General features: G+C 37.8%; 2 protein-coding genes across 3 annotated transcripts in view; both read left to right on the plus strand.

Annotated features, from left to right (window-relative positions):
- The window catches only part of LOC143541385 (E3 ubiquitin-protein ligase UPL2-like), a 14,410-nt gene extending 4,021 nt beyond the window's left edge, over positions 1 to 10,389 (plus strand). The window contains exons 5-17 of the mRNA XM_077034224.1: positions 1 to 4,678; positions 4,761 to 5,773; positions 5,846 to 6,136; positions 6,335 to 6,539; positions 6,627 to 6,892; positions 6,977 to 7,236; positions 7,320 to 8,388; positions 8,473 to 8,619; positions 8,706 to 8,786; positions 8,874 to 9,099; positions 9,190 to 9,329; positions 9,434 to 9,540; positions 10,048 to 10,389. The exon at positions 1 to 4,678 is cut by the window's left edge and continues 1,773 nt beyond it. Of these exons, the coding sequence (XP_076890339.1) occupies positions 1 to 4,678; positions 4,761 to 5,773; positions 5,846 to 6,136; positions 6,335 to 6,539; positions 6,627 to 6,892; positions 6,977 to 7,236; positions 7,320 to 8,388; positions 8,473 to 8,619; positions 8,706 to 8,786; positions 8,874 to 9,099; positions 9,190 to 9,329; positions 9,434 to 9,540; positions 10,048 to 10,150 (8,586 nt within the window). The 3' untranslated portion in view covers positions 10,151 to 10,389. The remainder of the gene's footprint in view (positions 4,679 to 4,760; positions 5,774 to 5,845; positions 6,137 to 6,334; positions 6,540 to 6,626; positions 6,893 to 6,976; positions 7,237 to 7,319; positions 8,389 to 8,472; positions 8,620 to 8,705; positions 8,787 to 8,873; positions 9,100 to 9,189; positions 9,330 to 9,433; positions 9,541 to 10,047) is intronic.
- A 32,092-nt stretch (positions 10,390 to 42,481) lies between these two features.
- LOC143541386 (protein SABRE-like) lies at positions 42,482 to 56,750 on the plus strand. 2 transcript variants are annotated; one of them, XM_077034225.1, is made up of 23 exons: positions 42,482 to 42,634; positions 43,719 to 43,830; positions 44,270 to 44,542; positions 45,147 to 45,412; positions 45,594 to 45,807; positions 45,885 to 46,055; positions 46,126 to 46,203; positions 46,282 to 46,533; positions 46,881 to 48,929; positions 49,836 to 51,690; positions 51,785 to 51,882; positions 51,957 to 52,313; positions 52,422 to 52,540; positions 52,717 to 52,966; positions 53,056 to 53,280; positions 53,395 to 53,534; positions 53,637 to 53,709; positions 54,409 to 54,531; positions 54,626 to 54,790; positions 54,890 to 55,198; positions 55,603 to 55,770; positions 55,858 to 56,236; positions 56,327 to 56,750. In XM_077034225.1, the coding sequence occupies exons 1-23, from the start codon at positions 42,570 to 42,572 to the stop codon at positions 56,473 to 56,475; spliced, it is 7,890 nt and encodes a 2,629-aa protein (XP_076890340.1). In that variant the 5' UTR covers positions 42,482 to 42,569; the 3' UTR covers positions 56,476 to 56,750. The 2 variants fall into 2 exon arrangements, with proteins under 2 accessions (XP_076890340.1, XP_076890341.1); XM_077034226.1 differs by having other exon boundaries at positions 54,409 to 54,510.
- The last annotated feature ends 15,339 nt before the right edge of the window (positions 56,751 to 72,089 follow it).

The following is a 72,089-nucleotide window of genomic DNA, read 5'->3' on the forward strand; positions in this document are numbered from 1 at the left end:
AGTGTTATGGATATGGATAGTGAAGATAAAGAAAATGTGGGTTCGTGTCTAGTCGGTGCTACTGCTACAAACTCAGGGTCTGAAGGAGTTGGTGATGAACAGTTTATTCAGTTATGCATTTTCCATGTGATGGTTTTAGTACACCGAACAATGGAAAATGCAGAAACGTGTCGATTGTTTGTTGAAAAAGCAGGAATTGACGCGCTATTGAAGCTTTTATTGAGACCGAGTATAACTCAATCATCAGAAGGGATGTCAATTGCTTTGCATAGCACAATGGTTTTCAAGAGCTTTACCCAGCACCATTCGGCTCCTTTAGCACGTGCTTTTTGTTCAGCTCTTCGGGGTTATCTAAAGTCAACTTTGACTGGGTTCAGTACTCTTTCAGGGTCATTTCTGTTGGACCCGAAAGCTACTCCAGATGCAGGAGTTTTTTCTTCACTTTTTCTTGTTGAGTTTCTTTTGTTTCTAGCTACTTCTAAAGACAACAGATGGGTCACTGCATTGCTTCAAGAATTTGGGAATGATAGCAAGGATGTTTTGGAAGATATTGGCCGGACCCACCGTGAGATCTTGTGGCAGATTGCTTTACTTGAAGATGTTAAGTTTGAAACCGAAGATGACAATGATGGTTCCGGTTCTGCTCATGGGTCCCGCCAATCAGAATCTACTACCTCGGAATCCGAGGAGCAGAGATTTAATTCTTTTAGGCAGTTTCTTGATCCGTTAATGAGAAGAAGAATGTCAGGATGGAGTTTTGAATCCCAGTTTTTTGATCTGATTACTCTGTATCGTGATCTCACTAATGCCTCTGGTCTTCCACAACATCTCGGAGGCAGTGGCGGCTATCAATCACTACCATCTGCAGATGTTGCCAGCGGTGGTGGTGGTTCACAGGAAGCCGACAAGCAAAGGTCTTATTCTTCTTCTTGTCGTGATATGATGAAGTCGCTCTCTTTGCACATTACACACTTGTTTCAAGAGCTAGGCAAAGCAATGTTGCTTCCTTCTAGAAGACGTGATGAAATGGTGACGGTTAGCCCCGCTTCAAAATCAGTGGCGTCTACATTTGCTTCTATAACATTGGATCATATGAACTTTGAAGGTCATGTAAAGCCTTCTGGATCAGCAGCATCATGGTCTCCCAAATGTCGTTATCTGGGTAAAGTTGTAGATTTCATTGATGGAATTTTACTTGAAAAGCCTGACACCTGCAACCCCGTCCTGTTAAATTGTTTATATGGCCGTGGTGTCATTCAGTCGGTTTTGACCACTTTTGAAGCTACCAGTGAGCTGCTATTTACAGTCAACAGAAGCCCCGCGTCTCCAATGGAGACTGATGAAGGAGTTTCAAAGCTTGATTCAGAAGAAACGGTTCGGTCATGGATAGATGGCCCGTTAGCCAGTTATGGTAAACTTATGGATCATTTGGTGACATCATCATTTATATTATCACCATTTACCAAACAATTCCTTACACAACCACTTGTAACTGGTGACGTGGCATTTCCACGTGATGCCGAGGTTTTCGTGAAAGTTCTTCAGTCTATGATTTTGAAAACCGTGCTCCCGGTATGGACACACCCACAGTTTACCAATTGTAGTGATGAGTTTATTGCTACTGTTATATCGATTATTCGGCACATCTTTTCTGGGGTTGAAGTGAGAAGTGTAAGCAATGTGGGGTCACGTCCTGTGGGCCCCCCACCAAATGAAACGACTATATCCACAATTGTTGAAATGGGGTTTTCAAGAGCTCGAGCTGAAGAGGCGTTAAGACAAGTGGGATCCAACAGTGTTGAGCTGGCAATGGAGTGGCTGTTTTCACATACAGAGGAAGTTCCAGAAGATGATGAACTTGCTCGAGCACTTGCTATGTCTCTTGGGAATTCTGGAACCGAGTCAAAGGATGATACTGGTACAACTGAAAATAGTCAACAGATTGAAGAGGAAACTGTGCAACTACCACCTGTTGATGACCTGTTGTCTACATGTAAAAAGCTTCTAGAAATGAAAGATTCTTTAGCCTTCCCAGTCCGCGATCTTCTTGCAATGATATGTTCTCAAGATGAAGGTCAATACAGGTCAAATGTTATATCATTTATTCTAGAACAAGTGAAGCTTTGCAGTTCTAATGCTGATGGTGGAAAGAATAATATGTTATCATCTTTATTTCATGTTCTTGCTTTGATTCTTAATGAGGATAAAGATGCACGAGAAATTGCTTCCAAAGGTGGTCTGGTTAAAGTTGCAGCCGATCTTCTATCAGACTGGAGTTCTCGTTCACATGATAATGAAGCACTGGTTGTTCCAAAATGGGTGACAGCAGCTTTTCTTGCTGTTGACCGGCTTTCTCAGGTTGACCAGAACTTGAATGCTGATATTTCTGAGTTGTTAAAGAAAGACGATGTTGGTAACCAGAACTCTATAGTGATAGATGATGAAAAGCAAAACAAGTCACAGATTAATTCCAGGTTATCATCAAAGCATATTGATGTTGAGGAACAAAAGAAATTTGTTGAGATATCTTGTGGGTATTTAACTAAACAACCCCCTGCTGAAACGATCCATGCTGTTTTACAGTTATGTTCTACCCTTACAAGAACACATTCTGTTGCTGTTAGTTTTCTAGAAGCTGGTGGTTTGCCTTTACTGCTATCTTTGCCTACAAGTAGTCTATTTGTTGGATTTGATAATGTTGCAGCTACTATTATTCGTCACATTCTAGAAGATCCCCAGACGCTTCAACAAGCAATGGAAAGTGAAATCAAACATAATATTGTGACAGCTGCCAATCGACAGTCTAATGGAAGGTTTACACCACGTAACTTTCTGTTGAATTTGACTTCTGTAATTTCACGGGATCCCGTGATCTTTATGCGGGCAGCACGAGCTGTGTGTCAAATTGAAATGATTGGTGAACGACCATATGTTGTCTTGCTAAAAGATCGTGAAAAGGATAAATCCAAAGAAAATGGCAAGGAAAATGTCAAACCACATACAACTGATGGCAGTATCAAAATTCCCGAGGTAAATAACAAGAATGTAAAAGCTCATCGTAAGCCGCCTCAGAGTTTTACAACTGTAATCGAGCTGCTTTTGGAATCAATAATCTCATATATACCTCCTTCAGAAGTGGCAGCAGAGAGCTCTTCTGTAACAGATATGGAAATTGATGTTGCTTCAAATAAGGGTAAAGGAAAGGCTATTGCTTCAGGATCTGAAGAGAATGAAGATAATGGTCAAGAATCTTCTGCATCACTGGCCAAAGTTGTGTTTATTTTGAAGCTTTTAAAGGAGATTCTCATGATGTATAGTCCATCTGTTCATGTTCTGTTAAGAAAAGACGCTGAACTAAACAGCAGCAATAATGGTGGAATATTTCATCACATTCTTTGTAAATTTCTTTCCCATTCAAGAAATTCCAAACGGGAAAAGAAAGATGCTGACTGGAGACACAAATTAGCAAGCAGGGCTAGCCAGTTCTTGGTTGCTTCTTGTGTGCGTTCTACAGAAGCAAGAAGGAGAATATTTGTAGAAATTAATAATGCTTTCACTGAATTTATTGATAATTGTAAAGTTCATCGGCCACCTGGAAATGATATTCAAGCTTTTGTTGATTTACTTGGAGAGGTGCTGGCAGCCCGTTCACCTACAGGTTTTTCAGTTTCTGGAGAAGTTTCGGTTACATTTATAGATGTTGGTTTAGTGAGATCATTTACACGAACCTTACAAATGTTGGATTTGGATCATGCTGAGTCAATAAAGGTTGTACCAGGGCTTGTAAAGGTTTTGGAGTTGATTACTAAAGAGCATGTTCATGCTGCTGAAGCTAACACTGCTAAAGATAACTCAGCGAAAGCTAATGATTATGGTCCACAAGGCCAAACCGAGAATGCTGGTGATGTGGATATATCTCAGTCAACTGAAACTGCGTCTCTACCTAATGCAAGCTCTGCACCTACGGAAGTTATCGAGTCTTTTAGTGCAGTTCAAACATACGGTGGATCTGAAGCGGTTACTGATGACATGGAACATGATCAGGATATTGATGGAGGTTTTGCTCCCCCGAGTGAAGACGATTACATGCACGATACTTCTGAGGAACGGGGTCTTGAAAATGGCCTTGGTTCTGTTGGAATAAGATTTGAAATCCAACCAGATATTCGTGAAAGCCTTGATGAAGATGACGAGGATATGTCTGGAGATGGGGATGAAGTTAATGAAGACGAGGATGGAGATGATGATGACGACGACGATGATGATGATGATGATGGGCAAAATGATTTGGAAGAAGATGAAGTTCATCATCATTTGCCTCATCCCGACACTGATCAAGATGACCATGAGATTGAAGATGAGTTTGATGAAGATATGATTGAGGAAGAGGATGAAGATGATGAGGATGAGGATGATGATGGTGGAGTTCTGTTAAGATTGGGTGAGGGAATGAATGGGATAAATGTCTTGGATCATATCGAGGTATTTGGTAGAGAACATAGCTTTAACAATGATACATTACATGTGATGCCCGTTGAAGTTTTTGGTTCTAGACGTCAAGGTCGAACCACATCTATTTATAATCTTTTGGGGAGATCTGGTGACGGTTCTGTTTCATTTCAGCATCCACTTTTAATGGAACCTTCTTCCTCACGTACAGTTTCTTCTCGGCAAACAGGTATTTCTTATTATATGAACAGTCTCTGTTCTTTTTAGTTATTTTTTTAGTTATTGACTTTTGTGTTATGTTGTCCACTCAGATAATGCACGTGAGCCCCTCGAAAGAAATTTGGAGTCATCTTCGTCACGGTTGGATTCAATTTTTCGGTCATTGAGGAGTGGTCGCCATGGGCAGCATGGAAACCGTCTTAGCATGTGGACAGACGACCAACCGAGTGCTGGATCTAATGCATCTAGCATCCCTTTAGGCCTTGAAGAATTGTTGGTCTCTCATCTAAGGCACCCGACTCCAGAAAAGGTTTCTGATCAAGACAAAACGGTCGAGGGTCAAACCAAAAACGAGTCTGATCAATCCCAAGAATCGGCTGGTATGGTACATGAAACCACTGTTGGCAACAATGGTAACGGTGATCAAGCTGGCTCTCGTGATACTGTAAGCACACCAACAGTAAATGCGTCTCAGCCCGTTGGTCAAAATCAATCGGTTGATATGCAGTTTGATCAAAATGATAGTGCTTCCCGTGACGTTGAAGCTGTGAGCCAAGAAAGTAGTGAAAGTGGGGCCACATTAGGAGAAAGTCTTAGAAGTCTAGATGTTGAAATTGGAAGTGCTGATGGTCATGATGAAGGTCCCAGGAGAATTAATGTAAATGTACCACTCAATCCGACATCAGTAACTGTTAGAGATGCATCTCTTCATAGTGTAACTGAGGTTTCTGAAAACCCTAGTCAAGAAACCGACCAGAGTGATCCAGCACAGGATGCACAACGTGATGGTGGTTCTGGTTCCGGTTCTGGCTCTGGTTCTGCACCAATTGACCCTGCGTTTCTGGATGCACTACCTGAGGAGTTACGGGCCGAGGTCCTTTCGGGTCGACAGGGTCAAGTGGCTCAGCCTTCAAATACTGAACCACAAAATGACGGTGACATAGACCCTGAATTCCTTGCAGCACTTCCTCCGGATATCCGTGCAGAAGTTTTAGCACAGCAACAAGCGCAAGGGGCCCACCGCTCACAGGAACTTGAAGGTCAACCTGTAGAGATGGATACTGTATCAATAATTGCTACATTCCCATCAGAGCTAAGAGAAGAGGTAACTTTTAAAAAATAAAATTTTAGTTGAAGAACAATAATCGTCTTCTTTGCTGATATTTTTTACTTTCAGGTTCTTTTAACATCATCTGATGCGGTTCTTGCTAATCTTACACCTGCTCTTGTTGCTGAGGCGAACATGTTGAGAGAGAGATTTGCTCGCCGTTACAATCGGACACTTTTTGGTATGTTACCAAGAAGCAGACGGGGTGAATCTTCTAGAAGAGGCGACGGAGTCGGATCTGGCAGTGGTGGAATTGTTGGTCGTAGGTCAACCGGAGGTAAGCCTGTTGAAACTGATGGGGCTCCTTTAGTTGACACGCAAGATCTTAAAGCCATGATTCGCTTGCTTCGTGTTGTTCAGGTCATAATTTCTCACACTGGTTGATTTGGATTTTTTTTTAATCTATTACGGGTAAAGTAAAATGTTTATTAAAATGGATTTGGTCAAACAGGTCAAAAGTCATCCAAAGTATGTTTATATGCATAGAGCTACCAAAATTGCAGTTATAAATGTTGCATTTTTCATGTTCTTATCAGTATGTTCTTTTGCATTGTGCAGCCACTATACAAACCGCAACTCCAGAGACTGCTGTTAAATTTATGTGCTCATGTTGAAACCCGTTCTTCTGTAGTCAAAATTTTGATGGATTTATTGATGCTTGACATAAGAAAGCCTGGAAATAACTTGAATACTTCCGAGCCATCATATAGACTATATGCATGCCAGAGTCATGTTATGTATTCTCGTCCTCAGTGCTTTGATGGTAACAATCTTATCAATAATGTCAACTGTCTAGGTCTGCACACCATTTTTCTTTTTGATGCTAAAATCATATTTTTACCCTTTTTAGGTGTACCTCCATTGGTATCACGGCGTGTTTTAGAAACATTGACATATTTGGCCAGAAATCATTCATTTGTTGCAAAACTATTGCTTCAGTTCAGATTCCCTCCATTGGAGTCTGAGAATCTTGATAAGTCTCGGGGAAAAGCTATTATGGTTGTTGAAGAAAATCAAAAAGAAAACCAACAAGAGGGTGATTTATTAGCCATAACAATGCTGCTAAGTCTCTTGAATCAACCACTTTATTTGAGGAGTATTTCACATCTTGAGCAGGTATCTTTTGAAAAATAATCATATTTGTAAATAAAATGTTCAATATTATAAGATTGATCACTGTTTTATCCTGTATTTTCTCAGTTACTGAACCTGTTAGATGTCATCATTGATAATGCTGAAAGCAAGCAAGCTCCGGTTGTTCGTGGTGTATCTGTTACTGAAGAACCATCTGGTCAAACGCCTGCTTTAGATGCTGATGATGGTGCCAAATCGTCCAAAGCTGAAATTACCTCTAGGCCTTCATCTTCTGGTGGTATTACAGAAGACGATTCTAACACCATTCTGCTAAACTTGCCACAAGCAGAACTTCGTCTTCTCTGCTCACTGCTTGCACGTGAATGGTATCGTTTTTTAATACATTTAACTTTTGATTTATTTTTTATTTGTGTTGTGCTAATGTAGTTTATTGATAATTTGTTTTTAGTTTGTCGGATAATGCATATGCACTTGTGGCGGAGGTATTGAAAAAGCTGGTGACATGGGCGCCACGTCACTGCCATCTGTTCATAACCGAGCTAGCTGGCGCTATGAAGAACCTTACAACAGCAGCCATGGATGAACTGCACCGTTTTGGTGAAATTGAAAAGGCACTTATTACTACTACCGCTTCAGATGGTGCAGCAATCTTAAGGGTTATACAGGCACTGAGCTCACTTGTTGGGTCACTTAATCAAGAAAAAGATCAAACGCTTACTGAATCAGATCAAGCTGCTACACTTTCTCTCGTGGGTGAAATCAATTCGGCTTTAGAACCGTTGTGGACCGAGTTGAGCACGTGCATAAGCAAAATTGAGATCTATTCAGACTCGTCATCCGACGTATCCGATTCTTCAAGACCTTCTGGTGCAATGCCACCATTGCCAGCTGGCACTCAAAACATCTTGCCGTATATAGAATCTTTCTTTGTCATGTGTGAAAAATTGCATCCAGGGAATCCAGGTGGGACCCAAGATTTTGGTGCCAATATTGATGAACCGACCACTTCTTTACCGTCAGGTAAAGTAGATGAAAAACATGTTGTGTTTTTGAAGTTTTCTGAGAAGCATAGGAAACTTTTGAATGCGTTTATAAGACAAAACCCTGGATTGCTTGAAAAGTCATTCTCGCTTATGCTTAAGGTCCCGCGTTTTATTGATTTTGACAACAAACGGGCTCATTTTAGATCTAAAATCAAGCATCAACATGATCATCATCATCATAGTCCTCTAAGGATCTCTGTAAGACGAGCTTACATACTTGAAGATTCATATAATCAGTTGAGGATGAGGTCAACTCAAGACTTGAAGGGTAGGCTGACTGTTCACTTCCAAGGGGAAGAAGGTATTGATGCTGGCGGACTTACAAGAGAATGGTATCAGTTGTTATCAAGGGTTATTTTTGATAAGGGAGCTTTGCTTTTTACAACGGTTGGCAATGATGCAACGTTTCAGCCAAACCCTAATTCAGTTTACCAGACTGAACACCTTTCTTACTTCAAGTTTGTTGGCAGAGTTGTAAGCTCCCTTTATACTTTTGCAGGGTTAAATTTGAAACTTTTTATATTTATTCATGAAGGGTTCTGAAATCTTTTATTGTAGGTTGGAAAAGCTCTATTTGATGGGCAGTTGCTTGATGTTCATTTCACAAGATCGTTTTACAAGCACATTCTTGGTGCGAAAGTGACATATCATGATATTGAAGCTATTGATCCAGCTTACTTCAAGAACTTGAAGTGGATGCTTGAGGCGTGTGCAACATTTTTTTATTAATTTTAATGAGTTTTTGTTGTTTTTATAATAATTTTTGTTCTAATTGTTTTTTTTGCGTGTAGAATGATATCAGCGATGTTCTAGATCTAACATTTAGTATTGATGCTGATGAAGAGAAGATGATATTATGTGAAAAATCAGAGGTAAAGCTTACATAATTCCAAATTTAGATATTATATACTTGTGATAATAATTAATTATTTATTGTCATTGTGGTTTTGGCAAACCAGGTTACCGACTATGAACTGATCCCGGGTGGAAGAAACATTCGAGTGACAGAAGAAAACAAGCATAAATACGTTGATTTAATCGCCGAGCATCGGTTAACCACTGCTATACGTCCACAAATAAACGCGTTCTTGGAAGGGTTTAACGAATTGATTTCTCGGGATTTGATAAGCATCTTTCACGATAAGGAATTAGAACTCTTGATAAGTGGGCTTCCTGATATCGACTGTGAGTTTCTTTTATATCTTCTTATTATCATTCTAACACTAATTCTGTTCCTTTCTTTATAAATAATTTGTATGTTTATTTTCTTTTTAGTGGATGACTTGAAGGCAAATACAGAGTATTCTGGTTATAGTGCCGCATCTCCTATTATCCAGTGGTTTTGGGAAGTTGCTCAAGGCTTCAGCAAAGAAGATAAGGCTCGGCTGTTGCAATTCGTGACTGGTACCTCAAAGGTAGGAGATCTTGTTTTATGTTGACTTTTCTCGGTCAATTGATTCGGGTCAAGATTTGGCTAAGTATATGACTCATAATAATGGTTGTGAATGTTTACTTGCAGGTTCCATTGGAAGGATTTAGTGCCTTGCAAGGTATTTCTGGATCTCAAAAGTTTCAGATTCACAAAGCATATGGAAGACCCGACCATTTGCCCTCAGCTCACACATGGTAAATTAAGTTATTAGTTAGATTTGTTGGTGGATCAAATGATTATAAACAGAATGAGTGAAGCTTGTTTTTTATATTAAATAAAAGTTATATAAATAATAGGCTCGCTTATAGGCCTGTAAACGAACCGAACATTCAGTGAACCGTTTGACGGGGATCTGTTTATGTTTGTTTTTTAACGAATGAACACGAACAAGGAAACCTCGTTCGTTTTGGTGGTTCATGTTCGTTCGGTTTGTTTACATGTCTGCATCATTTAGGCTTGCAAATCTAATTGAGCTCAATAAGTGAAGCTTGGGCTCGAGTCTGGGTTTTTAAATGAACTCCTATAGAGGCTCGAGCCCAAGCTTGAACTTTTAGCAAACCCCTTGAGTGGCTCACTAGCGGTTTGGTTCATTTACACTGCTAAATATAATTGCTTAATATCATAAACTTAGAAATGGGTGTATTTTGTTATGAATTTTTATTGGGTATCATATTATTAATTTGATGGGTTGATGGATGCAGTTTCAATCAGTTGGATTTACCAGAATACCCTTCAAAGGAGCATTTGGAGGAGAGACTGCTGCTTGCAATTCATGAAGCCAATGAAGGTTTTGGTTTTGGTTAAAAGGGACATGAAGATGATCAATGTAGATATAATTTATCATGTCAAAAGCCGATCCGTTTCTAGCAGATATACATGTGTTGATATACTGTACAGTTTCGGTTTGTTGAAACTGAAATTGTTTTCTTTATCTTGCGGTTTTCTTTGTTACCTTGCAAATGTACATTGGAACGGTTTATTGACTATCGTTTTGTTAGCGGATATACTTGGATTGATCTGAATCAATAGCATGCATGATTCATCATCATGAAAAAAAAAACAGCTTTTTTGACAAAGGTTTTTTCTATTTTTTCCATTTCATGTTTTTTTAACCATTAATACTCGTAATAAGAAAACTTATGGGATCTTGTCAGTATGCTAAATATCGCTATATATTATTATTTTTGTGGTTTAGTTTGGTTCGGGTTGGATTGGTCATATAAAAGAAGATAATCAAACAAAGCGTTATATAATCAACATAACTATATCAACGTCATTACAAACGCATAATTAAAAATTGTTTTTAAAGTTATCTATGAGCTTTTATTTTTTAACCTAACCATAATCAATTTTCAATTTATTTTAAAACCAGGCCGGAGATTAAACCGGACACTTTACTGATCCACATGTCAGACCGATCATACTGGTTGAATTGTTCAATTATAAAGAGAAAAACACATAAAACTAAGCATGTCGTAGAAAAAGAACGTCACAACTGTGTAGTCGGAAATTTATAAAAAATTATATACATTAAAAGTTATAAGAAAATAAAGTACATTAATAAAGAAAAAACATTAAAAATAAGAGTGAAATAATGCTAATCGATTAATTTTAAAACTCCTATATACCAAATGTTAGTGGGAGGCGTTTTAGTTCCTGTCATAGCCTGGGAACCTGTCACACCCCGACCAAAGGCGGAGGAACATGTCGGGGAGCAACAATTGCTCATAAGCGCATGACACTATTTAAAGCGACAATATTTAACAAACTCATTTCATTTCACAACATCGAAAATGTCACATAACCAAATATTCATAAGTCAAATACAACAAAATATAACAAAATATAGCAAATCAAATATTGTTCATTTTTGCTAATAACTTAATGGTCTTGACATTCGTTTTCTCCACAAGCACCAAATCAACCGAAATGTAAACCTGTAACATTTCATAAAATAAAGTTTGTCAACACAAACGTTGGTGAGCAATTCATAAGTTTGAGCATATAAGTATATAGTAATAAGAAGCCACAAAACTTGTATACGAAACGATAAATAAAAGCAACAACTTGGATAAATTGACAAATCACTAATAGAATTACGTTAGCGCCACCTAGCTACAAGGGGTTGCCAAGTAGTCTAGGATTTAATAGATTATTGTTAATTGCATTACGTTAACGACACCTTGCTACAAGGGGATGCCAAGTAGTCTAGGATTTATAGATTCAACCAACCGAAAGCGATAAACACATAGGCATATAAGCATAGAACACCAAATCGAGCAAGTATTTAAGTAAAGTATACAACAACGTTTGTGGTTTAAGACCCAAGTATAAAACATTTAGTTTAGATAAGATGAAATGTCACCCCCAAAACAAAAGATAGAAAACGGGGTATGAAGTTACTCACGTTTAAGTAATAAACTTGAAAGATTGATTATTTGGAGATTTGCCGGAACGACGAGTTTAACGTATGAAGCCTAAATAAAAGAAAGTCTTGGATTTAGAAAAATTGTCTTGAAGATCATTAAATAAAATAATTGTTGCAAAAAGTAAACAATTAAAGTTCAAGGTTTAAAATTTAACTATTTAAAAATTTAGAATAATAACCCTTTTAAAAATGTAAGTTTGCTCGAAACCGGGTTAAAGTATCTAACCTTAATATTTACTTAACCAATGTTAAGTAATAAGGTGGGGAAAATGCTAAAATGCAAGTTCCATTGGGCTAAAGATACTAAAACGGGTCTTTAACGAGTGTTCGGGTTGTTGGTTCGGGTCTTGACGAATGGTCAAACCCAAAGTCAACTTCCAAAATGTTAATTGTTCTGAGAAAACTCACAAAAACTTTATAAGACTTAACCAAGTATGTAGATCTATTGTTTAGAACTAACAACGTACGTTAAGCGAGTGTTCGATTTTGTCGGTACAAACTTAGTTATGAGATCAAGTTGGATCCAACATTTCCAAGTACTTAAGAAAATAATAAAAATCAGTTTGTAAACTATTTTTAAAGAAATATACAAGTCTTGATAGCTAAAAACACACTTGTGTGTCTTAAGCGAGTAAAAATCGGATCGGTTCGGTTTCCATCTCACAACAAGTTCATAGATAGATTCCATATACCCATATATCATAGATCTTGTATAATAATGTACAAATGAAAATATTTAAGTTCTACAACTAAAAAAAGTCAACAAGTCTTTTTAACAAAAGTTCGATTTGGTTCGGTTTCCATCTCACAATGAGTTCATAGATGGTCTCCACATACCCAAGACTTGTAAATGTGACTAACAAACTAAAATGAGCAGAAGTTAGGTATAAATATTATGTATAAATAAGTTATGTGTGTGTATATATATATCAAGAATTCGAAGTCCTCCATGAAGCCTTGCCATATGACGTTCAATACTTAACTAACCGGAGTTGGTGAAGTAACTAACAAAGGTAACAAGGGGTGTGTATTATATATATATATATATATATATATATATATATATATATATTGTACCACCATATTCAAGAGTTAGTAATGTTAGATGAACAAGTTAGAATTAAAGATAAAACTCAGTTTGACTTTTAGAAGTCAAACCTTCAAGAACACAATGAAAATAACCTTAAGATCTTTGAATTTGAGAGAGAAATTTGGAGTTGTAGCAGAGATTAATGGATGGAAAGGGTGGTGTATATATATAGGGTAAGTTGAAATCGTCAAGCATAAAGGGTCTTGCATGAAAATGGGGTGTTTTGGTCACATGTTTACATAAAAATAAGCCAAAAACGTGCAGCTGTGCAGGTGTGCCTTCGCGCTACGCGACCAGATAGGGTGTCCCGCGTCGCGGGGCGCAACGGGGTGTATTTCCTGATTTTCCAACTTTTCAAAAATGACAGTTTTGGCCCCCAAATTTCGTTTTAAGTGATTTTTTTAAGCGTTTTAAAGACTGAATTGGATGTTTTCAAGACCCAACAAGTGTAAAATAATATTGCAACATAAAATCCATCATTTTGATTATATCCAAGGTTTCGGTTTACAAAACGGGTCGATTTACATCAATAAAGTTTACAAAACGAATACGAATCGAGACTCGAAATTGACGAATGTCACAGACCCCCTCCCCCCCCCCTACTTAGTTCATCAGGGCAGCCTCTTCCTCAACCTGAGACGCCACCAATTCCGAAACCTGCCCCATCATTATCCCGCGATTGTCCCAGCCTGTACACAAACAGAGCATACTTTTTAGCAATTAACAAATATCTGATATACAAATTTAGAAATTAGTACGTAAAATAATAATTAGTGAATTGGAATTTCAAACCTCAAAGAGCATTCACAAATAGTAAACATGCATACAACAAGACTTATTAAAATAAAAGGATAAATTACATAACTTTTTTTAAGACAAACAAATCTATTCTATCCATGGGCTAAATAAATTACATAACTGGAAATCTTCTTTGATGGGTAAAGTAAAAGATAATTTCCTAATTAAAAACTATTATTATAGTTCTCGGACTTCAAGCCAATAGTTAAATAGATTGGATAATAACAACATTCAAAAAAATTTGACTTTCTTTAAATATCTTAATTAAAAATATTTTTCCCAACACTACATCTCTATTTTCTTCCTTATCAAAACATACCTCCAAACCCTATTTTTACCAACATTTAAAACATCATTGAACCCCATCTCTGATTAAGTCTATTCATCAACAAATATTAGGCGAGTTTAAGGGGGGCGATTGCAAAATTTTATTGGGAGCAATAAAGAATTTCACAAATACATAACCAAAAAAATAAAAAAATTAAGGTGGGCGACTGCCCCTCTTCGACATATAGTAAGTCCTCCCCTGGTGCTAGTGGCTTTAAAAAGAACATGTTATGAAAACAATTGAAGCAAAATTCGAATTTGGAAACTTTATTATCTTTTAAACTAAGTATTTAGTATTCACAATGCATTTTTCATATTACGTGAGTGTGTTTTCTATTTATGGTGTTGTTTGTAAATTTGGAGAAACATTATTCATCTTTTTAATTTTTTTAAATTTTTTTGACAGTGTTTGTGATTAGAGGAAAAAAATATGTAATTATAGTGATATAAAAAGTATTATTAATTGAAAATAAAAAATACATAATGATTTTTAATGCGATTTTAGATTTAAAAATAAAGGATACATTGAGAATGCTCTAACTACACTCCTATATTTCTCTTTATTATTTATAGATGATTGCTAGTTACCAGTTACTTTTACTAAACTAGATTGAATAATGTTTACTTATAAAACTATATAAAATAAAATAAAAATAGTACGGCAATTTTTTTACTTCTCAGGACTTGAACCCATGATCTTTAGGTGTTTTAGAAATTTTCTCATGTCATTAGACCACCAACCAATCAACCATATAACTTGTTAAAAAGAAAACTTGTAAAGAAAAAAATAACGCATATACAACAAATAGAACAGGTTTAACTTGTAACATCCGGCCCCTCGCACCACCAATATTGTCCGCTCAGCCCACGAAGAGTTCACGGATTTGTTTTTGGTTGCCCAAAACGCGTTGGTGATTATAGAAGCGTCTAAATAAATAATATCAATAAAATATATATTTTAGAATCTTTGACGAAAATCAATTCATTACAAAGGGTAAAGATATAACATGTTTATTGTTAATATTATTATTACACTTTTTGTCACACTCCCATCTATGGCCTAGGAGTGCGACTCATAAGTTGGTATCGTGTTTGTAAATAATTCAGAGTTGCGTTAATTTACGGAAGACTTATAAAACTTTAAGGATCGAAAGTGTAATTTATATATATATTCAAAAGACGGGATTATAAACACCCGTTTAGAGTTGTTAACAAAAGATTATTTGATTATGTTTACAAACCACCACATTAAGTTTATATGAAATAATTCTGAGCCATCGGATATCATAGTACTTCGTCATTCCAAGCTCTAACTTTGTTCACCTGCAAAAATATAAGAAAATACGTCAGCAACGAATGCTAGTGAACACGCTGACGCAAAAATATTTCTTTTACTTTATTACCCCTCGAGACTACACCTGCCTCGGCCCAACGTGGCTTAGGAATAACAAAGTCAAATAACACATTATAAATATGAGCCTCTACGCTAGGTCACCTCAGCAAACACCGCAGCGTTCGACTTAGTTAAGTACCCGTAAATATACACAACGGTCGTACTCCCTGCAGGAGAGCATCCTACGACCAAGGGTGGTGCGATCATGCCCATACCGTAACAACTCAGGATTCAACTGTTACTTTTGTCCGACTCAGTTCAATGTTCGGAATATGTTATTAATATTAATGCGTTTATCGAGTGTAACCTATATTATAATATTATTTATTAACTCAATATTTGTAACTTTCACTTTTTGGCGAATTAAACCTTAAAATATAAAGTTCAGCTCTTTTGTATCCATTCTCAACTGCAAGGGCTAAATTGTAAAATTATATTCCCATTTTCTTTCTTTGGATATCCATAACCCAAACCCGTACCCAATTTGCTTTTCTTGAACCCGAATCCAATTAACAAATACTTGGACAATAATTTTCGTTTATTTGTAGAAATGATCTTGCATATCTTTTGTTAATATCAACTTCGGCCTCACCGACGATTTATATAAGCTAACATTATCAAAACTTGATCCAATTTCCATATTTATCGAACCGTAAACCCTAACTCTTGATGAACACGAAATCGTCGATTATATTTCAATTAATTGAATATATATACTCCTTATAGGGTCGCCGGCATAACCCCCTTATTTAATTTGATTAAAAAAATGTAGGTTCCCTGGACGGATCACACGAGATATCCCGATATACACAGGTGCGGAATCCCTGTGTAGATCGTTACGGACGTAGAATACAAGCTCACAAACACACGAACACAATACTAACAAACACACGTTATATTAATAACTCGAACCGTGATACTTACAGACTCTCGACCTCACGTCACTTGACTCACTGAATTACACGTAAACTGAACTACTCGATCAACTACAAAACAGTAGACCGTAGCCTATATAAATACACGACAACTTCGCCTCAGGCGAAGTTGTCTATAACTTCGCTCGTTCAACAAGTTCGCCTAGGCGAACTTGTCAACAACTTCGCTTGGTTAACAAGTTCGCCTAAGCGAACTTGTCAACAACTTCGCTTTAACAAACAAATACACAAACAATATTACAGACTCGATTATAGACATTAGACATATGAACTACTGACATCTATGCACCAACAGACTCCCCCTTGGCAGTAGCTTCATATCTTGATCTTTTAGCTCTTGTCTCGTAATCCTGTATCTTCATGCGTGCACTCCTTCTCTAACACACACCGTGACTACTCGCTGATATTTCCTTGCTTCATCCTTCCAAGCAGGAATATAGAATATCTTCTTTTCATTCAACACTTGCAAATCAGCTTTCGATAAGTTAACAAGATGCATCGGATCATACACCCTCAGCACTTCTTGTTCATCTTCGTCTTCCATCACGGCTTCAGCAGTCTGGCAATCAACGTACCACCATTTTAGATTCTTCAACACATCTTGAGGCATAGTCTTCATTGGAACCTCCTTGATGCATCGGATTGGTTTGTACTTCATCACCATCCATGGCTTGCCATCTGCTCTCAATCCCCTTTCTGTATCCTCCACGAGCTTTCCCTTCTGTGGCTTTAATAATTCAAACTTCTTTTCTTTTATGCTTTCTTTCCACACGATCTTCTCAATCACTCTTGCCATGTTGTTGTCACTTCTATTTATCAGGCCCAACCTGGCCAAATCCTTCACCTCACATTCCGGCAACGTATTGAGAGATCTCAACATTCTTTTGAAGTATTGAATACCATCATAACGCTTCACCACAAACAACTTCATCTGTTCATCATATATCCAACAGATAATTCCCTTCTTCGACTCAGCATAGCCTTTGATGTTATAACTCTTCTTGAACATGGCTGGAACAGCAGGCTTATTGGTCTTGATAAACCAATGAGCACAGCCTTCCTTCCACCTAGGCTGTTCCTCCCACTCAGTCTCATCCATCTCAGTATCCATGTCGGCTTTCTCAACATCAGGGATCTCGTGTTCAACGTCTTCTTCTACTATCTCCCCCTCTTCTATTCCATCTTCAATCACAATCTGCTCACCGATCTTCTCAATCACATCACTCGGCAGCACATCTTCATCGAACAACACATCATCACTGAACATATCATCGTCCAGTTCCTTCAACGCATCAATCACGTCATCCTCCACTAACACCACATCATCACCACCAGCCGCGTCGGTAGACTCCCCCTCAGCTGTGGAAGTACCAAGAGCTTGAGAAGTTCTTGGCAGCTCACCACCTGCATCTTTCGATGCATTGGGATCATCGTATTTGTCGTTTCTCTTCTTCGTTCTGAGCTCGTCGCCTTTACAGCTCATCGCCCCCTGAGATGCCAAGAACTCCTTCAAGGCATCTATGATTTTCCCATGCTCAACCAGGAGGGATGCATGTAGTTGATTTGCTTCCACTAGGCTTTGAATAGTCTTTGATTGCTCTGCCACGATCCGCTCTAGTGAAGCTATTCTCTCTGAGTCTGACATAGGCAAAGGCGAGACATCGGAAGCAGGCGTAACCGCAGGTGGTACCATACCTGATAACCCTGCAGCAGTGACGACCGTTGACTCTACAAATCGTGCAGCTACCACCGACTGAGTAAGCGTTGGAGGTGGTAGAGACACGATCTCCGGAGTCGACGTCTGGATAGCAGTGATGGATGGAGTGCCAGCAGCTGATGTAGCCACCACGGGAACATCCGCAGCGCTTGTACTTGTAACCTGTACAGAAGAATGGACAATAGACATACCAGACAGTGCGGCCGGAGCAAAACGTACAGTCCTTGAAGTCTCTCCAGCTCCCATGCCAGCACCTGTCCTTTCCCGTCTTGATCTTCTTATCAGCTTATGTATATCTTCTTCCTCTTCTGACTCTTCATCATCTTCCGTTCTCTTTCTCTTCCCAATCGTTCTCTCTCGAGACACCATCAACCGTCTCCCCTCATTTATAATCTCATCCAAATCGGAGTCAGCCATCGACGTAGCTGCTCTAGTCATACTCACACCCGAACCTTGTGCAGCCGAGACCTGCACCTCTTCAACTTGATCCATATCAAAATAACCTTGACCTCCAAAAACCGCGTCAAGATCTATATCCTCAGCAGTTGACACAACAGGCACAGCAGGAGCAGGAACAGCTTGAGTTGCTCTTGCCTGTCGCGGTTGAGGATCTCTGAACTCGTCCCCACCAGCAGGAACATACTCTGGGTTAATTAAAAACCCAAACAGTGGAGTATGCCTGGGACGACGTTCAGGGTTGCTCCTCGCACTCGAAGTGCGGCATTGAGCAAAGATACGTTTGCTCACCGATTCCACGTATCTTATCGGGCGTCTCTGAGGTAGACTCGGAGCCACATGGTTCAAAATCATTTGGATAAAACGTGGGTACATAATGAACCGCTCCCGAGACATCGCCCTTCTTTGTCTATCAATCTCGTAGAAGACCATTTGACTGAAGCTATAACGTTTGTTATAGGTCAGTGCAGTCATTGCAGACTGCATGGTCGCACCCATACCATCCGTGCCCGCCTTCCTCCCAGACATGCAAACTATCATAATGTGCATGAGGAAGCGCCACTGATCTAGAAGGAAACCCTTCCTCCTCTGGGTATCTCCTAATGGACCAGAGTAGCCCATTCGGAGAAACGCTCCATCACGGAACGGAGCCACGAACTCAGTTGGGTCATCCCTAGTCTCTTCACCGAATCGTAACGCCACCCGGATCTGTTCAGAATTGAACTGAACCTGTTGATTGTTCACCGTCGCTCGCATGACCGGGGGCTCAATACGACAGTCGTATTCGACCGTCTGCCAGAAGTCTTCGATATTTGGTAGAGATATCGGCAGAGTGTTTGTTATGGCATGAAAAATCCTCGAGCGTAGGAGGAAAGTTATGATCTCGCGGTAATCGTCCACGCCGCTCGCCTCCGGGTCAAGTGTAATGTACATATTGTGACCTGGGAAGAATTGACGTTGGTTATCACCATCGTCTCCTCCTGCACCACCAGCACCAGCTACCGCAGCCATATCTGCAACAAACTAACCAAGTTAGAACGACACAAAGACATAGCACAAGTTCGCTTTGTTACCATGAGCGAAGTTGTGATAAACTCTGTATAGGCGAAGTTAAAGTTGAGGCGAAGTTGGGAACAACTTCGCTTCAGCTTTAAATTCGTCTAATTAATATTAAGTAAAAATGATCTAGGCGAAGTTAATGTTAACTTCGCCTCATCACAACATCGCCTCAGGCGAATTTAAGTTACAGGCGAAGTTACGGATAACTTCGCCTCAGGCGAACTTAAGCTTCGGGCGAAGTTACGGATAACTTCGCCTCAGGCGAACTTAAGTTTCAGGCGAAGTTACGGATAACTTCGCCTAAACCCTAACTTCGCCTGAATCTGAATCGGCGACAGTGAGGTAATGCAAACATCGAAATCCGATGTGTCGGCTAGTTTAGACGATTAAGGACCCTTAAAACAAGCTTTTTAAGGACATGTTGACGATCAGTATGTTTATTAACATGTAACAACAAGTTTTGAAAATCGGTTGAATGTCCGACGATTCGAGGTTAATAACCGGGTCGAAACGACCCTTGATTAGCATGAAAGAACTTGTAAAATATGATAAAACAACATCTCGAACCTTTGATCGGTGTGAAAATCGGGAATAAATAACACGTAATCGGTGTAAATATCAAGTTCGCCGGAAAAGTAAGTTCGCTGTGGATATAAGTTCGCTGATAATGAACAGTTTGACTCTAAGTATTCCTTATATAGGGGCGAAGTTATACAGGCGAAGTTACGGATAACTTCGCCTAGGCGAAGTTAACCACAACTTCGCCTGTTCAACAACATCGCCTATATATTTACAAAATTTAACCTTATAAGTTTAACAATTTTCCAATTAAGTTATAAAACTTTCCTAGAAGAAATAAATGACATGATCAATTCTAAGTAACCAGTTAAAAAATCATAAAACTATCTAAGTACAAAAACTTAAAAATTTAAAGTATAAGGGATCAAATTTCAGTCTCAATAGGGACTGCTACGTTTTAGAAAAGATCCGAACAGGAATCATACTAACTACGTGACTGTCACATAGATCCGTGTTTAGCTGTATTATGACATATAGAGACAGGTTGTAGACAGGTATAACTTAAAGTGGTTTTCATCGTTTCTGTGATACGAGATAGGTTCAATTATGCCTTAAAATTTAAGTGGGCAACAACTCAGAAATATTGATGCCTCCTATATATTCTCAAAGCGTATTTGGCTTTCCCCAAGTCACCCCGAATTGACTTCGATCCATAGTGTCTGATTAAACATGTAAGTACTCTTCTTCTGGTTCCCGTTCTTCTTCTTGCTCTAAGATTGAGAAGTCTTGATATTTTGTCATCTCTAAAATGTTTCAATAACTCCAAATTTTTTTTTTTTTTAATAAACATAGACTTCAAAGTAGAAATTAACTGCAAGTCCCGAATCTGGATCACTGCAGTATCTTGAGATGCTATCTTCACGGGAATCAGAACACACATGGGCTCGTGTATGACTGGGTAATCGCTTTTCTGCCTATCATTCGGAAAGATATATATGAAGACATGCAAAACTCTTAAGGAGTTTCCACGTAAAATCAAGTAGATTTAGTTTGTATCACGTCTACTTTTACGCACCATAAAAAGTTACCATGACATACAATGATTGTCCTAAAGCCTTTTAAGCCTAATAACTTCACTAGTTAAGCACACATAATCAGCATACTATCATTTTCCAAGCTTGGATCAATTTTCCGTTTAACATAGCTAACGAACTTCTTACGAAGTAACAGACTTGAAAAATAATTCCATTTCCCTTTTTCTTTCAAAAGTTTAACATTAATCGCCCCGACCAAAACAAAGTCTTCAGGTAAACGGCTATCCCGAAGATCCAATGGATCAGCTGGACCGACCACATACTAGTACGTGTCCTTCTAACTAAGTATGATCGACCAATTTTAAGCGAAAGAATGAAAAACTCATCATAAACCGCCCCGGTCACTATCAGTAATCTGGTTAATGGCTATCCTCAAAATCTACAAGTAGAAAATGAGGACCAAAACATATCCGAAGACAAGTCCTTCAAACTGATGTAGCCGACATATTTTTAAGCGATTAGTGACGTTTTTTTTTTTTTTTTAAATATTACAAGAAAAGCATGGTTACTCGGGATTGATCATCCCATTCAGTTCAATAAGGTTTTGAAATCTGGATTTATCAAACGCTTTAGTATATAAATCAGCGAAATTATCAAGCGTATCCACCTTTTCAAGAATTATCAGTTTCTTCTCAGCACAATCCCGTATGAAATGATGGCGTATGTCAATGTGTTTAGTTTTACTATGTTTCACGGGATTGTTAGTTACTGAGATAGCAGCTGTGTTGTCAATGCAAATAGGAGTAAGTAAGAAATTCAGACCATAGTCGCGCAACTGTTGTTGAAACCAAAGAACCTGAGAGCAGCAGTTGGATGCTGCCATGTATTCTGCCTCAAAGGTTGAAATTGCGACTGAAGTCTGCTTCTTGCATTGCCACGACACCAATCTGCCACCAAGAAACTGACATCCTCCAGTTGTTGACTTCCGACTCTGATTGCACCTTCCATAATCAGAATCTGTGTAAGCGACCAGCTCCAAGTCTCCTCCTTTTGGGTACCACAACCCCAGCTTCGGCTTGCCCTTGAGATACCGCAGTATCCTTTTTGCACCTTTCAAATGAGATTCTTTTGGATTTGCCTGAAAACGTGCACAAAGACAAACAGCAAACATTATATCAGGCCTAGATGCAGTTAAGTACATTAAAGAACCTATTATTGCCCGATATTGAGTTGGGTCCACATCTGCATCACCGTCTACTTCAGCACCCAATCTGTGATTGACGCAGATTGGAGTATCATATGAAGAACTGTCCTCCATCTTGAAGCGCTTGAGCACATCATGAACATACTTCGTCTGATGAATGAACATCCCGTCCTTCCTCTGATCAACCTGCAATCCTAGAAAGAAAGTTAGTTCACCCATAGCACTCATTTCAAACCTTTTCTTCATGACGTCTTGGTGAGATGGGATTTCTTGTGTTGCTTTCCCTTCTTGCATGCAATACATTTGTCTTCAAAGTTAAAACTTTTCAAGGGAACGCCCATCACAAGTCCATTCCTGACAATGTGGTTCATCTTCCGAAGATGAATGTGCCCCATCCTCCTGTGCCATAGTTCGGATTCCGATTCGCTTGCTTTCGTCATTAAACATGATTCTCCCGTGGCCATTTCAGTAGACCTCATATCCATCACATAAGTATTTGTATCACGTGGAGCTTTCATCACTATCCACTCGTCTGGTATCTGAAAACCAGGCTTCAACACGATCGCCTCATTCTTCGTGAAATGAACAGTGTAATCCTTATCACAAATCTGCGACACACTCAGCAGATTGTGCTTCAACTCTTCTACAAAGGTCACATTTTCAAGAGTTATTTTCCCATTGGACACCATTCCTTTTCCAGTAATTCTTCCTCCACTTTCATCAGCAAAGCTAACTCTCGCTCCTTGAACAGGTCTTAAGTCGTGCAACAAGTATTTGTTACCCGTCATGTGCCGGGAACAGCCGCTATCTACAATCCAAAGACTGTGGGCAGCCCTGTTCAACTGTTCCTGCACAATAAAGCAAAGGATTAGAATCTAGGGACCCAAGACCAATTGGTCTTGGATCTATACATCCCGTACTTCTGCTTTCCAAAGTTAGCATCTGGATAATTCCTGTCAGTCCTATTAGGAAATCTCCTTGGAAATTGAGTGTGAGGCCTTCCAAACCTATGTGTATTGAAAGTATTATATCTTGCGGTTTGGTTATTAGCATTGTTAAACTGAGGTTTGTTTCTGTGAAAACCTAAATTAGTTACATTTCGGAACTTTGAAGGGTTTTCATTTTTAGCAGTATTAATATTACCATTAGGCTTATGCTCAGTTTTAATAGGCCTCACACCTCTGACTTTCGGCGTCAGAGGGCAATCTGCAACAAGATGTCCTAACTTATTACACCTAAAACAACACCTATATTCCATTTTCTTTTCAAAGGTTGTTTTGGATGTAGAGGCTGTGTTACCGGCCGTGCGTCTCACATAAGGTGGGACGTACGGGTTGAGTGGAGTACTCTTTTTATAAGTTATATCTTTTTCTCCACCAGTGGGTACCACTACCTTTTCTTTTGTCTTACCCGATTCGGACCACTTATCCGAATCCGATGAGACTGGACTCGTAACAGAAATTTTCACACTTGAAACAGGCGAACTCGTTTCGCCACTACTAACACTTGGTTCTTTACTCGTAACCTTTATTGGAACTGTCTGAGGAACTTCAAAATCAACAGATTTCTGAACACTAGGGTTAAAAGTGTAATTATGGTTATAAGGTGGTGGAACCTCGTGATAACCAATTCCTCCTCTCTTTGTAGAGGTACCTTGATCACTAACAAGGTGATCAAGAATAGCTGGGGAATTTCGGAACTGTTCAAGTTTTCGGTTCAGTTCCACCACTTTCACCTGGTGGTCAGCAATCTGCTTTTCTCGTTCAGCAATCAGTTTAGTCTTTTCTTCTAAAACCTCATAACTTAGATCAATTACTTCAATTTTTTCAGCAAGTTTTGTTTTTAAGCTTTTAACATCTTTTTCACACGCTTTTATTTTAACTTTATAACTGTTTTCTCTTGCTTTCATAAAGTGATGATCTTCTTTAAGAGTTTTAAATTCAGCATCTAAACGAACATACTGATCAGTTATGGTAGCAAGTTGCTCAGACAAATTCTCACATTTAGTACAAATAGATTTAGAACTTACCTCGGAGAGTTGATCCTTGTTATCTGTCATGAAAGCTTTTTCCTTACCAGTAGCTTTCTCTTCTCCGGTAGTCTTCTCACGTTCTTCATTCTCAACCTTAGCCATATTTGCCTGTTCACTAGTTTCATTCGAATGCAGGTTCCAGTTGTATTCACCTGCTTCTCTGGACAACATGGCATTGATTTCCTTATTATTCCCAGTGTACTGTGCAGACCGGCCCTGACCACGTTCAACTCGCTCGTTTCTGCAATCTTTGGCAAAGTGCCCGTTTTGTTGACAGTTATAGCACCTCACCTTAGACTTGTCGAACCCTGGCCTGCCACCAACAAACTTTCTCCCCGTCTTTCTCATAAACTTCTTCACTCTTCTCACTATCATGGCCATCTGCCATTGTAAATCCATTTCCTCCAGATCATCAGCATCAATCTGGTCATAGTCTTCATCTAGCATCGCTGGATCAACCACCTTTCCTTGAATATAGTTTTCATATGAAGCAATAAATGTAGCATAGAGGCCAAACTGCTCTTCAGCAGATTTGACGCTCATTGGCATCTTAGAGTAATTATTGCTTGAGGAACTTGAAGATCCACTAATCTTGCTTGCTGTCTGTTGAGTACCACTTGATCCACCCGCAACAAAGCAAACATCCCCATTTGAGTTTACTGACACTTGCCCCTCCTGTGAAAAATTAGCACCCGACTCACCCTTCGAGTAGTAGGCGGCAGAATCAGTCTTTGAACTTGAATTGGAGTTTACTTTAGCACCGTACATGCCTGGATCTTGAACCTGATCCATAGATGTTTCTTTTCTTACCATATTAAGCTCAAAAGTTCTGAGCTTGTTGACAGTGGTTTCAAGATCATAAGTAGGGAAGTCCTTGTCTTCCCTCATTAGCACAGTATACATCTCCCATTTTGGTGGGAGAGCATCGAGAAGTTTTCCACAATCTCTTCTTCTCGGTATGAAATGGAGTAGTTACTCAATTCAGTCATTAGATGATAATATCGAGTGATAATGTCATCCAGAGATTCGTTCTTTAAGTACTTAAAGACTGAAAATTGAGTTTTGAGCAACTTTATCTTTGAAGCCCGAATACCTACATTTCCTTCAAATCTGCTCTCAAGAGCTTCCCAAAGCTCTCTAGCTGATGTATACTTTCTGAACGTATGGAGGATCTCCTGTGGAAGAGCCATTGTGATTGCAGCATGAGCCTTGCTCTCGGCTTCATACATCTTTTTCTCCTCCTCTTCCATTTTACTGTATTTCTTGATTTGGTCTCGACCCTCATACTCCATGATTGGTGGAGTATATCCATCTTGGATGCATACCCACATTTTCGCATCCTGGTACTTAACGTATTGTATAAACCGATCCTTCCACGCGACAAAATCGGTTCCCTTCAGCAACCTTGGGGCCTTTGTAGCTGACCCCGCTTCAACTTCCATCTTTACAAGCACCGAAATGTTGATCGACGACATTCTTCTTGAAGACTAAGAAACCCGAAAAATTCTGAGAAGGCGAAATTAAAAAATTTCCTCTGAACAGTACTGTAAGCGAAGTTAAGGATAACTTCGCTTAAGTAATAACTTCGCTGGATCTTTCTTAAATTCGCGTGTCTGGGCGAAGTTGAGAATAACTTCGCTTAGGGTAAGCGAACTTAGAGAGTAGGCGAACTTGAAGAAAACTTCGCTGAGCTAGGCGAACTTGATGAGAACTTCGCTGAGTTAAGCGAAGTTGAGGAGGTAGGCGAAGTTGTGAATAACTTCGCTTCTCCTTATATCTTCGCTGAAACCCTACGAATCCTGACGGCAACTTCGCCTGATGAACAGCAACTTCGCCTGACGAACTGAAACTTTCTGCAGATCTTAAAATCGGATTTTAACGACGTTTTTGACGGTTTAACGGCTTAAACACACTGGTAGGAGGCTAGAATGAGCAAAACACCACAAACTCGTCCCGTGAATACCCGAAATGAGACGAATTCTACACCCGCGTGAATATCCCGAACCACACAATCGAGCAAAAGCTCTGATACCAATTGTAGGTTCCCTGGACGGATCACACGAGATATCCCGATATACACAGGTGCGGAATCCCTGTGTAGATCGTTACGGACGTAGAATACAAGCTCACAAACACACGAACACGATACTAACAAACACACGTTATATTAATAACTCGAACCGTGATACTTACAGACTCTCGACCTCACGTCACTTGACTCACTGAATTACACGTAAACTGAACTACTCGATCAACTACAAAACAGTAGACCGTAGCCTATATAAATACACGACAACTTCGCCTCAGGCGAAGTTGTCTATAACTTCGCTCGTTCAACAAGTTCGCCTAGGCGAACTTGTCAACAACTTCGCTTTAACAAACAAATACACAAACAATATTACAGACTCGATTACAGACATTAGACATATGAATTACTGACATCTATGCACCAACAAAAAACTCGTTTATATCTCGTTCTTCACATCATTAACGCTGGCCCTGTTTGATCCCGTTCTTCCCCGTCCGATCTTCGATAAAGGTAACTAGATAATTCATTTAGATCGCGCTTATGCAAGGATTAAAAGCCCTAAACAAGTTTTGATTAATTGTAAACGGTTTTATCAATTTGATTTCCTAGGGTTCTTGATCAATTGGGTTCAGAACCTGTGTTTGTTTATTGATAAACGAACTGATTCTTTGTTGCACATTACCTTTTGGTCAGCTGGGTAACTCGTTAAGGTTTGGGGGCAGGGGTTGCGGGTTCGATTCCCCTGCACCTCGTTTTTTTTTTATTTTTCTTTGTTTTAATTATTTTTAAACTATTTAATCTTTATATAAACAATAATAATAAGTAATAAAGATTATTTTAAGAAAAAACGACTTTGTAAATACCGTTTAACTCTCGTATTCGTTCTCGTATATGGTTAAAGGTGTATGTATATATATAAAGTATACTTAAAAACGAATGTTTTAATATATATATATCAAGTAAATAAAACTACAAGTAATATTTATTAAGTTAGATTTTTATAAATTTAATTAACTATTTTTTATAATAAATCCTCATTTATAATTGTATATTATTTTATTTTATATTATCGAGTTTTTGTAATCAATATTAATCTTTACTTAAGCGTATCCGTTACTCTCGTTCTTTTAGGTTTTAACGTTCGCAGCGTGACCTTTTTTGTCTTGTTATTATCCTAATCATCTTTTGTTCGTCTATCGAGGTGAGTACCACATTCCTCTATTATACCACTTTCAATGTTTTGGGGACATATGCGTAAATATATTTCCTATATATACTTATACTCAAAAACTGCAACTTTGTCTTATGTGTTAACAACTTATACCTTACTTGTTTATGTGCTTATTTCCTTTGTATGCTTTCGCATTCGGAGAGGTCCAACATTATCTCAGTCTAGTATGATCATACGCAAGTCGTTAGCCTTTGTGCTTCTCGACATCTTAGTTATACTTGCTCATTTGGTTAATTTGTTATTCTCATATGACTTGTTGCAACTACATATTTTTGTTATATACTATATGTACATTTAAGCTGGTGTGTTGCTCACTCAACCTTGTGTTGACAAACTATATTATTTTCAACGCATATGCAGGTTATCATGTGACGTGATTATCAAGATTGTTTGAAGCAACTTAGGATGCATATTAGAGAAAAGATAAGGGAACTTAATTTTGGATGTTTAATGTAATTGTTTATTTATAAATTTGATGTATATGAATATTTGTTTTATTTGAAATTATTAATTAGATATTGAAACTTATATTGTGCATGATAGTAACCTTGAGAGCTGTGACAATCAGTTCGCGCCCCGGCATTTCCGCCGTAGGTTGGGTGTGACACATACATCGCATAGTAACACCTATGCGATGTTTGCGACTACCCGAGGAAATGCAAGGGATACACGACGTATTCCATGTTTCAAACCTACGAAAATGTCTAGCCGATGAATCTCTTTCGATGCCGTTAAAAGACGTAAAAATAACGAGAACTTAAAATTCGTAGAACGGCCAATCCAAATCGAAGATTCAAAGTTAAAGAAACTTAAAAGACGTACTTTGAAAATTGTGAAAACAAAATGGGATTCCCGACAAGGACCTGAGTATACTTGGGAACTCGAGTCTGAAATGAGAAAGAAATACCCTCACTTATTCTCGTAAGCAATAACGAGGACGAGATTTATTTCAAGGTAGGGAGGATGTAACATCATGTAAATTTCGGGCCAAAAATTTCAAGTTTCAAAAGTCAAGGGACCAATTCTGCCAATTTCCAAACCTCAGGGGCTAAAGTGTAAAATCTGCTTTTCTGACCCATCGCGCTACGCGATAGGGTCAAGAAAGACACCCAGCGCGTACCGCGATGGGGTGTCTGACACAACGTGACACGTGTGTCACGTGGCACACGGTGGCAGCGCCTGCTGCCACGTGTCACCACGTGTGGCGGCGCCTGCCACGTGTCAACACGTGGCAGGTCTAGGGTCTGACACAGCAGGCCTATATCGCGCTACGCGATAGGTCTGCCAAGTGACCCATCGCGTAGCGCGATGGGGTCAAATTTCGGCTATAAATAGGAGGGCTACGGGCATTTCCCAAACCCACATCAAAACACAAATTTACTCTCTCTCTCACTACTCTCTCTCTAACCTCGAAATTCGTGCCATTGATCCACCTCATTTTACGTGCCCCGAAACCTCGATATTCGTGCCATTTCTCGACGATATTCCAAACAAGAAGAAGGTGTTGTTCCGACAATTTTCTCAAAGTGCGTGCCAAAGAATGTTGGTGTCTTGAGAAGCGTGCCAAGTGAAAGAGTGTTGATCAAAGCGAGTATTGAAAAGCTAGCGGCATCAAGGTGCTGCCCAAGTGACTAGGGTTTATTGAGCCAAAAAAGGTAGGCATGATGCCCAACCAAATAATAATAAAATATTATGAAGGCTTAATGCCCTAAGTCGGAAATTATACTCGATGATTAACACTGAAATATATAACAAAGAACATAAAGAAAGAAAGATAAAATATATATATGGGTATATATATGTATATGATTATTCTTTGTTATAAAGTATATTATTTAAGTATAATGAGTATACTTAAATAAAAAAGAAAAGAATATGTTTCTTAAAGAAGAAGAAACGTCGGGTTTTATAAATAAACTAAAGGTTCATAAAGATTACTTTTTAAACTAAAGGTTTTAAAGTAAAAGAGAAAATGAACTAAAGGTTCATCGAGATAAATAAGACTAAAGGTCTTAAGCCGGATCGTGTATCTGACTAATGAATGTTATACTCGTACTATAGGTGCGAGATAGCGAAGGAAGATTAACGGACGGTGTTGGAAGCCGATCCCATTGAAAAGGTGAATACGCCCCACTTTTACAAACTTGTTTTCAAACAAAAAAACGTGTTATGTGTAAACTTTACATGAGACTAAGTGTCTCTAAAAACATTGTAAATAAGAGTATAAGCCAGCCCTCAGGCTATGGTATACGTTTTTCTGAATCCTTACATATGTGGAACGCGGTGGGCACATCGCACCACGCTTGGTCACGACCTCCAGCCACGATGGGCCGGACCTAAGTTACGTCCGAGTGGGGAATGACCATGTGTATATTTGTAGTACCTAAGTTATGTCATAAACGCTGCGGTGTTTCGCTGAGGTGACCTAGTGCATAGACTCGAATTTATAATGATTATTGTTTTAACTTGATTTTCCTAAGCCAAGATGGGTCGAGGCTTAGTGGTCTCGAGGGGTAATTAAGTGAAGAAAATATTTTTGCGTCAGCATATTCACCAGTATCTGTTGCTGACGTATTTTATTTACATTTTGCAGGTAATCATGAGTAGAGATTGAAAGGACGAAGAAGCTCAAGTATCCGATGGCTCGGATAACTTTTTGTAAATATTAAAATATGGTGGTTTTGTAAAACATATAAACAAGTAAAACTAAACGAGACCTTCGTCTCGTCTTTTGTATTGTAAATATTTATAATATCGATCCTTTGTTTTTATAAAGTCTTCCGCTTAAAACCGTAACTCTGATTTAATTACATATACGATATCAACAATGGTTCATACTCCTAGGCCTGGAATGGGAGTGTGACACTAAGAATTTCAAGCAAAGTAAGAAGGTGGACTTCATGATCAGCCTTTGACTTAGAGTAAATAAGTATGTCGTCGATGAAAACGATCACAAATTTATCTAAGTAAGGTTTGCAAATACGGTTCATCATGTCCATAAACGCGGCCTGAGCATTAGTAAGTCCAAACGGCATAACCGTGAACTCATAATGTCCATACCTTGTTCGAAACGCGGTCTTTGGAACGTCTTCGGATTGGACTTTAAGTTGGTGATAGCCAGAACGAAGATCGATTTTTGAAAAGAAGCTAGCACCTTGAAGTTGATCGAAAAGGTCATCAATACGAGGGAGTGGATATCGGTTTTTGATTGTGACTTTGTTCAACGCACGATAATCGATACACATTCGCATGGAGCCATCTTTCTTCTTGACGAATAGAATTGGTGCTCCCCAAGGCGACGAACTCGGTCGAATGAAACCTTTTTCAAGAAGCTCATCGAGTTGTTTCTTTAACTCCTTCATCTAGGTTGGCGCTAAGTGGTACGGAGCTTTGGCGATTGGAGCAGTACCGGGAACCAAATCGATCCTAAACTCTAATTCGCGATCGGGAGGGAATATGGGAAGTTCATCAGGAAAGACGTCAGAAAATTCGGAAACGATAGAAACATCTTTGATTTCTTTTGGCTTAGACTCTTTAGTGACGTAGGCCATGAATGCGAGGCATCCTTGATTTAAACATTTGTTAGCCCTAATCATGGAGATTATGCTAACTTGGCCAGCGTCTTTGTCCCCTTCAATTCGCATCGTTCGTTTATCGGGGGCTTGAAGTTCAACAGTTTTGCTATTGCAGATAATACGGGCATGGTTAGGATAACTAATCCATACCAAGTACAATATCAAAACCAGCCAGACTCATGGGCAATAAACAGATAGGTACAAATAACCGGCTAAAAGGATTTTTCCGTTTTCAAGGGCTTCGGAGATCTTAACGATGGAACTCTTTCGATCCATAGTATTTGAAGTCTTTAAACGAACAACCACTTATTTTGAGTTTCTTGAACTCACGTCTAACTCCGTCGTTGGCGTTAGACCCATGTACACTCTCTTCGACACGAGACGGGTTCGGTCGAGACTTTTCGGATTTTTGAGAGGGATGAACAGAAGGATTAGCAGATCGGGAATGTTTGGATTGTCTAGATTAAGATCTAAACTCGGATTCTTCCCTAACAGCTTTCTTAATCATCATTTGAATTTTGTTCATATATTTTTCGGGAATTTCTTCCTCTCGCTCATTTTCGGGGCCTTTCCCCTTGTATTTCATTTCTTTTTCTTTACGAGCATTCTCGTTATTATTGCTTTGTTCAGACATTTTCTTTTATCCTTTTCAATTTAGTCTGAAAATTTTAACAACGTTTCTTTTAAAACACACTTTTTATTTATTATACATTGATATATATATATATATCACAAGGATATATATATATTTCATAATACACATACATATATATATCGTTACAACGATATATATAACTTGTCCTATCTTTACAAGAGAACGTTTCATATGTTCTTTATTCGTACATAACACATACAAAACTATTTTACACATATAGCTTCACATCGTATTCCACCATCTTCAGTTTTTCAAGAACTTCTTCACTACCTTCGTTAGTTTGTTGCATTTACGAAGGAGTGTTTCTCCAACTTTCTTCTTTTTCTTTTCTTCCTCGTCTTCCTTCTTTCTCCAGTCGTCGGTCTCATGCAATGCACGATCCAGATGTTCCTCGTACGACTGCGGGACTATGTTGGGGTATCCATACTGCGGAGGTGGATCGCGATATCCCAGTGTCACCATCTCGTAATGGTTCCTCGGTTCCGGATACGGAACATAGTCCATGTCTGACGAAAAGTAGAGGTAGGTCTTGGCATCTTGGTTCTGCTCTCGGATTTCATCGGCTTGCTCTTGAATTGAGGGAATTCTCCCTTGAAATGACGGGAAGCTTGACGAAGCTTGGTTCCTTAGTTGCTTCAAATATTGAACATATGGATCGACGGAACCGTAGCTTGGATTTTGGGAAGTGAGTGATCCATTTATTGAGCTTGACATCTCGTTAGGATTCTCAAGATGCTCTTCTTCCATTTCTTTCTCGGACTCCTCCACAGGGTCCTCTTCTTCGGGATCCTCTTCTTCATCGGGATCCTCCTCTTCATCGGGTTCTTCTTCCTCTGGTTCATCTTCCTCCATTGGTTGTGTAGTTTCGTTCTCCATTGGGGGCATATTGAAACTTTCATAGGGCATCATTACCCTCATTTTGGGCTTGCGGGACGGCCCTTCGTTATTCTTTGGTTGGGAGCACATCATTGAAAGTAGAGCTTCCGGTAAACCATCGGCATGGGTCGAAATGGCACTTCATCCAATCGGAGGATGGGCTTTGTGGTTCTTCCTTTATGAGTCGGTTTGAAAGGAAAGTATAGGATGGGTGTGCATTTGGGAAATATCCAGTGGGATAGTTTTGTGGTTCTTGTGATGGTTGATACATCGGTATGGTTGGTGGATGATAGCTGGAGTGTCTTGGTGGTTCAACACTTGGCTTTGGTGGACTATCGGGTAATGCCTACTTACGGGGTAGTATAAGGGTTTGGACAAGTCTCGTTCCATGTCTTGATCAAAGAACACTTCATAATATCCATCGCTCATGTTATCCTCGGGGTAAGGTTCGGCTATACCGGCTTCCTTGGCCTTGCGAATAAAATTCTCCATAAGAGCTTTGAATGACATCTAACAATTTGAGTGGTTTAGAATGTAGAGAGGGATAGAAAGGTTACCAGCCTATCTTATCCTTAAAACAAATAATCAAATAATTTCCTATACTTGGATCGAAGCTTGGGTATTGTTTTATGATAACCAATTCGCTAAGATCGATGGCTCTGATACCAACCTGTCACACCCCCATCTATGACCTAGGAGTGCGACCCATAAGTTGGTATCGTGTTGTAAATAACTCAGAGTTGCGTTAATTTGCGGAAGACTTATAAAACTTTAAGGATCGAAAGTGTAATTTATATATATATATTCAAAAGACGGGATTATAAAACACCCGTTTAGAGTTGTTAACAAAAGATTATTTGATTATGTTTACAAACCACCACATTAAGTTTATATGAAATAATTCCGAGCCATCGGATATCATAGTACTTCGTTATTCCAAGCTCTAACTTTGTTCACCTGCAAAAATGTAAGAAAATACGTCAGCAACGAATGCTGGTGAACACGCTGACGTAAAAATATTTCTTTTACTTTATTACCCCTCGAGACTACGCCTGCCTCGGCCCAACGTGGCTTAGGAATAACAAAGTCAAATAACACATTATAAATATGAGCCTCTACGCTAGGTCATCTCAGCAAACACCGCAGCGCTCGACTTAGTTAAGTACCCGTAAATATACACAACGGTCGTAATCCATGCAGGAGAGCATCCTACGACCAAGGGTGGTGCGATCATGCCCATACATCGCATAGTACCACCTATGTAAGGATCCAGACATACGTATACCACAGCCTGAGGGCTAGGTTTATACCCTTTATCTATAACGGTTTTAGGAACACATAGTTCCTTGTAAACAATTTCAAATAACATGTTTGACTCATTTTAAAACAAGTAAAAGTTTGGGGGCGTATTCACCTTCTCGCTTTAGGATCGGCTTCACTCACCGTCCAAGGGTCTTTCCCTTTCTTTATCTCGCACCTATAGTACAAGTATAAATATTTGTTAGTCGGATACACGGTGATGAACCTTTAGTTCATTTTCTTTTACTTGAAAACCTTTAGTTTAAAAGTAAATTATAAACATTTAGTTTATATTCAAAACCCGACGTTTATTCTTCTCCAAGAAACGTAATCATTTTCTTTTATTATTTAAGAATACTCATTATTCATTAAATAATATTTTCATAACAAAGATTATATATACATATATACTTACACACATATATATGTAATCACAATATTCAATACACAATCTTTTATTCATTTCTTTGGTATGTTTATATTTCTTTTCTTTTATCGAGGTATCGAGTATAACCTCGACTTAAGGCTCAAGCCTTTAATATAATATTGAATTATATTGAATTCGTTATTACGCCTAACCTTAGTGGCGTATAGAAACCCTAGGGACTCGGGCAGAACTCCAACGCCGCTTCTTTCTCGAACAAATCAACGAATGCCAATCTTCAACACACGATGGCACGCTTATCGAGACTCATAGCCATAACGACAAACACCTCCTTGGTATGTGGGTGGAGGGTGGCACAAACTTCAAGGAAATGTCGATACACAAATGAAGGTTCGGGACACGCTTTACGATGAAATATGGCACGTTTATCGAGGTAAGCTAGAGAGAGAGTAGTGAGAAGTGAAAGCTGAGTTGGGATGTTGAAAATGAGCAGCCCTTGGCCGCTATTTATAGACAAAATTTTGGTCGTCATCGCGATACGCGATGGGTCCCTGAGCAGACCTATCGCGTATCGTGATATAGGTCTGCTAACTCACTGCGTAGACCTGCCACGTGTCGACACATGGCAGGCACCGCTCCACGTGGCAACACGTGGCGGCAGTGTTGCCACGTGGTGACACGTGGCGATAACCAGTGCCACGTGGCACACGTGTCAATATGTGTCAGGTACCCCGTCGCGTCGCGATACGCGACGGGGCTCTCCTCTGACTCATCGCGTTGCGCGATGGGTCAGGAAATCAGAATTTTCAATTTAAACCCTGGGGTTTGGAATTTGGCAATTTTAGTCCCTAGACTTTGGAAAGTTGATACTTTGAACTCAAAATTTTCACGTTGTTACACTTTTTAATAAAATAACAAATTTATAAATATATAATATCCATATATATATATATAAAGTTTATAAAGTTGTTAAATGACAAGAAACGTCGATAGTGAAGTGTCGGGTTTAATAAAATATTATTAAAATATACTTATAACATATATATATGTACACACACGTAAACGCGAGATTTTAACGAGATTTGACAAAACAATAAACTTCAAGATTTCGGTTTTAATAAAATAACATCTATTTTATATCTAATACTTATTATAAATAATTTATAAATTAATTAACCATAAAAAAAAGAAAACGAAAAGAAACAAAAGTATAAAGCCGCGTCCAGGGGGCTCGAACCCGCGCCCCTGACGGCTCAAACCTTGAACACACTCACCAAACCAACTGAACCAAGCATGCAACTGGTTGGTGTACGAAAACGAATTATTATATACGTTACTGCTAATTTTCCCCAAATAGTATAAACCCTAGAATCCCAAATCGATCAATCTGATAATCTTCGATCTGATTAATGTTAAGGCTTATATAACATGGACAAAATCGATCTTATTGATATGTTCAATTTCCTGAAACGATGCCATATAGATGATGAATGCTGTATTATCAGCAGCGGCCAAAAAATGAGCAACCAGAGGAATTACAGACAACTTGGATGCAATTGGTGTTAGGGTAATGGTTCGCGCAGGCTCATAGGTTGTGTATCTAAGTTCAATTGGATTATGATGACCTCTAAATGGTAGTTTACGATATTAACAATGACGGTTTGATTATATTCACTATTACGAATCGTTTTTGATATATTCCTATAAATATAGTGTCGATGATTGTTATAATACACGTATATACAATCTTCAACAATCAATTCCAATTTTAAAACGATAATTTAGGTGCACGAAATCATACGAGTTGCTTACAAGATGGATACGGGTCTGGATCCGGAAACGAGTTTGTGTCTTGAATTCTGGTTATTATTATATATATTAATAATTCATATTTGCAATATAGTCCTTAAACTTTATGGATGGATATAAAACAGGTTAAAACTAAGCTTTAAGGGTGTAAGTTGAATATATCCCTAAGTTATTTTGATAAATCATTTGAATATAATAGCTAATAATAATAAAATGACATTAAATCGATAAACACGATAACTAAATTGATAAAATTTTTCAAACATGAAATGGGCCGGGTTATTAAAATGAAAAAGACTGAGTTGTTACATGACTTGCCAAGCTTTTCAAGTTGAAATATGTGAATAAACATAATAATTTATTGACGAACAATGCAAATAAACTAATAACTCATGAAAAGTGATGATGGTGACTTTTTTATCGACTACAATATATAGACTCACATTTTTAACTAACTAAAGCGTGTAAAATTGTCATTTACGTTATCATATTCATAGAGGTGATGTGAATGGTACCTGATGAGAAGTAATGTCTCATGTGACATTGACGTATCATTATAGAACATCATCTCACTCTTACACGGTATTGTATAAGATGAGTGTAGGCGGGAAATGACAGCCGAACTATAGTTTTTTTTTAAGAAAAATCCTTTCTCAACGGCTATTTTAATATAAATGTATTATTATGGTAAATATTTAACCTATAAATACTTCAACACATTAGCTATTTCCACACAAGTTTCTAACCAGTCTTTTTCACCCGACTATTCTTTCTTTTAAAATATAACTGGATCGTGATTGAAGGACATACTAAAAAAATCGGAAGTCCTTATGCTTAGGAGGTTTTTTTTAATACTGTAACTAGTTTTGGAGCCCGTGTAATACACGGGATTATCCAAATTATAAAATTATTAGTAACGAAAATAATTATATAATGTATATGAAAAAATGTATCACATCTATGTTTGTATCTATACTATATGTATATAAACTGATATTATTTATATCACAAAATGATTTTTTGAATAAACCTAATAAAAATGCATGCGCAAAAACGTACCCAAGAACGCTCCTTTTATTGAAAATCTCATTGTCAGTATCATATATGTATAATTAAAAGAATTCAGGAATAAGACTTCTCATACAATAGTAGTTTTGACCACTCAACCTAAATACTGAATGAACGTTACCTTTATTGATATATTTATCAATTTATAACCTATAGAAGGAAAGTTTAACATTAAATTATAACGACGGATGTTCTTCAAGAACTATGTTTTTTTGAGCTAAACCATGAAAAAGATTATGATAAGTTTGACATAATAAAAATTAACATATCAACCCATTAAATTTTGTGAATATTTTGCTTCATTCGAGCATACTTTTGCATGACATGCTTCCCATACAATGTTCTAATCACCATTGAAGGAAAAGTTAATGCTGACATAAATGTATCAAATTTGATACAATGTAGAAGCATTGATAGGTCTGGGGGTGACATGTTGTAAGCATTCATTATCTATTCTTAAATTTTAATAGTCAAGAGAAAAATAACCAATTTACAAAATCCCGATCATTTTGATTTTTCCCCCCAAAAATGTCATTGAAAAGAAATTTGAAGCCCAAATCATGTTTAAAATTCTAACTTTCATCCGTTTGACATTTCAAGACAACACTTTGAACTCGTAACAAATTTGACGATAAATCTATTATGCATTCTCAAAATTTTAAAAATACTTAGATTTCTCATTTTTGACCAATAACAAATTTGACCCAAATGTAGCTAACTTGTACCAAACAATCTATTTAACATTTTTTTTACTATAAAAACCAAATTTAAGTTTCAAAAATCCGAAACAATTCTTGATAAAAAAAAAACAAAAAGTTAAATATGATAAACTTTGTTATATATATATTTACTAAATTATATATAGTTTACTAATTTAACCGAAAAACAAATTGATAGATTTAAAGCATATATTTATAATTAATAAATTTAAATGACAATTTACAATAATAATAGATAAATGGATTGATTTTTTAAAAATTGATCAACTTTTAAGTATAGATTTATGATTTAATAATTAAAAAAATTACTTTGTTGAAAGCATGTTCGAGTTTTGTTTTTCTTTACAAAGTTTAACAATATACATAGTAAAATATATCTTAGTCACTTTTGAAATTATATAATCTTCTCTTTTTTTAGCAAACATGGTTTCTTGTTAATTTTTGGATTTCACCAAGTATTTTAGAATATATAGTAAAATAATATGTTAAAATTTATTTTTATATAATTGTGTAGATATAATATAAATAATATGTAAAAGGAAAGTAAATATGGACATGTATTAGGGTCAATTAAGATATTAGTTTTGGAGAAAAAAAGTTGTGAGGTTTAACCATAAATTGACACGTGCCACAATTATTTTACTTTATTAGAATAGGTAGATTTTTATCAAGTGTTTTGTTAATTAAGAATATTTTAGTCTTGTTGGTAAAATATCGTTTTTATTTATTTCAAATGTAAAAAAAAATAATCGAGAGGTGGCTAATGATACGAAAGATTGACAATTCAATAGTTTACGGATGATTTTAGAAAAATTGATATAAGATTGATGTGAATAAGATATTATTAGATTTTTGTTTTGGTTAAAAATTACAAAAATATTTTTGTGATCAAACTAAGAATGTGAGGTAGAGTGTCTTAAAATACGTGTGATGAAATGTAAATCAAAGCAAGTAAACGACACGAGATGTACGAAGAAAGCCTTGATCCCCATCAGGATCTTCGGCACAAAATCTCTTGCTACCTCAAAATTATATTAAACGAGAAATAGGTTACAACTCGAAGCTTGAATACAGGTCGTGAAAGTGTTGTGTGTAAAATTGACGTGTCCCTATCTATCATAATGATCTCCTTATATAATAAATGAATTAAATAACTTATGAGATAAACCCGGTTTCGCCTTGTTCAATACTCATAACTATTATATCATTCTTCGTGCGAGCTTTTACTCGTCCTTTTACCAGGTCTTCAGCATGGAATAACTCTACAATAATTATTGATCTTTATAGCCAATAGAAACAAAAGTAACTGACTCCGAGGATCCCACCTTAATAAGTCATCAACTTGGTCATTACTCCTAGCCATTACAACCCCATCCCGTTATTTAGTTCTTTAGTGAGTCTTTGATGTGAATTAAGTCACAAATGGTCACTTGTTAGAATAAGTCAAAGCCAAATCCGAAATAAAGTTTATTAATTATCGTAGTACTCAATAAAAAGTCGAAATCAACACTCGAGTCATAAAATTTGACCCAAAACAATTTCATCCATCAACTTTTTAAAATAACACATTTAACATAATTAAAAACTATTAGAAAAATACAAAAAACTAGATTTCATTAATAAAAATATTACAGTGTCAATTTTTTAATTAAAAAAATTATACGATTGTAGAAGTTACATTTCACCATATAAAAGTATAAAACATCTCTCAACCAACATCTTCTTATTACTTCTTCATTTGTAGTATCACTTTCACCTATGATTCAGTTTCATGTTTGTTAGGTTTAACGCAAAACTAAATATATGTAGGTGGAGGTAGGGTTGCTCGTGGCTAGTTTGATTGCCTTTGAAAGATATTCTTCGCTGGACCTATAATTATATTTTTTAGAAAAGACAAACCACATCAACTGAAATCGCTACGTCGACTTAAATGGCACATCCAAAACACTTTGGGTTGACAATTTTGACAGTCTTGTTTTATTTTAAGATGTAAAGATCAAATTTGTTTTTGTGTTGACACATCTTAATTTGCCGAACCATCCAGATTATTCAAAACCGGACTTACATAATTGAATTTGTTCAATTCAACTGGAGTCCATCCTTGACCGTTTATTTGTTTCACAAAAATCAAAATAATATAATATAAAATAATTTATATGAAATTTATAGCATGTTAAAACCTTAAAAAACTGTGTGTAGATTTAGAATGCAGGGAAAAAGTGGTCAACATGATAGCAACTACAAAACACGATCATGGATCATTTCTTTATGCCAATAACGTCTTTTTTTCTTTTACAAAAACAGCCCTAAAGGTATTGCCATATGTTTATAAGTGTCTTTTGACCCATCATTTTGTTCAGTTTTAACTTTTAAAATATGGATTTTTTTACAATTGTTTATAGATTTAAGATTAATAAATGATTCTTTTATTGAGTAAACCTGTGGTAAGCTAAGAACTTAATTCTTATTTGATCCAATTGTTTATTCATATATCACCCTTTTAATGTACGAATAACATTCTAAACTTTATTTAAAGGTAACATTTTATACTTTAATTTAAAAAAAACTATCTACCTCACTTTTGGTTACCATTAGGGATGGGAAAATACGTGAACCCGGCGACAGGACCTAAAATCTAAAACATATTACGACGTCTACTTGAAGTATGATATTAATTTGAATATTCCAACGGGCGTGTGATGGAGATAATATTAGGCAATGTTTATCGAATTACTCGAATCTATTTTACTGTTTATCCGTATAAAAACTGGATATATTAATATATTATATAAGATTAAAAAAGTTATGATATAATACGTTGAAGTTGTTAGCTTGATACTATTAAATTACATAATTGTTGATAGTGTAGTTGAGTAATTTATATTTCTAGTTAATTTATGATTTGAACTTTAAGAACGGGTTATAGACATTCAAATGAGTAACTTTAACCAAACAAGACCATATAGTGTGCAAACATGATATCCGCAACCTTGATGGATGAGGGGTAACGCGCACAGCGGGACACGCTTTTACAATCATGTCCACCCCCGTCACCGTATTGCCACCATCTTAAATTCAACATCGACATAAATTTCAACCCCACGTTAGGGTCTACATTTATGAAACAAAGCATAATACTTGTCTCCCATTTCACCAAACCATTGGATTATGGGTCACTTTAGATACTTCACTTAACCAATTTACGTGTGGTTTACCCTCTTGTTTAAGCATTGTTTTAAACCAGGGTTTGTACACATGTATAAATAATAATTGCACATAGCACACCTATATATGCACATACCATGTATACATGTGTGAGCCCTCACGAAGGGGGGGGGGGTAATTGCATTAAATTTGACGTTATATTACTAATTTTCGTGAAAATCACATTAAAAATGATGGAAGGTTAATCATGCATCATGTGGTGGTGTTGACAGTCGAAAGACAATGGTACATGCGCCAATTGGCCCGTGTCCAAATGATTGAGTACTATGTAACTTATGTTAAAGGCTTGATGCAAAACTACTATCGAGCCAGAGGTCTCACCGAAATCAACCTCTATATCTTATGTGATAGAGGTAAGGTTGTCTATATGTTACCCTACTCAGACCATACCGTAACTTTGCTATTTGTGAGATTTACTGAGTACGATGATGATGACATAACACACCTATGACAATGAATCATGTTAGGTTGCTATCCTATATTGGTCAATTCCATATGAACACATGAGAAAGAAATAAATGTGGATTTCAGGGGTTCATGGAAGTTACAACAGTTAGACACTTAAATGGGGACGATGGAGGGAATTGCAAACATTGTTACTTTATAAATAAACAAAACTAGTAAACCTCAAATCATATTACTTAAGTCTTACACTACTATACACTAATGAATATCCGTGCTGCAGCGGGTGTTTAAACACAGACCCTAATAATCTCAAAACTATTATTCTAAAACCCTAACTAAAAAATCTCCACCTAAAACCTTCATAAGAAAAACTCCAAGGACCATATTTGTAACAATAAGAAAAGTCAAAGGGTGTTATTCATAACTTGCCTCGAGAATTCCCCCATCCACACACCTCCCTTGATCCCAAACATGTCTCGCGCACACCACCAGAACCACACTTCCACTCTCAAGTACAACAATTACTTAACAAAGTACAACCACCTACTCCATCTTCAATCTGGCTTTAACTAATCCCATCCGGTAAAACCAAATCACAGTAAACAGAACACCAACACCTCTCACTACATAAAGTACAACTTACCGAAGCTAAGTAATCCTGTCACTAGCAATTTCACCTCTGGAAAGAAGAATTACCACAATTTTGGCAGTATTGTATCGACAGTCTATAAATCGTGCGTTTTGACCCTCTTTTACTTCCTTTTTCTTTTCTTTCAATAATAATAATAATAATTATATTTGTTATGTTATGACTTGGTGATCTGCTTGCATATATTGTTTGTTAGAATTCAAATCGATTTGTAATGATGATGAGCTAGGGTTTGCTGATGCTGCGTGTGGAGTGATGTGTACTCAAGGAATTGAAGTGAATTAGGATTTGATTAGCGGTGTAGAGATGTCTCCGGTCAAATTCCTCTTCACGTTTCTCTTTATATCTATTATATTATGGCTTCTGTTTATGTAAGTGATCTATCGGCTGGTTAATTTTGGTTGATTTCATGCTTAGATGTTTAATTTTGAGCTGTAGTTAGTTTAGATTGATAAGTTGGATATTGTGATTGGTGTAGTTGTTAGACACTTATTGTTTTAAGTGGCTAGTCGTATCGTGTTTATGTAACTACTCGATCGCCTGGTTAATTTCATGCTTAGAGGTTCAATTTTGAGCTGTAGTTAGTTTAGACTGATAAGTTGGATATCGATGTTTTATTATTTTAAGTGGCTAGTTGTATCGTGTTTATGTAAGTACTCGATCGCCTGGTTAATTTTGTTTAATATGATGCTTAGAGGTTCAATTTTGAACTAGATTGATAAGTTGGATATTGTAATTGATGTATTTGTTAGACACGTTGTTTTATTGTTTTAAGTGGCTAGTTGTATCGTGTTTTGTAATTTTGTTGTAAGTTTTGAGTTTAAGTTGTAAACGTAGTGATGTGGTTTTTATGTTTTACCAGTAGGTGTTTAGGATGTGAAGTTATCTATAGCTAGAAATAAGCAACGGGTTAGTAGATTTTCTAGTTATGATTTATGATGTTAGTATAGATTGATAAGTTGGATATCGTAATTGATTGTTTTATTTTTAATTTTTTTAGTTCTATCATGTTTTATAAGTTTTTAGAAATTGTGAGTGTAGATTGTAAATGTAGCGCTGTGATTTTTATGTTATGTTACCAGTAGGTGCTTGAGGTGTTTGGATGTGTTTTTAGGCTAGTTAAAAGGTTAGAACTTACAATATGAATTATGCTTAGGATGTGAAACTATCAATTGTTATCAATAAGAAACTGATTATTGGATTTTTCTAGTTCTGATTTCGATTTAGCAGTAATCATTTTGAAAATACATTTTCAACACTAGCTTAATCACCTCAGTTAAATGACGTTTTAATGTTAAAATTAAATAACATTTTTCAGATTTATGTTTCACATCAAGCTGTTGTGCATCATGATCTCATTGTTTTATGTCTGATCATGCTTTAATAACAGCCTACATTATACTTCATCAACATTAATTGTGGTTTTAGATGACTTAACTGAAAATCTTATTTCAGATTTGCTTCCAAGTTAGTTGCTTGGATTTTGAGCCGGATTATGAAAGCATCAGTGACATTTAAAGTTAGTGGATGGAAATGTTTGAGAGATGTTACAATCAAGTTTGAAAAGGTTATTGATCTTTCGCTTTGATTTTCTACCATACATCAATTTATGGTTAAATTTTGTTTTCTTCTGCTATGCCTCCTTGTACATTTTGCATTGCATAGTTATTTATTGGTGTTAAATAATATGCATATTGAATTAGTCATGTTAAATTAGTTTACATCCTTGTCTGACATTCTTGTATCAGAAAGTTTTAATCTTATCTAGGAAGAGCCATCATTTATCCATTATACTCTTTACTGGATTTCACATAACTTTTCATCTTACTACAGATGATATGTTTCTTCTATGTGATTTACAGTAATTTATTGTTACGGTTTTTTTTGTTAGTGTTGTTCTTTAGAGAGAAAATACATATATGATGATATATTCATCAAATGGCATCTATGTTCTCTTGAGTATCTATTCTGACATCATCGTTGATATTCACTTTGGCAATTTGCAGGGTGCAATTGAATCTTTTACAGTTGGTGAAATTAGATTTAGTCTAAGACAATCCTTGGTTAAACTAGGGGTTGGCTTTATGTCTAGGGATCCAAAACTGCAATTGTTGATAAGTGACATAGAAATTGTTACAAGGGCTTCAAGCCAAGGTTCAAAGAAAACAGAGTCACAAAAATCTCGTAGGCCCCGCAGTAACCCGGGCAGAGGGAAGTGGATGGTTGTGGCTAATGTGGCAAGATTTTTATCAATTTCTGTGACCGATTTAGTTGTAAAGGCAAGTTGTTCCCAATGAAATTGCTTATGTTTATGATTATTTTCATTATTGCTTTACTGCTTATTTGTGTGTGAAATTATCTTTCACAATTCCATGAATAGAGTTCTTGTACTGCTTCTGTACTTTATTGCATATATGTTGTTAGTACAAAAATATACATATAATTCTTTATAGAAAAATGGACACAAAAAAGTGTTATCTGTAGAATTAAGTGATAGATTATGCTCATTCATGCTCAGCTGTCTGTATGACCATAGTTTGCCTGATAAAAGAGAAAGGGGCGTGGGGTTACATTGCAATATATATATATACATATATATAAAGTATTTCTATATAAAGTATTTCTGTTTTTGAAATTCAAATTCATTTGGACGTGTGCACAATTTCTGTTTCTCAGATTTTGGTTGCAATATTAGGGTTCGACACAGAAGATGCTTTTAGTTAACGTTAGGGTATTCTTGTGAGTGCCTGTTGCCATCACGACTCCTGGATTATCGTCAATCATGTTTGTAAAGTGCATGATATTTAATTATGACTGTAAAAATATTTTATTAATAGGTTTGATTTTATCAAGTGCCTTTGATTTTCTTTAATTTTATGGCAGACACCAAAAGCTACCGTAGAAGTTAAAGATTTGGGAGTTGAGATATCAAAAGATGGTGGGACCAAACCTTCCATTCTTGTGAAGTTGCAACTTTTGCCTGTTGTTGTTCATGTGGGTGATCCACGTATCAGTTTTGATCAATCATCTAGCTTTAGCAATGTTGAAAGCTTTACAGCTGGCCAGACGTGCTTTGCAACCATTGAGAAAGCATCTGCTCCTTTTGTTTGTGAAGAATTTCATCTCTCGAGTGAGTTTGGTCATGATAGGTTGGTTTTTATCTACTTTTATTATATTATTTCCTATAAACTGCTGAAATTATAGTAATAGGGTTGTTTTTTGAGCAACTTTATCACAAGAAAAACCATTGAATACCACATCACTTTTCATCTCATTTTTTTTTCTTTTAGTAAAGATTTAATCTTTCTTGTATTAAAACCTTTGCTGCAGAGAAGCAGGTATTGTAGTGAAAAATGTAGACATTTCAATTGGAGAAATCACTTTGAACTTAAACGAGGAGCTAGTTCCTGGAAAGAAGCCGCATGACACTCAAGTTGATGAACTTTTTCAGTCAGACGTTGAATACAATGTTGTTAAAAAGCCACGAAATGACAAATCTGCCCTTTTGGCTGTTACGAAGTACACTTCATTCATTCCTGAAAAGGTTAGGAAGTGTTGTGTTTTTTAAGTCAAGATTGAAGTTTATATTAATTGACAAAGTGTCCTCTATCTCTATAATAGGCTTATCTCGCTTTGCCAAAGTTAAATGTGAAGTTTGTGCATAAAGAACACTCTATTGTTATGGAGAATAACATAATGGGCATCCAGTTAAAGAGTGTGAAGTCTCGATTTGTTGAAGATATTGGAGAAAGCACACGTCTTGATCTTCAGTTAGATTTCAGTGAGATTCATGTATGGGTGATTAACATTATTAATATTGTTCATAGTTTCATCTAATGACAGTCTCTTTGTTATAATATAGATTCTTAAAGAAGCCGAAAGCTCTATGGTCGACATATTGAAGCTTGCTGTTATTTCCTCAGTATACATTCCGTTACAGGTAGATTATATGATTTTCAGGTTTGCACACACTGTTTCACAAAACCAAATTTCTTACCTTCTACAACTCTCTTTTCAGCCTACATCACCAATAAGATCTGAAGTTGATGTAAAGCTTGGTGGCACCCAATGCAACTTATTTATGGGAAGATTGAAGCCATTGATGAATTTGAGTTCATCAAAGAAGAAAAAGATGGTGCTTCGTGATGAAAATGCTAACCCGGTTACGGTCCAGTCAAGTGGTTCTAAAACCATTATGTGGACATGCACAGTTTCAGCTCCAGAGATGACTATTGTGCTTTTTAATTTAAGTGGATTGCCGATTTATCATGTAAGCGATTTAGAATTGTTATATTATTAATAAGCTAATTTTTCTCAATGAATGATTTAGGAGGTTTTATAATTGAAAGTTATACTTTGTTCGACTTTCAACCAATTTGACCTGTTTTATTCAAAGCTATATTTTAATTTTGCTTGTTTGATTCGTTACCTTTTCACATGTAACTAAAATGAAATTTCTACATCTATTGTTTAGCTTAAAATTATTATTCAATTTATGTACCTTTGCTGAATGTGTACATAACATCATTTTAATAGAATCGGTGATTATTTTCTTTTCTTAAGTTCTAGTGAAGCTCATGTTTTTTTATGGGATTTTTAACTGTCATTGATTTTCAGGGTTGCTCACAGTCCTCGCATGTCTTTGCCAACAACATATCAAGTTCAGGCACTGCGGTTCACTTGGAGCTTGGAGAACTGAATTTGCACATGGCAGATGAATATCAAGAATCTTTAAGAGAAACCCTATTTGGTGTGGAAACAAATACTGGTTCGTTACTGCACATAGCAAAAATCAGCCTTGATTGGGGCAAAAAGGAGAAGGACCCACCTCAAGAAGATAATCCAAAGTTAATATTGGTTTTATCTGTGGACATAACTTCCATGGGTTTGAACTTAACTTTCAAACGCGTTCAGTCCTTGCTAGTAACCGCTTTCTTGTTTAAAACACTGCTAAAATCTTCATCCTCATCTGGTAAAACATCCCGGGTAACACGTTCAACAAAATCATCTGGCAAAGGGCTTCGGTTGATTAAGTTTAACCTGGAACGTTGCTCTGTAAGTCTATGCAGTGACATAGGCTTGGAAAATGAAGTTATCTCGGAACCAAAAACGGTAAACTATGGATCACAAGGTGGGCGTGTTCTTATTAGCACCTTAGCTGATGGGACCCCACGTACTTCAAAAATAACACCAACAGTTTCAGACGAGCATAAAACTGTGAAATGCGTTGTAGGTCTAGATATCTATCACTTTAGTTTATGCTTGAATAAGGAAAAACAGTCCACTCAGTTGGAGCTTGAGAGAGCTCGATCTGTGTATCAAGAATATTTAGAAGACAACGATTCCGGCACAAAAGTAACGTTATTTGACTTGCAGAATGCAAAGTTTGTAAGGAGAGCTGGTGGTCTTAGAGAAATAGCTGTTTGCTCCCTTTTTAGTGCCACTGATTTAACTGCCAGGTGGGAACCAGATGTCCACTTGGCATTAGTTGAGCTAGGGTTACGACTGAAGCTACTGATTGAGAATCAGGAGATTTATGCTAGTAAAGATAGTGTCCCAAAAGAAGAATCTACAGGATTACTACAGTCAGAAAAGAATAAAAGGAAAAAGGAATCTCTTTTTGCTATTGATATTGAGATGCTTACTGTAACTGCTGAAGCTGGAGATGGTGTTGAAGCCATGATTCAAGTTCAGTCAATTTTTTCTGAAAATGCACGTATAGGTGTACTTCTTGAAGGACTCATGCTCAGTTTCAATTCATCAAGGGTGTTTAATAGTGGCAGAATGCAAATTTCTCGTATACCGAGTGCAAAATCTGAGTCAGATGCCAAGTGGGATTGGGTGGTTCAAGCATTTGATGTACATGTTTGCATGCCATACAGATTGCAGCTTCGTGCTCTTGATGATTCTGTTGAGGAAATGTTGCGAGCGTTAAAGCTTATTACTGCTGCTAAAAAGAAATTAATATTCCCGGTCAAAGAATCTAGTGCAAAACCAAAAAAGCCTAGTTCTTCAAAAATTGGTTGTGTAAAATTGTTTATACGTAAGCTGACTGCTGACGTTGAAGAAGAACCGATACAAGGTTGGCTTGATGAACACTATCAACTTTTGAAAAACGAGGCTCGTGAAGTGGCTGTTCGGTTGACTTTGCTCGAGTCTATTATTGCAAAAGGAAGCCAATCCTCTGCAGTTGCTGATGAAGATGATTCTGTTCATAAAGGCACGTTTCAAGTTAATGGAGAAGAGATTGATTTGCAGGATCCATCATCTGTTGAAAAGCTTAAAGAAGAAATACACAAACAATCTTTTCGTTCTTATTATCGGGCGTGCCAAAAACTTGTAACAACAGAAGGATCTGGTGCTTTTAAGGATGGATTTCAGTCTGGTTTTAAACTTAGCACCTCAAGAACGTCTCTTTTTTCTATTACCGCAACAGAGCTTGAGTTAAGTTTGTCAGCAATCGAAGGTGGTGAAGCTGGAATGATAGATTTTGTTCAAAAGCTTGATCCTGTTGCTCTCGAATATAAAATTCCATTTTCTCGCCTTTATGGATGTAACCTTAATTTGCAGACAGGCTCTCTTGTTGTTCAGCTTAGAGACTATACTTATACACTTCTTGCTGGCACTTCTGGTAAATGTGAGGGCCAGGTTGTTCTTGCTCAACAGGTCAGATTACAGTTATCTTCTCTTTTTCACAGTATGTTTAAGGTTGTAAATGAGCCGAGCTAATGTTTAAGGTTGTAAATGAGCCGAGCTAATGTTTAAGGTCGTAAATGAGTCGAGCCTGAGCTTGGTTCGTCTGGAGTTCTACTTCTGAAGCTCGAGGTTGGCTCTTTTCGGGCTCTAATTCTAAGGCTTGAACTCGGCTTGTTTATTATTTGCTGTTGAATCTCTATGCACATGTATTATTGTTTTATATATTTTTTAATAATAATTTCTGTATATAACATAGTATATATTATTTAGCTAATTTTATCTTACTTTTCTGTATAATAGTTATTATTATATGCATATATATTTCAATATATTAAATAAAAATTATGAAAAATAGGCTTGTTTAACCTCGCAACCAGCTTGAGCTTGGTAAGTGAAGCTTGGACATGTTTACAAAACAAGCTTATTTTTAGGCTTGAGCTCGGGCTCAAACTCGTTCAACCCCCCCCGCCTTGATTCGAGGTTTTAGCGAGCTGATATCGAGTAACTCCTGAGCGGCTTGGCTTGTTTACACCCCTAATTGTATTCATTTTGTTTTGTTTTTCATTTTTTTAAATTGGATTGGAGGTGGCAGGTTGGGCGGGCTTGTTAACGGCTCAAACGGTATTTGGGTGGAAGAAAAAAACGAGTTTTTTAGTCTAGATTTTGTCATTTTATGACTATGAAAACAACTTCAGTAATAATCTAACGCTTTGAATAAAACAATGTAGGAGGTTGTAAGCAATAAAAAATAGACTTTAGATGGCTTTGACCATTTTGACTTAACCCCCTTTTAGTCACTTTTTTTTTTTAAAAAAATTTGTTGAGGATAGGACTAAAGAATGAATAAAAGAAAGTGATTCTAAGTTTTTATTGTAGGCGACACCTTTTCAACCCCAAATTCTGCAAGATGTCTACATTGGTAGATGGAGGAAGGTGAAAATGTATCGTTCAGCTAGTGGCACAACACCACCAATGAAAACATATTTGGATATACCCTTACTTTTCAAAAAAGGAGAAATATCTTTTGGAGTTGGTTTTGAACCGGCTTTTGCTGATTTAAGCTATGCATTCACGGTTGCTTTACGTAGGGCTAACTTAAGTGTCAGAAACCCAAATGCTCCTGATATTACCCCTCCCAAAAAAGAAAAAAGCTTGCCATGGTGGGACGAGATGAGAAATTACATTCATGGGAAAACTACATTGTGTTTTTCTGAAAGCACATTTCATGTTCTTGCTACAACCGATCCGTATGAAAAAACCGATCAACTTCAAATTTCTTCTGGATATATGGAACTCAAACACACGGATGGGCGTATAGATGTTTCAGCAAAGGATTTCAAGATGTTTACAAGCAGTTTGGATGAATTGCTTCGAAATTCAACGATTAAACCGCCATCTGGCGCACGTGGTGCTTTTCTAGTTGCTCCCAGCTTTACTCTTGAGGTTACAATGGACTGGGAATGTGCGTCGGGCAAACCACTCAACCACTATTTATTTGCACTTCCTTCTGAACGTGTCGCTCGCGATAAAATATATGATCCTTTCAGATCTACTTCACTATCGCTGAGGTGGAATTTCTCACTCAGACCGATGATATCTCTTTCACAGTCCAACAGCAATGGTTATGTTGCATTTGGTGCAGCTTTGCATGATTCGTCTAAGTTGGATAATGATTCAGTTAATTCACCAACTTTAAATGTTGGTCCTCACGATTTTGCTTGGCTCCTAAACTTCTGGAACTTGAACTACAATCCTCCTCATAAGTTGAGATACTTCTCTCGATGGCCACGCTTTGGTGTCCCGAGAATTCCTAGGTCTGGCAATCTCTCATTAGATAAAGTCATGACAGAATTTATGTTCCGTATTGACTCGACTCCAACTGTTTTAAGACACATGTCATTAGATGAAAATGATCCAGCTAAAGGGTTGACGTTTAAGATGACAAAGTTGAAATTCGAAATGTGCTACAGTCGTGGTAAGCAGAAGTATACATTTGAGAGCAAACGTGACATTCTTGATCTTGTTTATCAGGGTCTTGATCTTCATATGCCTAAAGTGTTTCTTAATAAAGATGATTGCACAAGTGTTATCAAAGTTGTTCAAATGACAAGAAAAGGGTCAAAGTCTTCATCCACTGACCGAGTTGTAAATGAAAACGGTAACAATGGTAGAACTACAACTACTACTACAGAACGCCATCGTGATGATGGTTTTTTGTTGTCATCTGATTACTTTACAATTAGAAGGCAATCACCAAAGGCAGATCCAGCTAGATTGCTTGCATGGCAAGAAGCTGGCAGAAGAAATTCTGAAATGACATATGTTAGGTCAGAATTTGAAAATGGGAGTGAGAGTGACGAACAAGCAAGATCTGATCCAAGTGAGGATGATGGATATAATGTGGTGATAGCTGATAACTGTCGCCGGATCTTTGTTTATGGATTGAAGCTCTTATGGACAATTGAAAACAGAAATGCTGTTTGGTCGTGGGTTGGTGAATTATCTAAAGCATTTGCACCTTCAAAACCTTCTCCTTCTCGTCAGTATGCCCAGAGGAAGCTTCTAGAAGGGAACCAAGTAAAAATAGCAAAGGAATCCTCTAATGAAGATGTTTCAAAGAACGCATCTGTTAGTCAAGGTGCAAGTTCTTCTAAGCAAAAGGAGGCTTCAGGGTCGAACCCGTCTTTAGCAAGTTCAAGTAAAGTAGACAGACAGTCATTTGGGGCTATTGGTACAAAACCACATTCTTCTGATCACATTTACAGGGTTCACTTTGATTGTTATCATTCATGTAAAGTCTTAATCTTTTTCTGGTTAACTGATAGACAAACATGGATTTGATGACTCTGATGAAGAAGGCACTCGCCGTTTCATGGTTAATGTTATCGAGCCACAATTCAATCTTCACTCCGAAGATGCAAATGTAAGTTATTAAGGTGTTAGAAATGAGTTTCTTTAGCAAACTATATTATTTAATTATTTTTTCCTTGTTAACAGGGTAGATTTTTGCTTGCTGCTGTTAGTGGGAGAGTATTAGCTCGGTCGTTTCATGCAGTTCTGAATGTTGGTATAGAGATGATTAAACAAGCACTTGGGAGTGGGGATGTGAATAATCCTGAATCTCAACCCGAATTAACATGGAATCGTATGGAACTATCAGTGATGTTGGAACATGTGCAGGCTCATGTGGCCCCCACTGATGTTGATCCAGGGGCTGGACTTCAATGGTTACCGAAGATTCGTAGGAGCTCACAAAAAGTAAAACGTACCGGGGCCCTTCTTGAAAGAGTGTTTATGCCATGTGATATGTACTTCCGCTACACCAGACATAAAGGTGGAACAACAGATCTAAAGGTGTGTTTGTTTATGAATTATGATAGTCACATGCCATAAATGGCTATATAACTCTACATACACTAATTGTGTATAGTATTCATAGTTGTTGAAATCTCTGTATTGCAGGTCAAACCTTTGAAAGAACTTGCATTCAATTCCCAAAATATAACAGCTACCATGACATCTCGCCAGTTTCAAGTTATGCTTGATGTTTTGACCAATCTACTCTTTGCCAGGCTTCCGAAGTAAGTGATTTTATTTTACCATGCGATTACTTGTCTTGAAGTCTCTATTTTAGTTGCTCATTATATCTTGATATCCAACTGTTGTATTTGAATATGAGAAAGATGGAACTTGTTTAATTTTGTCTGGCTCTGCATTTTTTAGTACTTTGGCAATTTGACTGAAGTTTGTAATTCAGGCCTAGGAGAAGTAGTCTTCCCAAATCGGCGGAAGACGATGAAGACATTGAGGAAGAAGCAGATGAAGTGGTTCCTGATGGTGTTGAAGAGGTAGAGGTAGAACGAGTCAACCTTGAACAGAAAGAACGGGCCCGCAACTTGCTTTTTGATGATATCCGGAAGCTTTCCCTGTTTATAGATACTTCTGGAGACTCACATTCAGAGAAGGAAGGGAATCTTTGGATGGTAACTGGTGGAAGATCCACATTGGTAAGATGCAAGTTTCATGCCTAAAGTATAACACGCGCTTGTTTTGTTTTTTTATTATAAGTAAGAATGCTAAAAGCTTAGATTCACAGGTGCAAAGACTGAGGAAAGAATTGGTAAATGCACAAAAATCTAGAAAGATTGCTGCTGCTTCTTTTAGGGTGGCTATGCAGAAAGCTGCACAACTACGTCTTATGGAGAAAGAGAAGAATAAAAGCCCTTCATGTGCTATGCGCATATCTTTGCAAATCAACAAGGTGGTTTGGGGAATGTTTGTGGATGGGAAATCTTTTGCAGAGGCTGAGATAAATGACATGGTAAGCATCAGTGTAGATTGACCAGATTACCCCTGGTGGTTATGTTAGTTGTCTAACTAACATCTAGTTTTTGATATTTGTGTGTCCATTTATAATGAAACATCTTGTTTGCAGATATATGATTTTGACAGAGACTATAAAGATGTTGGTCTTGCACGGTTCACAACAAAGTACTTTGTAGTGAGAAATTGCTTGCCTAATGCAAAATCTGACATGCTTCTGTCAGCATGGAATCCACCTCCTGAATGGGGCAAGTATGTAACTGTTTTTTCTTCTTACATGTGCTTGATTTCAGACTTTCAGTGTATATGTTCTGCTTACGAATTTACACTTACATTTTGCTTTTGTGGTTGCAGAAAGGTGATGCTTCGGGTAGATGCTAAACAAGGAGCTCCAAAGGATGGCAACTCACCAATTGAGTTATTCCAGGTGAAAATTTCTACTCGTTTACTATAAATTATATCAAGAATAGAAATACTCAACTTTCATGATCTTGGTGAACTCCAAGGTCAAAACTGACCTAACAAAAACTTTGGGTTTCTTAAATCATTTGTATAATATGATTTATTGCAAACCAATCCATTCAAGCACACATATAGTTTTTGTGCAGCTTAAGATGCAGAACAAATTAAAAATCTTGAATAGAGACATAGTGATAGGAATCATATTCTAATTTTAGTCCTAATTGTCATTTGTCTATTTTGGGAGGGGGTTAAGTGTAATTGTATTTCTATAAATAGGTATCAATAGCCAATAGGGAGAGGAGAGTATGTTTAGGTTTAAGATGGCATTGCCATGGCTCCTGCGTATGCGGTGAGAGAGGGCTCGGCCTTGGAATTATCTTGTATCTTTCTTTACGTTTTCACTAATACAACTGTTCGGTCCTTTGTATTTCTTATTCTCTTATCCAAACTTAATCAATTACAATCAAAACATATCAAACCCTATCACATAGAGCATGCAGTTACAATAATCCCAATTTAGTAATATGCGATCTTGCAGTGACCCTATAATAATCATGTTCATTAGTGCTTATTTGGATTAAAACAGTTATTATTCATTAGTGCTTATTTGGATTAAAAAGCTTAGCACCTTGTACTAATTAAAGCTACTGTTTCATCACTAAAGGTGGATATTTACCCGCTGAAAATACACTTGACTGAGCAAATGTACAGAATGATGTGGGGCTACTTTTTCCCAGAAGAGGAGCAAGATAGTCAGCGTCGCCAGGTTAGGTGGCAAAGTGGGCGGGTTGGTTTGACCTGACATACTCTTTTCCATTTTTTTCAATAAATAATCAAGGGTGTCAAATGTAATTACTAAATTGTTTTATTTTGACAAATAGGAAGTTTGGAAGGTGTCGACTACTTCTGGTTTAAGAAGAGCAAAAAAGGTTTCCACTGTAAATGAGGCTTCTGCATCAAGCAGTCATCCAACAAAAGAAATAGAGGGGTCCAGCAGATCTAATCCATCACTATCATTAACATCCCGAAGCTCTGATTCCATTCATGTGAGATGACAGAGACCTGTCAAACTCAAATTATAGCGTTATACATAGTGTAGATACATATTACAATTTATTTACAACTTAATGTTGATTGTCTTGTAGGGAACAAAGGGGCAGAATGGGAAAACCACATCGTCTGAGTTAGCGCGATCTTATTCTTTTGATAGAACTTGTGAAGAATCTGTAGCAGAATCTGTTACTAATGAACTTATGCTACAAATGCAATCTGCAAACCTCAAGACTGAGTCAGTTGGAAATGCTGAGCAACAGGATGAATCAAGTAAAGGTAAGTCTAAAACTGCAAAAGCTGGTCGTTCTTCTCAAGAAGAAAAGAAGTTGGGTAAACCAAACGATGAGAAAAGGTCCAGGCCAAGGGTAATGAGGGAATTCCACAATATCAAGATTAGTCAGGTACGTCAGTTATACCAGGATTGAAATTTTTATTATTATGTTATTTTGTATATTGGTCAATGATGGCCAGTTAGGGTTAATATTGGTCAATGATAGCAACTTATGGTCAATGATGGTCATGTAGGGTTGGTACTGGTCAATGATGGCCATTTAGGGTCAATGATGGTCAATTAGGATAAATTGTGTGTGTGTGTGCATTTTAAGGTTGCAAAGTTGGCAGGTCAGAAAAAGGGTCATTTTTGGTGTAATTTTACTTGGAACACGTGGTCCATATTCCATAACATGTTCTTTGAACCGTTCATGAAAGTAGAAATAACATAAATCTACCTATCATATGTAAATTGGTCAAAATTAGCATCTAATGTTTTTTTCTCAACGAATCTTGTTTCATTGTAATGAAACAGGTCGAACTGCTAGTGACCTATGAAGGGTCCAGATTTGCTGTAAGTGATCTAAGATTGCTTATGGATACGTTCCATCGTGTTGAATTTACGGGTACCTGGAGAAGGCTGTTTTCAAGAGTCAAAAAACATATAATTTGGGGAGTTCTCAAATCAGTCACTGGAATGCAGGTAAATACTAAATAATAATGTTAATTATCAAAAGACCATAAAAAATATAAAAAAAAGGTATGAGCAAACATATATTAATTGTTGCAGGGTAAGAAGTTCAAAGATAAGTTGCATGGTCATGGAAAAGAAACAACCGTGTCGGGTATCCCTACAACCGATCTGAATCTTAGTGATAGCGATGGTCCTATTGGTAAAGCAGACCAGGTTCCAATAACTTGGCCTAAACGACCTCCCGAGGGTGCAGGAGATGGGTTTGTGACCTCAATCAGAGGATTATTCCACTCTCAGAGGCGTAAGGCTAAGGCGTTTGTGCTGAGAACAATGAGAGGTGAAGGTGAAAATGATCATACGGGCGGTGGTGACTGGAGTGAAAGCGATACAGAATATTCTCCTTTTGCCAGACAGTTAACTATAACTACTAGAAAACTCATACGACGCCACACCAAAAAGTTTCGCCCCAAGAAAGGTTCGTGCCACCTGTCATGTTCTTGATAAAATATTAAAAAAAAACATAAAAAACTTTGAATGTTAACTGGAGTCTGTTGTTAATGATCAGGTATACATCCACCGCAAAGAGATTCATCACTTCCGTCTTCACCAGTAGAAACGACACCATATGAAAGCAACTCTTCTAGTGGATCTGATCCTTATGAGGATTTTCTTGACTACAAGGCTGCTGAAGAAAAATCATTACCTTTACCTTAACCCGACCCGACTCACAAAGCGTTAGTTTTGTTGCAACGCCTTGCCTATGCTAAACATGAGCCGGGCTCCATAGGCAAGGCTGAGTTTTTGTATCGTCAAAAGCAGGTTCCACCATTGGTATAGCTATAATATATGTATACAAGGACTATGGTTTATGAGAGTTGTATATAACATTGGGCTCTATGCCCACAAGAGTTTGATGATCAACGTCTATGAATGTTATTTGTATATTTAAGATGGAAATAAAGGTGGTAATAGTGTTATAATTATTATAATATTGTTAATTATTCTACTTGTGATTTATTAATATCATTGCTAGGCTAGAGAACCTTATTTCCCTCATGAAATTACCACCTAAAATACTCATAGATATCGAAGGGTTTTGAGATATATTCAGTTTATGTATATAATGTATCTATTTGAATATCTGAATGGAAGTTAATTGTCACGTATACACTTTCACTCTGTAAGTTCACATATCATACTTTCTTCATGTCTTGCGCAGATAACTTCTTACGTATAATCTTTTGTTCGTGTATCGTCAACAAAATGTATTTTGCTGATGACAATCAATACGACGCGAGTTATTCTAACATATAGGTCTTTATTAAGTTTAGAGAGATGCATTGTTATGCAATAGGTGTTTTCTATCTATGATTGTTGTTCTAACATATCGGTCTTTAATAAAGTGGTGTTACATAAGGTTCTCAACTATTAAAATGGAATAACACGACTACTCATGATGTCTAACAGAAAACGTTTAGTTTTTTCGACCAATTTAGTGCGCTTGAATGGGGTGATTTGAATTCTCACTACCCACAGGCCGCAATGGCTAAACATTCTTAACTCGTTAGACGATGAGAGCATGTGTCGTAAATATTTATGACACGCGATGTTAAAGAGTGGGTTTTCATCTAGTTTGTGCTCATTTACAGTGGGCTACGTCATATTGCATTTGTAATGTGTTTAAAACTGTATCATCTTCATATGAAGATAATTACAAAGGGCTCGTTTTTCTTGCAATTCTAATGCTTTATTCGACTTCATTACATGAAGAGAGACGAGAGTAGAGATGGTGGATACCAGTGGCCATATCTTGTCTTACTATGAACTTTGTCACCATGAATGCAACTTGAAAAGGTACGAAAAGTCTTCAATTTGTATTTGTAACCATAACATCACAAAAACCGGACTAGGAACTGGGCATATCCATGGTTGATCTCACAGTCTTTCCATCGACAGGGGACGCCTACATTACCTAGTCTAATCTAGGTTGTTTGTGAACGTTATGCTTAGTCTTGTTCACTTTTGCAACACCTTTTCCAGACATATGAACTTGTTATTGAGTATCTAAAGTTACTAGATCAACTAAGTCCCTTTCAGAAGATATATTAACCATTTTGGTGGGTGTAGGCTTTTGTATGTTGGATATCAAGTGCATGATCATGTTACACACTCCTAATGCATTATAAGAGTGCATCCAACTTTGCAATTTTGATTTGTTTTCTATGAGGTTTGATATAGTGTTGATTACAATGTGAAGTCCAACCATTACAACAGTCAGGACACCCTTTTATACAATGAGTTTTGATGCATTGTAAAGTTTATATCACATAAGTGCCCTTCTTCATCTTAATGGTATGTCTAATCCTTTCCAAGTTGTATCCAACTATAAAAAATGTGTGTAATTAAATAAATACAAATGCTCTATCTTAATACACACGTGGCCGTCAGGGCTGGCCCATGGGTTGTGCATGCATGCTAGGTCACTGCATAGGACCCAAAAGTTTTAAGAGCCCAAAAGAAATCAACTTCAAATATTAATACATAAGTTACACACAAACACCAAGAATAAAATAACGCTAGGTAGCTTAGTTGGTAGCGGCACCATTTGCAAAAGTAATAATCTGGGTTCGAAACCCAACTCTTTGTATGTCGTATGCCTCCTTTTTAACCACCAAAGTTTCTTTGTTTTTTTATAATTTGGTATAATCATGTTCATTTCTTTGTATATATTAAGATTATTTTATATATATTATATATAATTTTTTTTATAAAAACCATAACTAAATTTAAACCCAACTAAAAATTGCAAAATAAAAGCTTATTTAGTTTCTTATACTGAAGAATAACACGTATTTGTACTTTAGGCCAAATAAACTGATTATGGATCATATTTTATGTTTCTTTTTATAAACATTTTCAAATGTAGAGCTCATTTTTTTACTCGCACAGAGCCTTTGAAGTTCCTTACATTATCAGAGACGGCTTGGTAGCCGTTCCCAAATTCTTCTTATTCTTTTCTAAACAAATTGATAATGTGTTTTTATTATAACTGTACGACTATATGTGTATATATTTATTTAATAATGTGTTTATTAAAATACAACTTTAACATCCAATTCCAATCCATAGATAAATACTTGCCAAAAAGGTTGAACATGCGAAACGTAATAGATATTTATGAAGCCACTTATGTGTATTTTAGTACGACAATAGTTGTGTCTTTTTATTGCAAGTGGTTTAAGATGAATCATTGTAATTGGTAAGGTGCGCGTCAGGCCAAAACCAGATCGAAATCGAATTTTTCAGAAAATGTTAGAGGTATATGACTTGGATATATTTCTGTGTGGTATGCTCACTTTCTGATTAAAGTATTTTGCGTATCACGAAATCAGTTATCGGATAAAACAAAAGGTAATTTCCAAACGAGGATTATATATTATGAAGTTTGAAGTATGAATTCGACATCTGAAATTTTACCAAGCGATCGATTTTCTTATATAGATGTTGAATCACAAAGGTTGGGGTGAACCATCGCAATGTTATAGAAGCCATTATTAAAGTTATAGGTGTAACCATAGCAATTACGTTCAATATTAGAAACTGTATTTTAGTAGCCGAGGTGGCAACTGCTGAAGTTTCAACGCTGCTACCGACCTTTAGCTTCACTACTGAACTTCAAAGTTGATACCGAGAGTATCAAAGTCACTACCGACCTTTAGTTTACTACCGAACTTCAAAGTTGATAGCAAACTTTAATTAAAGTCACTGCAGGCATTACAAAGATCATTTCCTCAATAGCCTAACCCGTTGGCTCGCCATGGGGCACTGCCTAACTTGTCATCAAGTTATATTTCACCTAGTGTCACATTAGTGTCATCAAGTTATATTTTACTTGATGACTTTAGTCTTGGGCTACAATTAAACAGAACCCGTACATTAATTGGCACCTAGCTCCTAACTTGTACCAATGTATATTGTGAAACCTCATTTGGTCTAAAAGTAAATACATTAGGTTGATGTCATAAAATAACCAAAATTTTATTCGGTAGGGGTGTGCACCCAGTTAAAACTGGACCGAACCGAATTTTCTTGAAAATGAAACCCAAGAGTTAGACGGGTGAGCCTAGGACCGAATTATAAAATCGACCAAACTAGAAACTTAATAATTCCTCAATAAAATTGAAGTCGATGAACACTTGGATCGGTTGTAAAAATATATGATATCTTGTGATATCGTTCATTTGTTTGTCTCTAGTAGTTAATTCTGGCTCATACATGACCCACATACAAATTAGATGACACAAACAATAAGTATACGAGCTCGCGTAACATTGTCTTGAGATGTATTGCTTTGTTGTAGAAACACTCTTGTATATTATTATATTAGGTTAGAAAAAGGTTAAATGCCAAAATCAGATTTTCTCGAGTTTGGACCAAACACGAAAATTCACAGATAATCAAGACCGAGACCTTAACCAATGATGGCTAGGTTAGACGGTCTTGGTTGGGTCTTGGTTTGATCGGATTGCACCCAAAAGTTGCTGACCCTATATGGCTTACATTGTGCTAAATTGCTAATATGTTTTGATTATATTTACAAAAGCGTCACTACATATTTTGTATTTGTAGATTAAGTGCGATCAATGACCTAAGACCACTTCACACAATCTTACAAGCTCCATGTTTAGCATGAGAAGTTGCACCTATATATGTGTGCGGACGTGTGTAAGGAGGAAAAAATGAAATTTTAAATAGATTTAAACGTTCAAGTGATTACGAGTATTAAAACACAAGGTACAATCTTTTAAAAGCCTTCAAAACCCTTTAGATCCACAAATCTCTTGGGAGTTTTTACTTTTTTGCCCATCCTACATGGGATGAGAAAGAAACCTTGGATGAAAGAAATGGCAATAAAATGGCCTCTTGCTTCCCCAAAGAGTTCATCAATTCCGTTGTTCATTTGTTTCACATCGATAAAGAGACAAAAGTAGAGGTACAACCTACTTTGTAAAGGCAAGCTAGGTAGCCCTTGTGTAATAATAATAAAAAAAAATTGTGCAACTTGAATTTGTTTTTAGCCTTCTGGTAAAAATAAGTTATCTGTTTGGCCCTTTTAATAAACTAACTTGTAAAGTCGAGCCAAATGAGTCGAGCAAACTAGTTTAAAATTTTATTTTGAGCCTACCCGAGCCAGCTTGATATGAAGATCAAGTCGAGCTCGAGCTAGGCTTGGCTCAACTCAGCCTGGCTTGTTAACACCATTTACGTGTTGTGTTCCCGCTGTATCGTGCGGTCACACCTCTATGTGCTAAAATGAGCTTTAATTTCTTGGTATAACTTAGATTGAGATCTTATTATGGAAATAACGAATAAAGAGTTTAAGTAATTCTACAAGTTTAAAGGCTATTATTAATTTTATAACTTAATGTTACTTGCAGTTTTCAATAAGATAGCTTGAATTGGAATACTAATACGGTAAATAAGTAGCTTATTGACTACGTTATTAAATTCTTTAATATGATCCATACAACTTTTTGAGAAAAAAGATAACCCGTCGCAATACCAACTGCTTAATAGCATTTAACAAGTTGTGTAGTTAACGAGAATAACACCAATACCAACTGAATGCCCGTCACAATGCACGGTAGTTCCTACTAACAGAACTACTATACAATATATCATAAAATAATTGGCAAGTTAACAAAAAACGAGTATAACGTTACAAATTGTCGTTGCTACAATATCGCATGAGTTTCCTACTAGTGTATGTGTATATATATATATATATATTATAAAACTATGATCAACATATAACTTTATAATCTGTTGCTACAACAATTATAAGACCAATGATAGTGAATAGACTGGTTAGGCTAACAGGCTTCAAGGGTTCCGGTTAACCTAACGCAGGTCGTGTGGTCCCTCTACGTTTGCAAAACGTAGAGAGAGGTTCACTAGTTTAGTTGTTATTTGTTATAGTTCACTAAGGATCCAAGACCGTGATGTTGGAATCGGTTTTTGGATGCAAGTTCTTAGTGAAGATATGTAGTTTGTGGAGTAAGAAAGAAGCAAGCAAAGTGCAAGCTTCTCCAGGAAGAAGAGAAGATCAGAGAGTATATGTTAACTCTCAGATCTGGTGTCTTTGTTATGGATGAGTTGTGTTCCTTTTATAGGGGAAGGAATCCAAGCCTTTTGTCTGATGGATAAACTAATGAACCTCCAGTTTGGTAGAGGGTTGACCATTTATAGGCGGGAAGCTTTTGACCTTCGGTTAATGATTATAATAATATTACTTTTTCTGAGCGTGTCCCCTCTTTTACGGCAGATGAACTGTTGCACGTGCTTACTGTTGACGTACTTGTTTTCCTAAATTGGGCGGGAAATGAACCTTTTAACCTTCTAACCTTTTTAGCGTTAATATGTGAAAGCCATTTTACCAAACTTTGGGCTACCCTCGTCATCAGCCCCCCAAGTCAGAGGTTTTTGAGAAGTAGACTCAAAGGCTTCTGACTTTTCACATATTTTGTTATTGCTTAGAGGCTTCGAGGCTTTGAACGGTTTTGCTTTTTTTTTTTTGAATTTTTGACAAGACAGCTGATGTGATGGTTACTGCAGATTGTGGTCTCCAATTACTGCTCTTATTAATAGTAATAACTGTTCATTTTCTTTAGTTTTTCTTTTAAAGTTCCACAATATTCTTCAAACACTCCTCTAGTTCCTTTCGATCTTTCACCAGGTTAGTTCAAATCCTCCATTTTCTTTCGAATTATGGGTGCTCGTAAGGATCTATTGGTGGGTTATTCCCGATTAACCCAAGAGGAGGTTGAATCGTTTTGCCTCGATTGGGGTATAGGTTTAGAGTTTAAACTGGTTTCTCCGCCGGCCGACGCTTCGATCGACCATTGTCCGGTGGGTTCGATTTCCCTTTATTGTCGCCATTTTGAGTTTTCGAACCTTCGCCATCCGTTTTCGGTTTTTGTTTTGAAAGTGTTAGAGTATTATCGTGTGTCTTTTGGTCAGATTCACCCCTTAGGGCTTGCTAGGGTTTTGCATTTTGAGGTTTTATGTAGGGCTTTAGGGTATGATCCGTCGTTGTTATGTTTTCGCCGTTTCTTCCGTCTAGCGAAGAACGGCGATTGGTATACCTTCGAGCATACTCAGGTTGATACTTGCCTGATATCTTCGACGGTTACGACCCTTGGTTCCTGGAAGGATCGCTTTTTCTTTGTTTCCGATTCCATTCTTCCTTTCAAATCTGTTTGGAGACAACCCGAGGCCGTTTTGAATGAGCCGGAGCTGTCTGAATCGGAGTTGAACGATGTGTTTTTAAAATCTTTTAGGAAGTGTCCGTCATGTCTTCGTCCTCTTCCGGAACATCTTCTCGTTTTGTTTGGAATTAGCAAGTTGTGGGATAAGCCTAATCGGGATCCCGTGCTTATGAGAGATGATAAGGGTATGCGTTTGCTTATCTTGCACTTGTTTTGTTTCCCTGTTGTGCCTATTGATAGATTCCCTTTGTTTTTGTAGTTATGTTGGCTTTGGATTTTTTGAAGAGTGATGATACTTTCGATGTTGGATTTGGGGATGCTGCGGCTATTTTTGGGGAAAACGCTGTGGTTCGAGGAAAAGAGAGTAGGTTTGAAGGTTCTGGATATGTGGGAGTTCCGAACGTTAAAGGGTTCACCAAGTCTAGTGCTCCCAAGGTCTTTACCCGCCGTTCTAATCGGCATTTGTTGAAATCTTCCGGTCCATCATCTTCACATGAGCATGTGGATGTTAGTGTTGATGTTCAAGTTACTGAGGATCAGGGTCCAAGTGTAGAGGTGGAGAAGGAACAGGGTTTGGTTGTTTCTAAGAAGAAGAAATCGGTTGATAAAGAGGTTGCAACACCTACTGTTCGAGGGTTGGATTGAAATGAGGTTTATGTTCCTGGTTGGAATGTTAAAGTTGGTGATAGCTTTAAGGATCCAAAGGTTTGCGCTGATGTTTTGGCTAACTTTGCTCCCCCTGGGGTTCGTGATACCATATCTGAGATGGAGGGTGATGCCATGCTTTCAAGGCTAATTCTTAGCTCTTGCAACCTTTCAGCCCTCTTGGCTGAGGGTGTTACTCGTTTTCGGAAGGGGATGCAAGAGTATGAGGAATTTTCTAAGAAGAAAGAGAGGATGAAAGCTTCTATAGCGGCGATGAAAAAAGATGTTGACGGTTTTTCAAAGAAGGAGGAGGATTATGTGAAGAAGATTGATGAGCTTTCTCGTAGTCATGAGATTGAGGTTGCCGGGTTGAAGAAAAAAATGGAAGCTGAAAGGGTTAAGCTGGAAGCTGATAGGGAAGCCTTTGAGGTTAAGAAGAAAGCCTTTGATATGGAGAAAGAAGGCTTGAAGGCTTCAGTCACCCAGGATACTAACGACAATCGGTGGCTGATTGAGTGTGGGTTTCATCAAGTTGTAACTTAACTGCTCCACTCTTCTGAATTTAACTCGGTGTTGGGTGGTGTTTACACGAAGCTGCTGAACTATGGGAAACATTTGGGCTTGGTTGCTGGTTTCAAACATCACGAAGCTGGTCAACCCTTGGAGCAATCGCCTATGTTCAACCGTGAAGCTTCCAAGCTCTTTTCAGATTCCGTTCATGCGATGAAAAGGCTTTCTTACCCCTACGTGGGTGAAATTTCATCTCGCTTTGGTAAACCTCTTTCCGTTTTGCAGGGTTTAAAGCCGGCTGGGCTTGATGAGAAAGTTTGCTTTGAGGTGCTTGAGGCGTTATCCAAGAAGTGTTCTCGCTCAGGTGATAGTGAAGAGACTTTGTCCGGAGATGCTGGTGGGTCTTATGCGGGTAGTCTCGAAGGTTCAGCGGTTGGTGATGACTTGAAGGCGATGAAATCCAAGAAAGGCAAGAGTGGTGAGGCTAGTACCTCAAAGCCTGTCTCTGATGTTTGAACAATTTATTCGTAGCTATCTTAGCACTTTGAACAATGTTATGTATTCTAAATAATTTTAGGTTTAGCATGGAACCCTTAAGGTTTCTGCTTTATGGTTGTTGTTAGCCTTTGTTGTCCGTTTGAATACTTTTATGGGAATCCTCGTGATTTCCTTGTTTAGCCTAGATAGCTTATTATGGATGATGCTAGTTATGGCCTTAAAGGGCCTTTTTATGAATCGTAATGTTCGATGTTTTGTATTTTTTGTTGCTTGTCTTGTTTGTTTGATGTGTTTTTTAGCCAACTTTCCTTAAGAAGTTTTAGTGCTGTAGTCACTTTAGCTTCAAGGCTTCATTAGGTAAAAAGCACATGTTATCTATCCTTTATATCATTACTTAGTGTATATTTGTTTCGTAAACATTTTTCAAAGCTTAAGGAACGAATTGATGTAGGCTGTTCAGACCCGTCTATGAGACAAGTTTTGTTTGAAAAAATTTTCTAAGTCTCATGGAGTTGGATTGATATAGGAACTCACCCCTTATATAGGTACATTTAACCCTTTAACCTATTGAGCGATGTGGCCTGGGAGCTCATCCCCTTACACGGCCCTTGCCAAGGAGTTTCTTGCTAGGTTCTCAACCTGATTATAGGATAGTAAAGACAAGTTATGATAAAAGACTTCATCATGCATTCAAGAGGTTGTTGTTTACAAAAAGGAGAGCTATACTCTCTTGAAATACATTTTAAGATCTTGACTAGACATGGAACCTTTTAAGGATTTTGCCGTTCCAGTGTCTTGGAAGATTTTTGCCTTCTGCGTCGGCCAGTTTGTAGGATCCACCCTTGTGAGCTTCAAGGATTGTGTATGGTCCTTCCCACTTTGGGCTGAGTTTTCCTTGGTTTTCTTTCTTGCTGGCCTCATTGTTTCGAAGTACAAGATCTCCTGTCCTGAAACGTTCACGTTTCACTCTTGCATTGTAATAATCTTCCATTTTTTTGTTTGTACATAGCCTCTTGTACTGCGGCTTGATCACGGATTTCTTCAAAGAGTTGCAAATTCAACATGGTCTCATTTTTGTTTGATTCGAGATCCATGTTGAGTGTTCTTTGAGTCACAACTCCAACTTCTGCTGGGATTACGGCTTCCGACCCGAACACTAAGCTGTAAGGTGTTCGTTTGTGACTTGTTTTTTCGGTCGTTCTTATAGCCCATAAAACATTTGGAAGTTCTTCAAGCCAATTGTTGCCATGTCTTCCCAGCCTTGCTTTGATTCCTTCCACAATGGTTTTGTTTGTTCTTTCAACCTGGCCATTGGATTGTGGGTATGCATTTGAGCTGAACACTTGGGTGATTCTGAATTCTTAGCACCATGTGCTAAAAGGCTTCTCAGCAAATTGCTTTCCACTGTCAGTGACCAACACTCCTGGCAGCCCATAGCGGCAAATGATGCTTTCCCATACAAAGTCGATGACTTGTTTGCCCGTTATTTTTTTGCAGGTGGCTTGACTTCGGGCCACTTGGTGAAGTAGTCAACGGCTACTAACAAAAGTTTTACCCCTCCCTTGGTTGGTGGAAATGGACCAACGATATCCATTCCCCACTTGTGGAATGACCAAGCCGATGAGATGGGAACTAGATCGTGTTTTGGGCTTTTGGGAACCGGTGCATGAATTTGACAAGCTTCACATTTCTTGAGTTGTTCTCTTGCATCTCGGTGCATCGTGGGCCAGAAGTATCCAAGGTTCATCAATTTTTCAACCACCGTTCTTGGCCCAAAATGAGCTCCACATATCCCCTCGTGAACCTCTTTGATCAGATATTTACTTTGTTCAGGGTCCACACATCTTAGTAGTGGTGCAAAGTAAGCTTTTTTATAAAGGGTTTCTCCTTGCAACACATACTTTCGAGACTTGATTCGAACCTTTCCAGCCTCAGTCTGGTCCAGAGGTAACTCACCATTTTTTAGGAGATTTTCTATGGGAGTCATCCAATTGGGACCTTCTTCAGTGATTACATCTTGAACCTCAAATTCTTGAATTGAAGGAGTTTTCAACACTTCTACCAATACTTTCTTGGTGAGGTGTGCAAATGTGAGGGATGCTAGTTTGCTCAGGGCATCGGCTCTTTTGTTTTGTGATATTGGGACTTGTTTGATGGTGCATTCTTGAAACGTGTTCATCAATTCCTTTGCCTTATCACGATACTTCTTCATGTTGGGCTCTTTTGCTACATAGCTATCATTGACTTGACTTGAAACAAGCAACGAGTCTGTGAAGACTTGTAGCTTTTGGATGTTCATCTCTTTGGCAATTTTCAGACCATCGATCAATGCTTCATATTCGGCTTCATTGTTGGTGGTCTGAAATTCAAGTCGTAGAGCATATGTAAATTCTAACCCTTCGGGGTTGATTAAAATGAGCCCAGCTCTTGACCCTTCAATGCTGGAAGCTCCATCGGTAAAAAGCTTCCAGGCTTCAGGGTCAGAAGGTTTAGTGGCTGTTGTATGTATTTCAGGAATGACTTGTTTAAGGATTTCTACAATGAAATCCGCCAAGACTTGGGCTTTGATAGCTTTTCTTGGGACATAGGTGATGTTATGTTCACCTAGCTCCATGACCCATTTGGCCAATCGGCCCGAATTTTCTGGTTTTTCAAGCACACTCTTGATGGGTTGGTCAGTGACCACTTGTATAGGGTGTGCTTGAAAGTACCTTCGAAGCCTTCTGGCAGTTTGAATCAAGGCCAGGGCAAGTTTTCCAAAGGAGGATATTTGATATCTGCCAGTTTTAACGTTTTACTAAAGAAATAGACGGGTACCTGAACTTTGTTTCGTTCGATGGTTAGGACCGCGCTTAATGCTTCTTCGGCCACTGAGAGATAGACAGAGATCAGTTCTCCTGTTTCGGGGGCTGCAATAGCTAGAAGTGAATCCAAGTGTTGCTTCATTTGGTTGAAGGCTTCTTCCGCTTCTTCCATCCACCTGAAGTCTTTTTTATTGGTGCAACCCTTTAGTGTTTTGAAGAAGGGTAGGGATTTCTCAGCGAGCTTGGAGGTAAAACGCTTCAAGGCTGCATGCCTTCCGTTCATACTTTCCACTTCTTTTTTGCTTTGTGGAGATTTAGTTTCAAGAACAGCCCTGACTTTATTGGGATTGGCTTTTATGCTTTGTTCCCCACGATGTGTCCCAAGAACTTGCCTTCTTCGAACCCGAATGAACATTTTCCAGGATTGAGTTTCATGTTGATCTTCCTTAGGTTTTGGAAGGTTTCTTGTATGTCATCGAGCATTTGATGCTCGATTTTGCTTTTGACTACCAGATCGTCGACATAAGCTTCTAAGGTTTTGCTAATTTGGCTGGCAAATGCTTTGTCAATCAAACGTTGATAGGTTGCTCCGGCATTTCGTAGGCCAAAAGGCATCTTTTAATAACAAAAAATACCTTTGTCCATGTGGAATGCAGTTTTTTCTTCATCCTCTACTTTCATGAGAATTTGATGATAACCCTTGTAAGCTTCGAGAAAACACTTAAAGGGATGGCCGGTTAAAGAGTCAACCTTGAGGTTCATCTCGGGTAAAGGATAACAATCTTTTGGGCATGCCTTGTTCAAGTCTTTGAAGTCGATGCACATCCTCCAAGACTTGTCAGGCTTCCGAACCATGACTGGATTAGTAACCCAAGAGTGATATTTGACCTCACGTAGGATCCCAGCTAGGACAAGCTTTTCAACTTCTTGGCATGCTGCCAAGCTTCGTTCAGGAGCCAGGCTCCGTTTCTTTTGGACAACAGGCTTGACAACGGGTGGTATTTTTAGCTCATGCTCTGCAATGCTTCGAGGGATGCCCGTCATGTCTTTCGGGCACCAAGCAAAGACATCGTTATAGTGTATCAACAGCTTCTCAAGGTGTGAGAGAGTTTCTTTGGAAAGGCTTGTGTTTACCCGTACCTTTTGTTCAGGATACTTTGGGTTTATGATCAAGCCTTGTTCGTCGTTTTCGTTTCTTGAACTTTCCCCTTCAACCGTGTAAACCTCTTGGGTGGGTTGAAGGGTTGCAATTCCCCTATCGGTGGGAAAATTTACGGCACCTTGACCAACCGAGACAGCCATGTTGAACGCACATTATCCTGGCCTTCCTATGATTACATCATAGTTGGAAAGTATGTTGATAACCACAAAAGTGAGTGGTTTGGTTTTCTTCATCTTGCCTTCACTAAAACAGACATCAAGGGTTAGTTGGCCCAAAGGCTTCAAGGGTATATCGGCGATAGCTTTTATAGATGACCCGGAAGGTTTAAGCCTTGAATGCTCTTCCTCACTTAGTCGGTTGTAGAATCTTTCATACATGATCTCTGTGGCCGCCCCTGTGTCAATGTAGGCTTTTCTTGTTTTGAGTGTTCCTACGTTCGCTTCTACCACCAAAGGGTTTGAGAGTAAGTTACCTTGAAAAGGTGGGAAGCAGACGCATTGAAGCTCCCAAGCCTCCAACCGTTGTCGTTTGTGGGGAACACCTTGGTCTATATTCACCATATTCACTTCTTTGTTTTTTCTTTCGGCCATCTTGTCCTTGACCCCTTTTTTTACCAAATGGGCCAATTCTCCAGACTTAACAGCTTCCTCAATTCTTCTCTTGAGTTGAAAGAAATCGTTGGTGTGGTGACCTTTTTCTTCATGGAAGTCACAGAACTGAGTGGAGTTTTCGTTTTTCTTGCTTTTGGGCAAGGGTCGAGGAGGTCGGAAGCTGTGTTTCACCTCTTCGGTGGCAAGGATTTCCTGAGGGGTTTTGGTTAGAGCTGTGAAGTTCACAGTCTTTTCCCTGCTAGGAAGGTTTCGACCTTCAGGCCTTTATTGATCTGAACTGCTTGGGTGTCTATCATAGGGACTGAAATTTCCTCTCTTTCGGTTGGGGCTGTTGCCTCGCCAACTAGGAGCTCTTTTTCTTTGTTCTTTGAAATCAACGGCCTCTTCTCCTCGGATATGAGCCTCAGCTCGTTCAAGAGCTTCTTCAAGGGTTTTAGGTAGACACTTGTTAAAGTCACTTGTGAGGTATTTAGAGGTGATGGTGTTCATGAAGCCTGCCACCCTCATTTTTTCGTCAGCCTCCACATATGTCAACCCTTCCTTCTTATATCTTTCGATGAAGTCTCGAAGGCTTTCTTCATCGTTTTGTTTTATCTGAAAAATTACTATGGCATCCTTGACATACCTCCTTTGTTGTGAAAATTTGGCCAATAATCCTTTGCTCAGATCATCGAAGCTTTGAACGCTTTGGGTAGGAAGGTCGTTGGACCATATCCTGGCTGATCCGACAAGCGTTTGCATGAACATTAAACAACATTCAGCGTGGGACCACTTTTCAATTTTGGCAGCACCGGTAAAGATCTGGAGGTGGTCTTCGGGATCCTCGGTCCCATTATATGTTTTTATATGGGATGGCATCTTGATTTTAGTTTGAGAGTCATAATCGGTGATTTTTTGAGAGAAACAAGATAGGTTACCGGGCTTATAAGGCTTTGCAAGGTCTTCTTCTACCCTTGTAGCAAGATTATGACTTGTTGCTCCTTGGTGAGTACTCAGCGCTTGGTTGATGAGCTGGGTCCAAGGGAAGTGTGCCATCATTTGAGCCATCACCTGAGGCATGAGGTTAAAGCCTTGAAGGCTTTCAGTAGTTGCTGCTATATGGTTTGTTCCCATGGGGGTACTCATTGCTGCACTCCGAGCCAAGGGCAAGGCCGCCATGGCTTGCTCCCATGCGGTGGCTTTAGGAGGAGGAACACTTGAAGCTTGTGACTGCCATATTTGTTCCAGAGTAGTTTCATGCCCGAGGGGTTGTGAAGTGAACAAAGGGAAGGTTGTTGGGCTTGGCCTCTCGTAGGCATAAGGAGTTGGGTTAAAAGGTTGGCAGGTCACACTTGGACCAGCTTCTGAATGAGAAGCAACTGGTCGTGAGCTGGTCAAAAGGGGAGGTGGAGATCAGAGTGACAGTGAGGGTTCCGGGTCATCATAATCCAGCCTTATTCGTATCCCTTTTTCTCTTTCTTGGCTCACGTGTTGGTTAAGAAGAGATTTTAGTTGTAAAAAATGTCGTGCTACCCCTTCCGGTTTCAAGTCGACACGCTCCGGGATGTTTGAGGTTCCTATGTTAGGAGAAAAAACTCCAGATCGTGAAGGGGTTGGAGTTCGGAAAGGTGAAAATTCGGAGAACAAATGCCCCGTTGAAGTACCTCCCGGAGTGGAAAGAGGCGTGGTCGTAGCCGGAATTTGCGGGCTAGCATTCGATGTCGGTGTTCTTGACACTTGATCAACTTCTTCGGGAGATTCACTTTCCGACATGACGATTTTGATGAAAATGGAGCTACACTACTGGTCTTTAAGATAAAGTAAGCGGCGTAGCCCCACGGTGGGCGCCAGCTTGTTGCTACAACAATTATAAGACCATGATAGTGAATAGACTGGTTAGGCTAACAAGCTTCAAGGGTTTCGGTTAACCTAACGCAGGTCGTCAGGTCCCTCTACGTTTGCAAAACGTAGAGAGAGGTTCACTAGTTTAGTTGTTATTTGTTATAGTTCACTAAGGATCCAAGACCGTGATGCTGGAATCGGTTTTTGGATGCAAGTTCTTAGTGAAGCTATGTAGTTTGTGGAGTAAGAAAGAAGCAAGCAAAGTGCAAGCTTCTCCAGGAAGAAGAGAAGATCAGAGAGCATATGTTAACTCTCAGATCTGGTGTTTTTGTTATGGCTGAGTTGTGTTCCTTTTATAGGGGAAGGAATCCAAGCCTTTTGTCTGATGGATAAACTAATGAACCTCAAGTTTGGTAGAGGGTTGATCATTTATGGGCGAGAAGATTTTGACATTCGTTTAATGATTATAATAATATTACTTTTTCTGAGCATGTCCCCACGGCAGATGGATGATGTGAACAGTGATTTGACGTGGTACTGTTGCACGTGCTTACTGTTCACGTACTTGTTTTCCTAAATTGAGCGGGAAACGAATCTTTTAACCTTCTAACATTTTTAGCGTTAATATGTGAAAGTCATTTTAATTACCAAACTTTGGGCTATTCCCGTCATCATAATCCATTAGAATAAGATACTAAATGTGATTAAATATATGATACAATAATAAAGGTCTTCCAATACAATGGTTAGAATTTACATTCATGTTTTACCTAAAAAGTAAGCATAGAAACCGACAACCCTTCAAGAATCCTAAAGAGGTAAGTTGCTCTTAAAAGGATCAATAAAAATGGTCAAAACGACAGTGTTCTTATCCGTAAATGTATATATTACAATTAAATTAATTTCATGCTGGTTTCTTAGGCTTTCTCTTAGTAGGTAGCCAATAAACATATTTTAATAATTAATATATGGGGGTATCTTACTATAATTGGCACCACCGAAAACATTA

Source organism: Bidens hawaiensis, unplaced genomic scaffold (genome assembly GCF_021521415.1).
Source record: "Bidens hawaiensis isolate Kalapana, Puna unplaced genomic scaffold, B.hawaiensis_p1.1 tig00012557_1, whole genome shotgun sequence".
Classification (NCBI taxonomy): Eukaryota; Viridiplantae; Streptophyta; class Magnoliopsida; order Asterales; family Asteraceae; genus Bidens; species Bidens hawaiensis.

Bases quoted from the DNA above. Each gene is read 5' to 3' on its own strand.
- LOC143541386 (XM_077034225.1), top strand. From the start codon at position 42,570: ATGTCTCCGGTCAAATTCCTCTTCACGTTTCTCTTTATATCTATTATA. The intron at 45,808-45,884 runs GTTAGGAAGTGT...TCTCTATAATAG, and splicing joins CTTCATTCATTCCTGAAAAG to GCTTATCTCGCTTTGCCAAA. The intron at 53,535-53,636 runs GTATGTAACTGT...TTGTGGTTGCAG, and splicing joins CCACCTCCTGAATGGGGCAA to AAAGGTGATGCTTCGGGTAG.